This window comes from Oryza sativa, chromosome 1 (genome assembly GCF_034140825.1).
Source record: "Oryza sativa Japonica Group chromosome 1, ASM3414082v1".
Classification (NCBI taxonomy): Eukaryota; Viridiplantae; Streptophyta; class Magnoliopsida; order Poales; family Poaceae; genus Oryza; species Oryza sativa.
Window position 1 is genome coordinate 31,020,008 of NC_089035.1, and position 55,606 is coordinate 31,075,613.

The following is a 55,606-nucleotide window of genomic DNA, read 5'->3' on the forward strand; positions in this document are numbered from 1 at the left end:
GCGGGAACAATTGTGGGCGGTGGCCTTGGCCGAATCGCTGAAGGGACAATGTTGTTAACCGACGACGATCCTTCTTGTGTGGATTGGTGGTGTGGGTTTGGACAGGGAATCGCGGGCGAAAGCCTTGCTGAGCCATTTGGCCAGCTGATGGCGTCATTCCCCTCCTTGGAGGCGTTGTTTTAGCATACCCCTTTCCTTTCCCTACCATATTCTCCGGGTGAAAACCTTGCTTCGGTTCCGAACGAGCGGTGGCGGCGATCCACGTCACATCCTCCTTGGGGGCACCGCTTTGGAAAAATCTCTTCGTGCAAGGATATTGTCATTGGTCTATGCATTGGCTTCGAACTTCAGTCCTAGGTCTGGACGAGGCCTTCTAGCTCCACATTTTGTTTTGTTTTTCTCAGTTTGGGTCATCTCTTCTCTTGTTTGGTGTGTTCAACTTGTCTTAACTATACTCTCTTCTGGAGTAGATCTCTGTAATAATTGGCTGTAGTTCTTTTTGAGCAAAGGCCGAGATATTATATTCCATTATCTAAAAAAATATAGAAAATAAAGCAAAAGCAGCCCAAACAACGGAACGGAAGCAACCATCTCGGATGGTTTGATTATTTGCCGGGCGCCTGGGCAAGCAAGATAAATGGAGTAGCCGGGTAGTAGTAAAAAAATTGAACTTTCCAAACCAGCCCGATAATAAAACCACTAATTTTTTTCGTCAGGTTAAAAAAAGTTAAACTGAATTTATTTATTTTTCAAAAAAATGTGGATTTTACTGTGAATTGACGGTTTTAAAATGGTTTCAGAAAAACTGGAAAACCGTTGACCCCCATTTTTTTTGGCACGGTATCAGCTTGGTAAACCGTGGTCGGGGTACCATAGAATTTTCAGAAGAGTGAGTGGGCCCGTTGAAAAATCTAAATACAGTGTGTGGTTATATTTTCCTTCTGTTCCTCTGCCAAGGAGCTTCCACCCAATCAATCACAAGTTGTTTTCTTTTCCTCTCTTTCTTACTATCCGCAATAACACATCACAAATTCACGGAACTTCCCCAGATTCTCCGTTTCTCATGCATCACCTGTGATTGTACTGGTAGACATTAGCAGTAGCTTACTGGATTTTCAGTTGATGGCTTGTCATCAGATAAGCGCGAGAGATGCAGATATATCCTCACTGGTCGGTCTTGCGTATTCTGGAAGGACAGCGACATTGGCTCGCGTTTGACTGCTCCATCGACAACCATAATCTGGGCTGCACAACTTGTTCCTTCGGGGCGGCTGTATTTTTGCCGTTGTCTGTATCGTCGTAACCAGCTACCTCAATTTTATATCTATTTGCTACTAGTATACTCAAAAGTGCATGTATTTTTTTCTTCTTATAGTATTTTCTCTTAGATTATTCATCCGATTTACGATCCGATTACACCATTGTGTTCATAACAATTAGATCTTTATAACAAGATCTCACATGACTATATTTTTATGAAAAATACAAATTACTTTCATAATATATCTAAAATACTTTTAGATTTCATTAAATTACTTCTTAGTCATAAAAGTAATTTAATAAAGCCTGAAAGTAATTTACCAATATTATAGAAGTAACTTAAAACAAAAGTAAAGTAACTTGTTACGGCATTAAAAGAAATCTATACATTCATAATGTTATTCATAATATTTGTCGACGTTTGATGTCGCGGTTTCGGTATTTACATGATATGGGGATCGTTGGTACTAGGGTATACGCGAGACTGAGGTAAAAGAGACGGAGACGAGGATTTTTATACAGGTTCAGGCCCCTGAGTTGTTAGGTAATAACCCTACATCCTATTGGCCGAAGCCGGTATTGCTCTTATTCATCATAATCACACCAGTACAATATTTGGGGTAGCCTATCTAACTGTTGTCGACATGGCGGTCTGAAGATCTGACTCGTAGTCAATAACAGGGTAGTCTTCCTCCTCGAGTTCGTGCCCGGCGAGATTAGAGATAGTGCAATGTCTCTCCTATCAGTATCCGGAGACACTGTAGGGGACTAGCCGTGCCTATCCCTTAAGTCGATATCCGGCGTCTTGTCTTGGCGTATGTTGGCTTGTATTGGCTTGTGGCATCTATGTTGATTGTCTGCGTCCCCTCTCCTTCTAGGGGGCCTTGTATTTATACCCATAGGTGTCCCCTTGTTCAAGTAGAACTAGGGAAACCAATATGAATACAATCCGAGTAGTCCTTGTCGTTTCCATATTGAACTCTGGTTGTATTTCCTTATCCGGAACTCCCTCCATATCCGAAGTCAGTTTCCGTATAAGACATAGTATGTGGTGGGTCCTGCCGAGATTTAGTCAACTACTATTAGGTATGTGGTATCCATAACCCTGACAGTATTATGAGTTGTTTATTTTATAATCATTTTTAGTCAGTGACGCAATTTGTGCTGATTAAATTTAATTTCTATATAGATTCATGTTTTTACCTCTATAACGGATTTACTTTTGATGTCGTGATAAAGTTACTTTCTTTTTGTTTTAAGTTACTTTTATAATTTATGTAAATTACTTTTAGACTTTACTAAATTTACTTTTATATGTCTAAGAAGTAATTTAGTGAAATCTAAAAGTAATTTAGATATATTATAAAAGTAATTTATAATTTTTCATCAAAGTATAATCATGTGAGATCTTGTAGTAAAGATTTAATTGTTACGAACACAACGGCGCAATCGGATCATAGATCGGATAAGTAGTTTAAGAGAAAATTATAATTTGAAGTATAGGTGGTTCCTATTTGCTTGAAACATAGGGATAAACTACTCTCTCTCTCTAGCGTAACAGGGTGTGTCACGTAGCTTCCGATTCAGTCTGTTCTGGCCTTCTCGGCAATATCGACATGTGGAATAGACGACTACACCAGCGTGTGGGATCGGACGGTCCTAGATGTGTCGCGTGATAAGACAAAATCAAGAGGCCTCTCGAGATAAATTTTACGTTTCTTTTTGATGGATTTTCACGTCGACATCAGGTAAACTATCTCCAATTATTTTTCAGGTCCAAGTTGCCTTTCTTCAATTATTGTTACGAGTCGTAAGCTGCATTCATGCAGACTGACGGTGCCCGCATGGAAGCATAACATAAAAAAATTCTGCCAGCTGCTAGTTTACTTTGCCGTATGCCCGTATGGAAGCATGCATGCATGGAACACCATTCTGTAATCAGTCAAAACTGTGTTCTCGGAATTAACTTGTCACGATTCTCTCACAGATGCTTCTCAACAGGGCGGTTGAATTTGCATAGCCTGCAGTGCACGCCACTCCTGTTGTGAGATGAGGAATCGAACTTTTAAGTTGCGATATGTTCGGTAGCATTATCGTCACTGACGTGTTTTTCTTTAGATTTTTATTTTTCCTTTTTGTGTTAGGTGTTCGCTTTCAATTGAGTTCAGTTGTCTCTACGAGCCACCAAAATACCAAACTTGTCAACGTCAGATTGAATTTTAAAAATCCTACAGATGTCGATCGGCGTCTCTTTTCATCCGGAACGACTATTGACCCAACAGCTGCGGGGGAAAAAAATCCACGACGCCGAAGAGTGTAGCACGTCGCGATAGCAAAACAGTGTTCGTCCAACGGCACGTGCTACTAGCTGAGTACTAGTAAGATCAATATCACTTTTGCTTAAATTGCAAAGCTCCAGATAGCTTCAAATCCTCGGCCACCGTAAAAGCAACGCCACAACAACACAGACGAGGCTTGTTGATGGATCAACTCGTGCCGCGTTCCTTTCGAAGCGAAAAACGATAATGATATGTTAACTGTTGCATTGTCGCTCCCCCTAGTTAATTAAACCTGCTCTATTTTCGTCAAGAGACGCGATTAGCTAATTATCTCGATGAGTTTTATGTCTCATAGGACAGGTGACAACGATGGAAAACGGGAGACATAAAACTCGATGGAGCGCTACGCTGTTCCTCTCCTAATTCTGTACCAGCAACATCATAGTACTAGCAGTACACGGAATATTCGCGTGGACAACGTGGGAAACAGTAACAATTTTACCCAATCCGGGATCGCGAACCGCGAGCGGCAGCACGGCACGGTGCTATGCCTATACCTCGCTGGAATCCTGAGACGAAACGAAGCGAAGTGAGCCGCCCGGGAGGAGGAAAACCCAATCGCATCCGGTGTCCACGAGCGCACGCGCGGAATCAGGCGGCGGATAGCGCCAAGGCCACGGTCGTTTGGTGCTCTCGTGAATCCGATCGGGCCCAGGGCGGGGGGCGGCCGCGGCTTCCGTCACCGCGAGCACACACACCCTCATCCGCACGGACACGGGGGCGTGCGCGTTCTTATCCATTGGACCATTTCCCTCTTCTTCCGCCGCGGTGAGCCGGAGCGGCGCGGAAGGGTGGGGCACGCACGCCACGCGGCGGAAGCGGTGCGCCCGATCTCCTTTGCCCGCGTCGATCCACGTCGACCCGGTCAAGCCATTATCCCCAACCTCACCAATCCTCTACCATTATTATTATATCACACACGTCATCGCGCCCCCTTCTCCTTCCTCTCCTCTTCTCTCCTCTCCTTTCCCCAATTGCTTCCTCCTCCTCCTCCTCCTTCTGCACCTGTCCGATTCGGTTCGATTCGGTTTGATTGGGTTCCAATCTGCGGAGGAGCGGCAACGAGCTAGGCGGAACAGAGGGTTGGTCGTCGGATCCGTGGCATGGAGATCTCGTTCGAGGCGTGGGAGGGCGTGCAGCGGCACGGCCAGGACATCGCGGACCGCCTCGCGCAGGGGTTCACCGGCCTGCTCCAGGCGCAGCCGCCGCAGTTCCCGTGGCCGGCGGCGTCGCACAAGCGGATTCCCTTCGAGATCGACCTCCCCGTGGTCCCCTTCGGCGCCTCCCGCGGTGCCCGGGCCGGGAAGGAGTTCTTCCCCGCCGCGGCCGTCGCCTCCGTCATCGACATCGGCGGGAGGCTCGGCCAGGCTGGCGTGGAGATTGGGGCGTCCGTCGGTGGCGCCGTGCAGCACGCCGTGCGCCAGCTGCCCCTGCCGTTCCGGAACGGCCAGATCCGGCGCCGCAAGCTGCCGCCGCAGCCTCAGGCGCCCTCGCCCGCGGCTGCGGTGGGTGAGGCGGCGGTGGGGCTCTCGGTAGAGAGGGCTGTCGACAGGTGCCCTCTAGAGGCAGCTGCGGCGGCCGCCGCTGCCGCAACCGGTAGCGCTGCAGCGTCCACGGTCAGTGGTGCTGTGGGCGGAGATGACGTAGATGAGGAAGATGAGGGATTCGGCTGCGAGATTGGTACTTTTGGAAACTTTAAGAAGTCTAAGGTACGATCCAATTCGAATTTTTAGCATGGATGCTGGCTTTTAGTGTAATTTGCATCTCAATTTAGTGCGCAGCCATAGTTTAGGATTGTCTACCGTCAGAACTGAAATTAATTATTCAAATATCCTTATAGGAAGGGTGTGATTTGTCTCGATGTTCAATCTAATTTAGGTGTTTCATTTACTAAAATGTTATGTTTATTATTAGAACAAATATAGGCAAATGGTCACGCATCTGTGACGAATTAATTTAAATCAGTGATGCTTGGAGGTGTTTGGTAACTAAGTTGTGATGTCTTGTTGGCAGTGCGCATGGTAAATGGATGATTTTACATGTAATTTATGAATTGAATACATAACTTGTAACTGCAGTTTAGTGATACTTTTAGTATTAAAGTGTTCTTTTGACTGATCGGACTTACAGTTGTCAGTAAGTACTGAAATTAAACTTCACAAGTATGAAGAAATAGGTGTGTTAATTCTTCTGCGAGTTATGATTATCTCAGCTAGACTTCTAGTGTGAGGTGTTGCAACCCTATACCTGAATTACTCAACATAGTACTTAGCTCTTCTGTTGGTCTTCAGGGTACAGTAAATGTCTCGGCTTCATACAATACCAGGAACCACGACATTGAGAGTTCTGTTGTTGCACGTGGAGACCTTTGGAGGCTGGAGGCATCACGCAGCAGTTCAACTTCCGGAAACGATAGCTCACCTCTATACCTTGTTCAGTTGGGACCGTTACTTTTTGTCCGAGACTCTACACTCCTTTTGCCTGTTCATCTATCGAAGCAACATCTGCTTTGGTATGGTTATGATCGCAAGGTACTCATATCTTTCTGTTTCTTTACACATACTGATTTTCCCTATGAGCCGTTATAATGCTTTATCCTTCTGTGTTCTCTTTCTTTTATTATTTTCTTGTAGTTAGTAAATTTCTCACTAAGAATGATATTATTACAGAATGGAGTCCATTCTCTCTGCCCTGCTTTTTGGTCAAAACATCGGAAATGGTTGATGATGTCAATGGTTTGCCTCAATCCAGTAGCTTGTGTAAGTATGACTATCTTTTGGTTGAATTCTGCATTATAGTGTTCACATTATCTCATATCTCGTTACTGGTTATAATGAGTTTACCAGTAATCACCAACCTACATGAATAACTCTAAAAGCACCCAAGATTTACTGACCTTTAAGTTTCTTTTGTTGCATTCTGTTGTGCAATTGAAGACCGTGCTTCTTTTTTATGTTGATAGTTTGTGTGTGAAGTCTGTTTAGTCAGCTTCTGCTTCATGCTTAAGCATGCATTATCTTCTTGGCAATCTGCTAGATCTGTTTAATATAACCTCCCACCATTGTTTTTTGTATTTGAAACTGGAATATTGATACTATCTAACAGAGTAACATGGTTATTTGTTACAGTCCTTCATGGACCTGCAGTTCCCCAATGGACAACTAACATATGTTGCTGGCGAGGGGATTACAGCAAGTGGTTTTCTTCCATTATTTGGTGGGTTGCTTCAAGCTCATGGGAAATACCCTGGAGAAACTAGAGTCAGCTTCTCTTGCAAGGTTAGCATGCTCCCTATTTATCATTTTCTCATAAATTAGTTAATTGTGATCTCTGAAAATTGTGAGCTGCTCCTGCAAAGCTGCAGTGCCCCTGCTTTTTCTTAGAAAAAAAATTCTAATGCAGTGTGGAGTAACGGTATGATTTAAGCAATGACTACTTTTAAACTTCACATCATTGTTAATCGGCTTCTGATCAGAAATATGTTATGTTTATTGATAGTATCACAACCTTTTGGTTGGAACACTCTGCACGCTCAGATGTTTCTCATTGTTTATGAGTTCATTTCATGAATTAGGAAGTGTGCACACTTGCTTTCACAAACATGGCTATTTTCTGTTATTTGTGTTATTATTTATTACTATGACAACTTCTATATGATCAGTGTACCATCATCTTTTCTTTTTACTGCATAACCAGCACTGATCTGTTTTAGCTCTCTTCTGCTGTGTTCGTTCTATATTGGTAAAGTGGTCTTTCACCTGTGGTAACTCTTTTTTTTTTCTTAAAGAATAAGCAAGGCACCAGGTTCACTCCTATGTTTCAATGGCCTGACAAGTCTCTGTCATTTGGAGTTACTCAAGCCTTAGCATGGAAAAGATCTGGTCTCATGGTGAGGCCCAGTGTGCAAGTCAGGTAGTTTACTTAGAACACTCAAGCAATTCCAATCACTTTTTTTTGTACCATAATTTACCACTTTTGAGCCGTTGAACAGAAAACAAACAGTAATTACTTTGCATTATCTCTACAATTTTAGCCTTGGTATCATGCTAATGGCATGCATCTATTTTGGTTGAATTTGTTAAATGACTAGCCTCGATAGATGTTATTGTTTTGACCTATTGCAGAGTTGATGCTTCTTTGCCGTTGCTCGCTCTTTTTATTACCATGTAAAATAGTAGTTCTTGTGCTTGCCAGTATATTGTATTGATTGCTAGTGATCATTTGTTGAGTCCTATAGCAAGCACCCTTTTTTTAGTTCTCTATCCTTGATTTTCCCTTTTTTAAACACTCATGTTAATGGTATTTTATTGAACAGTTTATGCCCTACATTTGGAGGAAATGATCCTGGGGTACGTGCAGAGGTTATCCATTCATTGAAAGAGGAATTGAATGTAATGTGCGGTTTGTCTTGCTCAAGACATCCATCAGCCTTTACTGCTCTGTCTGTAAGTTCTTATCGAAGCAAAGCCTCTGCTTGGTTCTATTGAGTTGCTTGGCTCTAACTGAACTTTTAAATGACAGATTGGGAGATCCAAGTGGAATGGTCAAATGGGCAGTTCCGGAGTGGTCGTTACCTTGGAAACACCCCTTAATAACATTGGAAGGCCATCTTTATCCGTTCAATTGAATGGAGGTTTTGAAATTTAGCATTCTGCGCAGTAAGTTGTATATACCACTGTACATAGCCCTACTAATGTCCATGTCCTATCTCTGTGGAGATGGCTGTGCAACGCCTATGAATGGTATCTGGAAGTGGTTTCTGCTCGTTTTTGTTGTCAGACTCATAGGTGATAAGTCTCAGCTCAACAAATCAACTGGTTTATTCCCCATGCCAACAAAGGCATCCATATATATACCTTAAAGAGATGGTGATCAAGTGTGTAGGCAGTTCAAGGTTTCTTTTGAAGAAATTGGAGAGAAAAGCTGCAAGATCAGCACTTAATACTTTTTGGAAGTTGGGAGAAGGAAAAGGCTATGAGGTGTTTTGCGGCTGTGCAAGAAGCCAAGACGAATGTGGCTTTGCAAGAAGCCGAAGATGTTCACCCAGAAGCTATGTTCCTTTGGAGCAGGACTGACCATACTGGATGTTTGCTGATAGTGAATTGCTTACTGGCTTTTGCTAATTGTGATGGATAATTATTATCCATCACAATTGATCGTTAGACGATCTCATTGCTGAGACAAGCTTTGATGGATGAATTGGTGTGCTTTTTTCCCCTGCACTCTTGTATTCCTCATGTAAGACTCATGATCAGTGAAGCTAAGAAATGTCTACTGGGATGGGATGGAGGACCTGTCTGGTGGCATTGTCAAACCCACATTGTTCTTGAACACATGCTGAGTGATTGCTGTTTCCACGTCACTGAAAAACGAGTTCTGAAGCTCAAAAACGAGTTCTGTTTTCTTCAGAAGGAACAACAGATCGTAGGTAGATTTCTATCAGAAGAAAACGACGTAGGCCAGAATAAATTCTACTCCCTCCATCTACTTATCTACTTTTAATAGTCATATTTTTAAATCTGAAATTTATTTTTTGATAGGCATATTTCATTCCAACAACTTATCATCTTAATGGCTTTCTTGGATTTAATGCGTGATTTTTCATTCTTCCACATTATATTGGCTATATGTGTATCGAGAAATGTAAATATTAATGAATCGCTTGTTTACGAGGAATGACTAGCATACTTCCTCCGTACTCGTAAAGAAAGTTGTTTAGGACAATGTTTAAGTCAAACCTTGGGAATATAAATCATGAATACTCCCTCCATTTTAAATTGATCTACATACATATTTCACAGGTACACCAAGACCAAGAAAAGCTAATAACTTTTTCATACTATATTTACTCTAGCAACAAACTCAATGCATGCACCATCCGTAATATTTCCTAGCCAATAGCAAATCAAGATATTACATGTGGGTTATAAATACTTGTGTGCATGGATGCATGCATCATTGTCTATTTACTCCAATACACAAATAACGAATAGACTCTAATAAATGAACACAAATATGTAGATCATTTAGGAATAACCTCAACAAAACTATATGTAGATCGATTTGGAATGGAGTATGACGGAGCGTGGGGCTCCTCACCGGGAGACCGCGCAGGCCCCCCTTTGCCGGTTCGGCCGGGGGCCCTGGGTGAGATTCTAAGCTCCTAGTCTGTGTGTGGAAGGTTCGCGAGAATGGAAACACACAAGACACGGGCGATGTATACAGGTTCGGGCCGCTGAGAAGCGTAATACCCTACTCCCGTGTTTTTGTGGATCTATGTATGAAGAAGCTACAAAAGAGCTGGAGAACCAGAGAGCTCTTACTCTCTCCCTCTCTGATCGTTCTGGCTCCGAAAATCCATCCCCCTTCTAAGTGGGCAAGGTCCTCCTTTTATACCTCAAGGGGATACCACATGCCCCATCTCTCTCTTTTTTGTGGGGACTTATCCTATCTTTTCATAAACAGACGGAGACTTGTATGGTTGCCGTCCGAATGACCTTCTGATGGGACAGCCCATACCTACCTCCACTTCCGCCGGAAGCAGGCGCGACGTGGGAACATGGCTGTCTGCTGACGACATGATCAGTGTCAGACCGGTCACAAATCGGTCATTCTTGTCCACCACGCGTCAGTTTATCAATCTGCATGTTTGCCCCTCTTCATACAATGTCTTGCTTGTAATGGTTAGGATGAAGCCTGGTATATATCTGACCGGGACCAACGTGCCATCTCCAGGAGCTAACACGCCGGCTCCGGCTAGGGACGAGTGCTTGGAGGCTCTCATCCTGATGGGATGGGGCGAGGCGTGCGTCAGACCGCCTGTCGCCACCTAACCCACGATCTGATCGGTCTGTGACTGGTCACAGACCGGATAAACGAGCGCGCTGCACTGCGTTACATGCGGCGTGACGCGCTCGTCCAAACCGCAATAAATGTGGTTAGGTGAGCCCCGCTATGCTCACCTACCCCATATACGCGGCGCAAAACCCACAAGGGGTCGGGGCGCCTCGGCCCTCGGGGCCGAGACGGGAGCGGTCCGACCCCTCGGGGAGACAAAGAGAAGGGCGGTCGTATCATCCTCGGGCCCGACTCCCCCCGAGGGGGTTAGGCCACGTGGGTGATCGTGTCTGTCTCAAGTCTCTAAGTCATGATACTCCCGGTCCCATGTCACCGACAGTAGCCCCCGGCGTTATGCCAGGGCGATCGCCCTCCTCGAGGGAAGCGGTCGGGCGTGACGCCACTTCCTAAGGCCTGGTGACATGGTGGGGCCGGTCTAAAAATCGGGACAAGCCGGTTCGTTTTTCCTGGAGATATGGTGATGGCGCTTTGGTTGGCGAGCGTAATTAACGCGCGCACGAGATGTTCCATCTCGACTGCCACAGCCGCATATCCACCTCATGCACCGCAAACGGGCGAATGGGATTAGTGGAAGCGTGGGCGCGAGAAACGAGGGGGCAAGATAGTGGGCGCGAGAAATGAGGAGCCGGGCACAGCGTTGGCAAGGGTATAAAGTCGCCGAGAAAGAGATTTGCTTCCTTCCTCTCGCCATTATTCCCCTTGTCTTCGCCGCTTGCGCCCTAACTCCTTGTTTCCTGTGCCCTACCTTCGCCACACGCGCTTGCTCTTAAACATCTCTTCCTCCGGCGTCATGGCACGGGGCTCCGCTTTGCTTGATGGTAGCGTGCTGCCGCCTTCCCGCATCGTGAGCGAGAGGCAGGCCGGGCTGCCGCGCCGCTTCATGCCGGAATCTGCCACCGGCCGGGAGATAGTTACGCTGGGTGAGGGACGCCCGGCGCCATGCTACCCGGGGCGGTCCGTCTTCTTCCTCCCTTTTGCAATGGCAGGGCTGGTTCCGCCATTTTCTTCTTTCTTCATGGATGTTCTGGAGTTTTACGATCTCCAGATGGCGCACCTCACCCCCAACGCGGTAATGACATTGGCCATCTTCGCGCACCTGTGCGAGATGTTCATCGGGGTGCGCCCATCCCTTCGGCTGTTCCGGTGGTTCTTCACCGTACAGTCGGTGTCGCCGCCGTCGGTGGTTGGTGGCTGCTACTTCCAGCCGCGGGGGCCGGTGTTGATCCGCTACATTCCCTGCATCCTCCGCAAGAAGTGGGATGACTGGAAGAGCGACTGGTTCTACACCCCCCTCGCCGACGAAGCGCGCCTCCGACTTCTGAGCCAGCCCCCGGCGCAGGCCTCCAGCTGGCGGGCGCCGGTAGATCTGGGAGATGGCTATGACGCCGTCCTCGACCGCCTGGCGGGCCTGCGATCCCTGGGGCTCACAGGGGCCATGGTGTACGGCGACTATCTTCGTCGCCGGATCGCGCCACTCCAACGGCGCGCCCGGGGTGCCTGGGAGTACACCGGGTCCGAGGACTGTATGAGGATCCACCGGGGGGGTCAAATGGGACTGGGTCCCCGAAGACTTCAAGGTAATGATCCAACGGGTGCTGAATCTCAGCTCCGCGGAGGCATCCCTCATCCCCCAAGGAGTCCTCCCCCTCTGCAGCGATCCAGATCGCGCCAACATCCTGACCATCATGCAGGCGGTCGGGGCGTCGGAGGAGCGGGCTCCTCGAGGCCACGATGGCTCGGGCGGGAGCCGCAGGGGGGAACAATCTACCCCGGGAGGGGGTCGTGCTTCTGGGCCCCGTGATGGGGGCTCGGGGGGCAGCCGCCCTGCCGACGCCCGAGGGAAGAGAAAGCAAGAGGGTACTTCCTCCCCATCTCCTCCCCGAGGGGGCGGGGCGGCGCGTGTCAGCAGCAGGCGCCCGGAGGGGGCCGCGCCGACGCCGCAGCCCGAGGGGGAGCGGAAGAAGAAACGGCTCCGCAAGATGGGGGGGACAGAACCATCCCGGGGAAACCTCATTTCCCCTCCAAGGTGGTCGTTTAACCGACCCCCTCGCAGGTTCGTCCCACGCCCATTGTGGCTGTATTCATTCTTCCAACACAAGTTTTCATTCACTCATCTTGTTTGTCTTCTGGCTTTTCTTCTGCTTCAGCGAGATCCCGTCGCGTCCCTCCCGCCATTCCAAGTCCGGCCAGTCTGAGGCCGAGGACCCGGCGACCACAGAGGCCCGGAGGCGGGAATCTGACCGGCGAGAAGCCGCGGATCGTCTTCGGGAAGCCGAGGAGGCCGCTCGGGAGGCCTCCCGGGCTTGCCAGACCGAGGAAGTCGCTCGGGAGGAGGCCGGACTCCGCCAGGCCGAGGCGACGACATCCTCCGAGGCGACCCGTGAAACTGACCGGCAAGAGGCCGTGGATCGCCTTCGAGAAGCCGAGGAAGCTGCCTAGGTGGCCGTCCGAGCTCGCCAAACTGAAGAAGCCGCTCGGGAGGAGGCTAGACTTCGCCAGGCCGAGGCGACAACGACTTCCGAGGCAACTCGCGGCGAGGCCGCGGGTGCATCGCTTGGGCCCACTCCCTCGTGCGACGCTCAGGACAAACCAGGTCCGGGGGACATCCCCGAGTCCGGCACGTCCATCGGCCGGCTAAGCCGCGCGGCATCCTCTTCGAGGCGGCTCTTCCCCACGCCTTCCGTTGCTCCACTGAGCGCAGAACCCCTTCTGCAGGCCTTGGCCGTCGCAAACACCACGGTGTTGGACGGGTTAAGTGCCCAGGTGGAGGCCCTGCAAGCAGAGCAGGCGGAGCTCGACGCCGCATGGGCACGTGTCGAAGAGGGGCGACGCTCGGTGGAGGCCATGGTGGAGGTGGGCCGCAAGGCACACCGCCGGCACGTCTCAGAGCTCGAAGCCCGTCAGAAGGTGCTGGGGGAGATCGCCAAGGAGGTGGAGGAGGAGCGGGGGGCTGCCCTCATCGCCACCATCGTGATGAACGAGGCGCAGGACACCCTCCGCCTTCAATACGGGAGCTGGGAGGCGGAGCTAGGGAAGAAGCTCGACGCCGCCCAGGGGGTCCTTGACGCTGCCGCTGCCCGAGAACGGCGGGCGGCGGAGACCGAGGTGGCATCCCGGCGGCGCGAAGAAGCCCTTGAGGCCCGTGCCATGGCGCTGGAAGAGCGTGCCTGTGCCGTGGAGAGGGACCTGGCGGATCGCGAGGCCGCCGTTGCCATCCGGGAGGCAACGCTGACTGCGCACGAGGCCGCCTGCGCCGAAGAGGAGTCCGCGCTCCGCCTCCGCGAGGACGCGCTCACCGAGCGGGAGCGAGCTCTCGAGGAGGCCGAGGCCGCGGCGCAACGGCTGGCGGACAGCCTGTCCCTCCGCGAGGCAGTGTGGGAGGAGAAGGCGCGCCGTAATCTAGAAGGTGCCCGCGCCGAGAGGGCCGCGCTGAATCAGCGGGCCGCTGAGCTCGAGGCGCGGGAGAGGGAGCTGGACGCGAGGGCGCGCAGCGGCGGGGCGGCCGCGGGCGAAAGCGACTTAACCGCCCGCCTCGCAGCTGCCGAACACACCATCGCCGATCTGCAGGGCGCGCTAGACTCGTCCGCCGGGGAGGTCGAGGCCCTCCGCTTGGCAGGCGAGGTAGGGCCCGGCATGTTTCGGGACGCCGTCTCCCGTCTAGACCGCGCCGGCCGGCAGGCGGGCCTCTGGGGCGGGCGGACTGCGAAGTACGCCGCCAACCAGGGGGGCCTCACCCAGCGCCTCTCGGAGATAGCCGGGACTCTCCAACGGCTTCCCGAGGAGCTCGAGAGGACGATTAAGTCATCCTCGAGGGACCTCGCCCGAGGAGCGGTGGAGCTCGTACTGGCGAGTTACCAAGCCAGGGATCCCGACTTCTCCCCATGGACGGCGCTGGACGAGTTCCCTCCCGGGACCGAGGACGGCGCGCGCGCGCAGGTCCGGGACGCCGCCGACCATATCGTCCACAGCTTCGAGGGTTCGGCCCCTCGGCTCGCGTTCGCCCTCAACTCCGACGAGGAGGACGATGACGGCGGAGTGGGCGACAGTGGCGACGAGGCTGGCGACCCGGGTGCATCGGAGTGAGCCCCCAGGCCCCCGCCAATCTTTAAATAGTTTCTTCTTTTCTTCTTCCGAGGCCTTCGGGCCCCCTTCTTGTATAGACTAATTTAATCTGCAATCAAATAAAGAGGAAAAATTTTTTTGTGTCAATTCTATTTGTTGTGTGTATGAGACGAGGATGGTCTGTGCCGCGGTTCTTTTGTGTCTTGGCTTGAACAAGGGCTCGTGCCCAGGTCCTAGTCCTCAAATGGCTCGGGTCGAGGCTAGTGCCTGGGGAGATCCACATGTCGAGACTGGCCAGGCCGGGAGCGTGATGACCGAGGGTTATGGGTGACCCGATTGTGGGTTTTTGCCGATTCCCCCCCGGAGTTCACCACGCCCCGGGGCACGGCTCGGTTCTGGGCCCCGTTTGGCGATTTTAGCCGACCCGAGCCCCCGAGGGCAGGATTGAACACGAGTGACCTATTTCAAGTCAAGATCCTTCAAAAGGAAACAACAGCACAGATACAACCTTTAGGAAATCGAAAATACTTTTATTGAAATACAGATATAAGAGAAATAAGAATATGTATATGTGGTAGCCCCCGGCCAACCCTGCACGCCCGAGGGGGGTGCGGGGTTGGCCCGAGCCCGAAACCTGACACCCGATCCCCCTTTAGGGGTAGAAGCGACGAAGGTGTTCGATGTTCCACGCGTTAGGCAACTCTGTGCCGTCGCCCGTGGCCAGCCGAACGGAGCCCGGCCGGGGGACGCCGATCACTCGATACGGACCCTCCCACATTGGTGAGAGCTTGCTCAATCCAGCACGCGTTTGGACGCGGCGTAGGACGAGGTCGTCGACGCAGAGTGATCGGGCCCGGACGTGGCGCTGATGGTAGCGCCGCAGGCTCTGTTGGTAGCGCGCGACTCGGAGGGCCGCGCGCCGCCTTCGCTCTTCCAAGTAGTCGAGGTCATCTCTGCGAAGCTGATCTTGATCAGCCTCGCAGTACATGGTGGCCCGAGAGGAGCTCAGGGTGAGCTCGGATGGGAGAACCGCTTCCGCGCCGTAGACGAGGAAGAAAGGCGTTTCCCCGGTTGCTCGGCTTGGCGTGGTTCGGTTCGCCTAGAGCACCGCTGGCAACTCCTCGATCCACGAATCGCCGTGCTTCTTGAGGATGTTGAAGGTCTTGGTTTTAAGGCCTCTGAGGATTTCCGCATTGGCGCGCTCCACTTGGCCGTTGCTTCTGGGGTGGGCAGGTGAGGCGAAGCAGAGCTTGATGCCCATGTCTTCGCAGTAGTCGCCGAAAAGTTCACTAGTGAATTGGGTGCCGTTATCCGTAATAATACGGTTAGGCACTCCAAACCGGGCTGTGATGCCCTTAATGAATTTAAGTGCGGAGTGCTTATCGATCTTGACGACCGGATAAGCCTCGGGCCACTTAGTGAACTTGTCGATCGCGACATACAGATACTCAAACCCGCCCGGGGCCCGCCTAAACGGTCCCAGGATATCGAGCCCCCAGACAGCAAATGGCCATGAAAGTGGTATGATCTGCAGGGCCTGGGCCGGCTGATGGATTTGCTTGGCGTGGAATTGACACGCTCTGCATCGCCGGACCAGGTCGACCGCATCATTGAGAGCTGTCGGCCAATAGAAACCTTGTCGAAAGGCTTTGCCAACCAAGGTGCGCGAGGCGGAGTGGGATCCGCATTCGCCTTCATGGATATCGGCAAGAAGCTCGACGCCTTGTTCCCGAGGAATGCACTTCAGGAGAATTCCGTTAGCCGCGCGCCGATAGAGGGTCCGTTCTACCAGCACGTAGCGTTTGGAGATGCGTTGGACGCGTTCACTCCCTTCGCGGTCCTCGGGTAGAGTCTTATCTGTGAGGTATGCTTGGATCTCAGCGATCCAAGCAATCAATCTAAGGGAGCTGGGAGCGCTCCCCTCGGGTCCCGAGGCCTGGACTCCGACGGGCATCGGGGGCCTGTCAGGCGCGTCCGTCTCCCCTAAGGGGTCGGGTCGCGCCGACGGCTGGGCAAGCCTTTCTTCAAAGGCGCCCGGTGGGGTTTGGGCTCGCGAGGAAGCGAGCCGTGAGAGTTCGTCGGCAACCGTGTTATCCCGTCTGGGCACGTGCCGAAGCTCTATCCCGTCAAAATGGCGCTCTATACGCCGTACTTGGCGCACGTAAGCGTCCATCTGCGGGTCAGAGCACCGGTACTCCTTACAGACCTGGTTAACGACCAGCTGGGAGTCGCCTAACACCAGGAGGCGGCGGATCCCCAGTCCAGCTGCCACCCTGAGTCCCGCAAGGAGTCCCTCGTACTCTGCCATATTATTGGTCGCCCGAAAGTCAAGGCGAACCAAATATCTGAGGACGTCTCCGCTCGGCGAGGTCAACGTGACCCCCGCACCGGCGCCCTGAAGAGACAGGGAGCCGTCGAACTGCATCACCCAGTGGGCGGTGTGAGGCAGCTGTGAGGGGCCCGAGCTGGCCTCGGGGACTGAGACGGGCTCGGGAGCTGGGGTCCACTCTGCCACAAAATCGGCGAGGGCCTGGCTCTTGATAGCGTGGCGTGGTTCAAAGTGCAAATCAAACTCAGAAAGTTCGATTGCCCATTTCACCACCCGTCCAGTACCCTCTCGATTATGCAAGATTTGGCCGAGGGGGTAAGACGTAACCACCGTGACCCGATGCGCCTGGAAATAATGGCGCAGTTTCCTCGAAGCCATCAGAATAGCGTAAAGCATCTTCTGGGCCTGAGGGTATCGGGTCTTGGCGTCCCGGAGGGCCTCACTAACAAAGTAGACGGGCCGCTGCACCTTTCGGTGGGGCCGATCCTCTTCGCTAGGGGCCACATCCCTGGGGTGCTCTTGGTCCAAGCGGCCTCGCGGGGTGCACTCGTCTTCTGTGCCGACGACCTCGGGGTCGGAGGACGACAGGGGCGGCCTTCCCACAGTGGCCTCGGGGCCGTCCTGGGGGTCGGGGGCTCCTGGCGTCATCGGACAAGCGGGCAAAGGGCCAACTCCGGTCGTCAGGGGCCTGAGGCCACCGTTCGGCTCGGGGGCCTCTTCTCCCTGCTCTCTCCCGGGTCGAGTCGGCACAGGGTTAGCCTCGGGGTCAGAGGGCGATAGGTGCGGCCTTCCCGCAGTGGCCCTCGGGCCATCCTGGGGGTCGGGGGCACCTGGCACCGTCTGACAAGCGGGCAGAGGGCCTGCTCCGGTCGTCGGGGGCCTTGGGCCACCGTTCGGCTCGGGGGCCTCTCCTCCCTGCTCTCTCCCGGGCCAAGCCAGCACAGGGTGGGGGTGCGCGGAATGAGGATTGTCCTCATCGCGCTCCACAACCAACGCCGCACTAACCACTTGCGGGGTCGCCGCTAAGTAGAGTAACAAGGGTTCATTTGGCTCCGGGGCGACCAGAACTGGGGGAGAGCTGAGATACGCCTTCAACTGAGTGAGGGCACGTTCAGCTTCCTCCGTCCAAGTAAACGGCCCGGAGCGTTTGAGGAGCTTAAATAAGGGTAGCGCCTTCTCTCCCAGCCTCGATATGAACCGACTTAGGGCGGCCATGCAACCGGTGACGCATTGCACATCCCTAAGCTTGCTAGGGGGGGCGCATCCGCTCTATAGCTCGTATCTTCTCGGGGTTGGCCTCGATGCCTCGGGCAGAGACCAAAAACCCGAGAAGCTTGCCCGCAGGTACACCGAACACGCACTTATCGGGGTTCAGTTTTATGCGGGCGGAGCGGAGACTCTCAAAAGTTTCCGCTAGATCCGAGAGTAAGGTCTCTTGGTTGCGCGTCTTTACAACCAAGTCATCGACATAAGCCTCAACATTACGTCCTATTTGGCTACCCAAAGAAATTCGAGTAGTACGTTGAAAAGTAGGACCTGCATTCTTTAACCCGAAGGGCATTGTCATATAACAATAAGTTCCTATGGGGGTAATGAATGCAGTTTTTTCCTCATCCTCCCTAGCCATGCGAATCTGATGGTAACCAGAGTATGCATCTAGAAAACACAAAAGATCGCACCCCGCTGTGGAGTCGACAATCGGTGTAGTCGATGCACATCCGAAGCTTGCCGTTCGCCTTGGGAACGACCACCGGGTTCGCCAGCCACTCCGGATGGATGACCTCGTGGATGAATCCGGCCTCCAGAAGTCGCGCCACCTCCTCGCGGATGAAGGCTTGACGTTCCGGGGCCTGCCGCCGTACTTTCTGCCGGACCGGCCTTGCGCCCGACCGCACGGCGAGACGGTGCTCAATCACCTCCCTGGGGACCCCGGGCATATCCGCCGGTCTCCATGCGAAGACGTCAGCGTTTGCCCGCAGGAAAGAGACGAGCGCGTCTTCCTATTTGCCGTCCAGAAGACCACCGATCCGTGTGGTCTTGGACGGGCCGTCGCCCAGGGCAACCTCCTTGACCGGGACCTCGTCGCATGTGACTATCCGCTGCCTCGGGGCGGCGGGGGCGGAGGTGCCAAGCCTCTCGTCGCCTCCCTCGGGCTTGGACGCGGCGGTGAGGTGGTCCGCGCGCTGCTCCATACAAGCAAGCGCGACTTTGAGGTCGCCATGGACAGAGATGGGGCCACCGGGGCCCGGCATCTTCATCTGGAGGTAGGCGTAGTGGACTGCCGCCATGAACTTCACTAACGCGGGCCTCCCTAGGACCGCGTTGTAGGGCAGACTGAGGTCCACCACATCAAAGTTCACCCGCTCCGTGCGGAAGTTGGCGGATCCACCGAAGGTGACCGGGAGGTCGATATGACCTAGCGGCCAATTGTGACCTGGCGTCACACCGATAATCGGCTGGGACGGCCGGAGCACCATCCCCGGGGCCTTGATAGCGTCAAAGGCTGCGGGGGAAAGGATGTTGAGGGCTGCTCCCCCATCAATGAGGACACGCCCCAGCTTCACATTGCAAACAGTGGGGGAAACCACCATTGCGATCTGTCCTCCCCGGGCAACGCACGGTGGGTGGTCGGTCTGGTCGAAGGTGAGGGCAACCTCCGACCACCGCGCCCGGCGCGTCGCCTCATGAGTAGGGGCCGCGGCCAGAAGCTCTCGCTTCATGGCCTTGAGGCTCCGGCGAGAAACGTGAGCACACGCTCCCCCATCGACAGTGGCAATGGTGGCCCCAGGCTCTTGGAAACCTAGGTCATCATCGCCGTCATCGATGTCCTCGGCGGAGGCCTTCTGCTTGGCCTCACTTCGCCGATTGCCGGAAGGAACCGCCGGGGACTTGCCCTCTCGGCGCTCCTGCCTCCTCTCCTCCTCCCACTTCCTCGTCCGCTTAGCCAAACTTTTGACTGCGCGGCAGTCCGCGAGGTCGTGAAGGGAGGTGTTGTGGACGATGCACCACTTGCCGGTTGGGCGCTCCCTACTGGGAGCGCCGGCCTCCTTCTTTTTGTCGCTCGCAGGCCTCCCCTTTCGGGTGGCCCGCGAAGCGCCCTCGACGGCGAGGACATGACCCTCGTCGTCGGAATGGGCTGACCTCTTCTTCCTCCTCCTGTCACGCCGCCCTGTCCGAGCAGCGGATCCGGGGGCGGCCGAAGCTGCCACACCGGAACCGGAGGGGTTCCAGGTCCATGCTTCTTCCTTACGAGCCACTCGGTCCGCGAGCTGAAAAAGCTCCGCGGTAGTCTGGGGCTCTTTGGAGGCGATCTTTTCGAGTATGCGGTTGTGCCGCACACCCCCCCTGAACGCGTAGATCACCGCGTGTGCAGGGATGCATGGTATGGTGTTGCGGACTTGACAGAACCGCTGAATGTATGAGCGAAGTGACTCATCATCCCTTCGCTGGACTGCATGTAAGTCCGCTTCTTCACCTGGGCGCGGATATGTGCCTTGAAAGTTCATGGTGAACTGTTGGCACAAATCCTCCCAAGAGTGGACGGACGCGGGTGGCAAGTTCATTAGCCAACCCCGTGCCTGTCCCTTCAGGGCCATGGGAAAGAAATTCGCCATGACCCTGTCGTCACCCCCGGCGGCCTCGATCCCGGTCGTGTAAACCTGGAGAAACTCGGCGGGGTTGACGCTCCCGTCATATTTTTCGGCGATGGTGGGCCGGAACCTTGGGGGCCAACGGACGTTCCGAAGGCTCGCCACAAAGGCTCTACAGCCGACACCACCAACCGGGGGCACGGAGGGCTGATCCCCGCGTCCGTGTTGATGTGACACTCCGGACGAGGAGGCGCCCTCCGTTGCGTGGGCAGCACGCCGGCCATTACGCCGGCGCTCGATACTGATGCGGGCATCCGGCCCCCCACGCAGATCTTCCTGGGTCGGAGGCGCTGACGAAGGAGTGGCGGCTGAATGGCGAGCAACAGCCGCCGCTCGCCGCGCCCTCCGCCTTGACGACACGGAGCCGGTGGTAGCAGCGCCAGAGGTCTTGGTGGCGGAGGACCGCCCACCAGCACCTAGGCGCTGCCGTGCCGTCATGACCAAGTTGGCCACGTCGTCCAGCCAACGTTGGGCTGGAGACTCCGGGTCAGGGACAATGGGCGGGTGACGTAGGAGCGCGCCCGCAGCTTGGAGCGCGCCCTGGGGCGTGCTGCCGTCGCCGTAGACGAGGAGGCGACGCTCCCCATCTCGCCGCCCTTCCCCATCACCCGTGGATGTCGAAGTCGCGGATCCTTCGACCCTCTCGAGCGCCTCCTCCCGCCTAGGACTTTGGCGTGGAGGGGGCGGTGGAGTACGAGCTCGACGGCGTGGGTTCAGCTCCCCGTCGTCACCGCTAACACTCGGAGAGAGGTTGTGCGCCTTTGCTTGTTCGGCCATTGGGCTGAACAGGAAAAGCTTGGCGCACACGAAAGAATGCGAGAGCTTAGAAAAACACACGCAAAGCCCCCTACCTGGCGCGCCAGATGACGGAGCGTGGGGCTCCTCACCGGGAGACCGCGCAGGCCCCCCTTTGCCGGTTCGGCCGGGGGCCCTGGGTGAGATTCTAAGCTCCTAGTCTGTGTGTGGAAGGTTCGCGAGAATGGAAACACACAAGACACGGGCGATGTATACAGGTTCGGGCCGCTGAGAAGCGTAATACCCTACTCCCGTGTTTTTGTGGATCTATGTATGAAGAAGCTACAAAAGAGCTGGAGAACCAGAGAGCTCTTACTCTCTCCCTCTCTGATCGTTCTGGCTCCGAAAATCCATCCCCCTTCTAAGTGGGCAAGGTCCTCCTTTTATACCTCAAGGGGATACCACATGCCCCATCTCTCTCTTTTTTGTGGGGACTTATCCTATCTTTTCATAAACAGACGGAGACTTGTATGGTTGCCGTCCGAATGACCTTCTGATGGGACAGCCCATACCTACCTCCACTTCCGCCGGAAGCAGGCGCGACGTGGGAACATGGCTGTCTGCTGACGACATGATCAGTGTCAGACCGGTCACAAATCGGTCATTCTTGTCCACCACGCGTCAGTTTATCAATCTGCATGTTCGCCCCTCTTCATACAATGTCTTGCTTGTAATGGTTAGGATGAAGCCTGGTATATATCTGACCGGGACCAACGTGCCATCTCCAGGAGCTAACACGCCGGCTCCGGCTAGGGACGAGTGCTTGGAGGCTCTCATCCTGACGGGATGGGGCGAGGCGTGCGTCAGACCGCCTGTCGCCACCTAACCCACGATCTGATCGGTCTGTGACTGGTCACAGACCGGATAAACGAGCGCGCTGCACTGCGTTACATGCGGCGTGACGCGCTCGTCCAAACCGCAATAAATGTGGTTAGGTGAGCCCCGCTATGCTCACCTACCCCATATACGCGGCGCAAAACCCACAAGGGGTCGGGGCGCCTCGGCCCTCGGGGCCGAGACGGGAGCGGTCCGACCCCTCGGGGAGACAAAGAGAAGGGCGGTCGTATCACCCTCGGGCCCGACTCCCCCCGAGGGGGTTAGGCCACGTGGGTGATCGTGTCTGCCTCAAGTCTCTAAGTCATGATACTCCCGGTCCTATGTCACCGACAGAGTAACTCTCAAGTTGTTGAGTTTGAAAATATAAAAATTATATGAATAGATTTGTCTTGAAAAATACTTTCATGAAAGTATACATATATCACTTTTCAATAAATATTTTCATAGAAGAAAGAAGTCAAAGTTGTGTTTTGGAGACCATGTCGCTGTCCAAAACGACTTCCTTTATGGGCACGGAGGAAGTGTTTAAATAGATGATGGGTAGATATAAACACGGAGGGAGCATTTAAATAGATGATGGGTAGAATTACTTATCCTTAATTTGTGTGTCAAAATAAAATATAACTATCAAAAGTAGATGGAGGAAGTATTTAGTTTCTTTTATGTAAAGGCCGGAACTTTAATACCAAAGACTATTCATCGGTCATCTAATCTTTCCTAGAAACAGTCGATCTATAATCAGAACTGGATATTCAGTGCTTGCCATTTGCCTGCCCCTGATAACGTTAATTTAGAGCAAGTTTAATAGCATTGCTAACTACTAGCTCCAATTCATCTATAGTCAATCTAATAGCTCATTCATATAATAGTTACATACTAAACTATTAATACTTGGTCCCACCTATCATACACACTGCGTCTTGGAGTTCGTGCTACAGCTGACTATAAATCTGTAGCCCGCTGCTTTTCTCTCTTCTCATTTATCTCCTTAAAATATTTTTGTAGCTGGCTTATAGCCTGTTATTATACCTGCTCTGAGAGCACCCGCAATGGTAAAGTAATGTGCTCTCTATAAAACATGTACATCTCAGCAATAGACTAGATTAATAGTAAACCACCTCAATAGTATGTCTACATGGGTATCTATAACTCTCTCATGCATTGCCTCGTTTTTCTATATAGACTATCTCTAAGTTAGTAGATAGCTTTGCTCTCTCTTTTCATTTAATATCTTCCAAGTAAGAAAATATGCTGATATGGATCTCTTATAGAGAGCTTATAGATAACTATTGTGGGTGTCCTAAGAACGGAAGAGTAATTAAGAGACATGTAACCGGGCCATTTCCCATATAATAAAGGCACCAAGCATACGGATGGAGTAGTACTCTCTCTAGTCTTAACACTGGCAAGAACATCCTGCCCGCCGTTTCGGCCTCAAAGCCATGGAGATCGTGATCGTCGCTCCGTCCATTTTGCTTTCGCTTCTCCTCGTCCTTCACTCAACCGCCGCCGCGCGCTCTGCTGCCATGGCCCCTGCCGCCGCCGACGAGCTCGCGCCCTCCGCCTTGGGCCCTGCCGCCGACGAGCACATTTCGGACGTCTACATTGTCTTCGTTAGCCGCGACGACTACGTCGATTCGGTGGACTACGACGTCCGACTGCTCGCCTCCGTCATCGGAAGGTCACTGCTGCTCACTTGCTCCGGCGTGCACCGATGCACAGAAGACAACCTTACTTTAGTTCCCCGTCTTTCAGAGAAAAAACGGACTCTTTACTGACGGTTTCCCGATTTTCTGCTACATATGTACAGCGCATCGGAAGCAAAGACGGCGATGATCTACCACTACAGCGGCCTTGGGTTCGCGGCGAGCCTCGCACCAGAACAAGCTGAGAGGCTGTCAAGTGAGTGCCTTCTGCTGTAGCTCTGTATGCAGAGAAGTGTCAGCGAATTGGATCGACAGTTTCCAGTTGTTGTTATAAGCGTTGTTGTATTCCAGGGAAGGAGGGCATTGCAATCTTCAAGGACAGGATGTACCATGTCGAGAAGGAAGAAGATGGTCGCTTGCCTCGCTTCTTTGAAGAGAATGTCTGACGGACAAGGAAGTTTACTCGCTACGAATTAGACTGGGAAACCATGATTCAGTATACTAGCACGATCTGAAACTAATTATAAAGCTGTGGGCGATTTGCTAATTAGCTCATGATTATTCAAAATAAGTTCGTTCCTAAACTCGCACAACGTATATACTAGTAGCATAAAGCGTTGGTTTTGTGTATTGACGGGCATGCTATCCGAGCGAAGGGTGGGTTAGTAGGAATCAGTGCGAGCTCCTGTGGATGGACAACCAGGCGTACAGCAATAGAAACCGTCATAGCTTATAGCAAGTTTAGGAACGTTGACGAGAAACTGGACGTGGCCGTCTCGCTTTTTTATGTTCGTTTCTATGAACTTACAATTGTGAAAAATAATTCTACAACAACACAATCTGATGCTTTGCTCATGTCTCGATCTCAAACCTCCTATAATTATTCACTCACTTATTCATTCATAAATAGTATCTCCAAAAATGAAAACCTTCTAATTAAACCAAACGCATCCTGTTCTACAGCGATTTAACAAACTCTCAGTCCCCTAACCTCTTCCTTAGACATTATACAGGTAATGATAGTACTTCCTCTTGTACCACTCATGGTGGCTAACATCGTGATGATTATTCACCAGAGCGCCCTTGAAGAAGAGGAAACGAGCGTCCAAGGATGCCCGGCTGTCGAGGCACAGTAGCTCCTGCTGCTCCCTGACCCATTCTTCACCCAAAAGCTCGCTGCAACCTTTATCTCCCTGGCAGTGGAACTCCATGGCCTTGAGGAACCTGGCCCTGCCGTGGAGAAACTTGGCCATCTCCCTCTGCCACTCGTGCCCCCGGTAAACCTCAAACACCACCCTCTCAAGGTGGTTGTCGATGCAGGGGACAGATCTCAGCACGTCCCAGGACCCCGGTGCCGCGGCGCGGACCTTGGACCAAGTGTCTGACTGCAAAGGCAAAGAAATCAATAAGTGATACACCAGCGTGAGCAGCCATGATTGCAATGCAAGCGACAAAACTATTGTATTGTTAATGAACAATGCACTGAACAGGTGGGTGAATTTACCCTGATGTAGAGCGTTTCTAGGCAAGGGAACAGCTTGAGGAGCTGCATGAACCAATTGATGTACCCCTCGGACGTGTAGCTCAATTCGATAGCGAGTGTCTTCAGGCTTGGCATCAGGGTCTTTATATCGAAATCATCTTCCTGCATGAATTAATGCAATGCTGATAGATTCAGATTAAGATTTCAGGAGCCAAATACACCATGGCCATGGTTTGATTTCTGAATTCCTGTTGATCCATAGGTGATAGAGAATTAGAGACATGGAGTACGCTTACCGTGAAAACGGATTGCCCAATCTCAATCGTGTCGAAGCTCATGCCGAGGTAGCCCAAGAACTCCAGCTTCGGTGCGTGCGCGACCTTGAGGTGTGTGCTTCTCATGTACATGTAGTTGCCGTACACCTGCTCGAGGTTAGGAGCGTGTTCGATTAAGAGCTCATCGAAGTCGCCGCAGCCGCAGAGGGTCTTGAGGCTCTCAGACCGGACGTGGATGCGGTGGCACCAGCCCATGCTCCGCATCCTCAGGTGTTCCAGCGCCGTGCACCGCGACAGCAGGGCGCCGAGCGATTCCTCGGATATGTTGACCCCGAACAGATCGATCTCGGCGAGGGCGGCGAGCGGCACGGGGGCCTGGGTGGCGTCCGGGAAGGTGCAGCTGCTCGCGTGGAGGCGCTTGAGGGAGGTGCAGGCGAAGAGCGACGCGGGGATCTTCTGCCACCTCTCCCGGAAGGAGAGGGAGAGCTCCTTGACGCCGCGGCCAGCGAGGTCCCGGAGCCAGGCCTCGACGGAGGGGTCGTCCTCGGGCGGGAAGTAGAGCAAGCCGGTGCGGAAGGAGCGGACGCGCGCGGCGGGGTGCGCGGCGAGGATGGTGTTCACGGCGGCGACGACGTCGCGGCCGAGGGCGTAGGCCCTGAAGTCGAGGAGGGTGTAGGGGAAGAGGTGGCGCCAGCGGGTGGAGAGGACGGTGGACCGCGCCGCTTCGTCGAGCCTGAGGAGGGACAGGATGGTGACCAGGACGTTTTCCGGGAGGTTGCTGATGTAGTCGGAGTCGCACGGCGGTCCGTCGCCGCCGTCGTCCGCCATCTCCGGTGCAGGGGCGTGATCGCCGGATGCCGCGGCGGATTCTGGGATTTGGGGAGGGTTCCGGTGGCGTTGTGGGGGTACGGTCCTATATACTCCAGACGGGGCCACGGCCCACGGCCCACAGCGTTATACGATCGATCTCTGCCGTTGGATCACAATCGCATCCGTGTATCCGACGGCTTGGCTTCGGTGAACTAAGTAAAAAAATCTTGTTTTCCGAGTTTAAACTTTGGAGAAACAGCTGCTGATTGGTGACCAACTTCTAAGTACTGAACTCTACAATTATAACTTCTTATAATCTACTAAATAAAAAGTTGAATTATTTATACAATAGGATTTGCTAGTTTACTGTCGACAGTAAACGGGGGGAAAAACTGTCGAATTTTCGACCGTCGGATTCGCCTCAAAATTAGTGCTAGCGCGTTGGTGGAAAAAATTTGTCGAATTTTCAACCGTCGGATTCGCCTCAAGATTAACTCTACAATTATAACTTCTTATAATCTACTAAATAAAAAGTTGAATTATTTCTACAATCGGATTTGCTAGTTTACTGTCGACAGTAAACGGGGGGAAAAACTGTCGAATTTTCGACCGTCAGATTCGCCTCAAGATTAGTGCTAGCGCGTTGGTGGAAAAAATTTGTCGAATTTTCGACCGTCGGATTCGCCTCAAGATTAGTGCTAGCACGTTGGTGGAAAAAATCCGCATGATAACTATCATTTGAGTGCTGAATTTTCGACCGTCGGATTCGCCTCAAAATTAGTGCTAGCGCGTTGGTGGAAAAAAATTGTCGAATTTTTGACCGTTGGATTCGCCTCAAGATTAACTCTACAATTATAACTTCTTATAATCTACTAAATAAAAAGTTGAATTATTTCTACAATCGGATTTGCTAGTTTACTGTCCACAGTAAACGGGGGAAAAAACTGTCGAATTTTCGACCGTCAGATTCGCCTCAAGATTAGTGCTAGCGCGTTGGTGGAAAAAATTTGTCGAATTTTCGACCGTCGGATTCGCCTCAAGATTAGTGCTAGCACGTTGGTGGAAAAAATCCGCATGATAACTATCATTTGTGTGCTGAATTTTCGACCGTCGGATTCGCCTCAAAATTAGTGCTAGCGCGTTGGTGGAAAAAATTTGTCGAATTTTCGACCGTCGGATTCGCCTCAAGATTAACTCTACAATTATAACTTCTTATAATCTACTAAATAAAAAGTTGAATTATTTCTACAATCGGATTTGCTAGTTTACTGTCGATAGTAAACGGGGGAAAAAACTGTCGAATTTTCGACCGTCGGATTCGCCTCAAGATTAGTGCTAGCGCGTTGGTGGAAAAAATTTGTCGAATTTTCGACCGTCGGATTCGCCTCAAGATTAGTGCTAGCACGTTGGTGGAAAAAATCCGCATGATAACTATCATTTGTGTGCTGCGTGGGGGGTTCGAACCCAGGACCTCATTCCCACCAGCTATGCGTGGCAGCCACTTCATCTCTTGCAAGTTTTTGAAAAGTTTGCAAGTTACAGTTAGTTATACTCTACTTACACCCTAGTTACATTGTAGTTACAATGTAATTACATTGTAACTATAGTGTAACTATATTATAACTATATTGTTATCTATAAAGTTGCATATATTATTTTAATACATATATACAAGTTATTATTATTATAGTATATAGTTCTAGTAAAATTATATACTGTAGTTAGATTTGAAAGTTTCCCCTCAAAAAACACTCGACAGTTTTTTAGCTAATCCCTTTTACAATTATAACTTCTTACAATCTACTAAATGAAAAGTTGAATTATTTAGGAGAGCTTGCCCAAAGCCATATGGTAAGTATTTTATTTTACAAGTAACTTTCACCTTTTTTTAACGGATTTGCTATTACATGTCACCTGGCTAATTTTCTTCTACAATATCAATATACCATCTTTCGAATTCAGAGCGCCATCACCAGAATAACTGGAATTGAGCTATATAAAACGGCACATACACGTATGTTTTCATGCCGCAAAAAATATTTTTAGGGCTCCTTTGAAACTCATGATTGAAAAAAACGTAGGAATAGAGAAAACAAAGAAATATAATAGGAATACATATGCAAAACAGAGGATTGAAAAACACAAGAATTTTTTAAAAATGAGTATTTGATTAGACCGTAGAAAAACATAGGAATGGATTTGGATTAGAGAGCCCCTTTGTTTTATAGTATTGGCAAAGAATTTTCATAGGATTTAAATTCCTACGGATTTTTTTCCTACATGTCCCTTTTGATTCGTAGAAAAGAAAGTAAACTTTCCATAGGATTGTATTCCTATGCTTCACATTTCAATGGAAAATCAGCAAGATATGTGGCATCTTTGTGAACTTTTCCTTTTTTTTTCCCATAGCACTATCTACTTACACACATATAACCTACACTAATTGAATAGACAAGTGGCCATGAGCTTCTAGATTTGCCTCGATCCTACGCGAGATAGAGCAAAAACATGAGCTTAGAGTGGATGCTAAATTTCCTATGTTTTTCCTCTAAAATTATAAGAATAAAAAAGTTTCCCGTGTTTTTCCTTTCCTCGTTCCTACGAATTAAAGGCATGAATAGTGTAGGATTTCAATTCATTTGTTTTTCCTCTATTTTTCCTTCAATTCAAATGTGCCCTTAGGGCCCATTTGAATCGTAGGAATGAGAAAATGGAGGAATAGGATAAACATATGATTCTGACAGGATTGGAAGTGTAAAACAAAGAATTGTAAAACACAAAAATGATCATTTGATTGTACCGCAGGAAAAATACAGGAATCAGATGAGTGAGATAGACTCAAAGGAATTTTTACAAGAGGTTGGACCTCTTGTTAAATTTCCTCCAAAATCTACATCCAATGAGCCATTCCATAGGAATTCTATAGGATTTAGAAAACTCCAATCCTTTCAATCAAAGGATAAATAGCAAAATCTCCTACAGGATTTCAATCCTATAAAATTCCTGAAATTCCTCCATAAATTCTTGAATCAAAGGGCCCTTTAGCGTAGTTTGTACCGTTTGTACCGTACTATTGGAGTTGCTCTTGCCATCGTGCACCCGTGCAAGTCTACGTAGGAATCAGAACATTTCATTCAAGGATCAGATACGCTATTGACTAGTACTATCCACTGAGAAAATGATGGTCAGTTAAATAGCATCAGTCAACTATTTTCTTGAGATAACGATGGTTAGTTATATAATAATATTTTGAAAGACATGCTTCGTTATACAATCACCTACCTGACATCATCGTGCCTACGTCAGGAACCCAGTATAATGGACTGAAAGGAGTACTCCCTCCGTCCATCTTAAGTGTAGCCATAAATTTTCGTACCCAATTTTAATCGTCTATCTTATTTAAAAATTTTTTTGAGAAAATTTAAAAACATAAGTCACACATAAAGTACTATTCATATTTTATCATCTCGTAACAACAAAAATACTAATTACAAAAAAAATTCAAATAAGACGGATAACTAAAGTTGAGCACGGAAAGTTATGATTGCACTTAAAATGGGATGGATGTAGTATTTATCATTTACTAGCTACTGCCTCAGTCTCAAAAAGAATACATTTCTAGCTATGCAATAGCCAGAAATACGGATGGAGTATGATCAGTATTCCTCCTTTACTAACTATGAATTCTAATTAAGAATGGGATCTATGAAAAATTTCAAACATGACAACACATTGTTATATTGCTAACTGCTTACTGTACATCCAACGAGGACACCATTTTTTTTTCTCTCAAAAACACATGGACACCCCTTTGATTTAAAGGAAATTCATATGATTTTAGAGGATTTTATTTCTATAGAAATTTTTTCTAAATAGCTCTTTGAATTAAAGAAATGAATCCTATGAAATTTATATGGAATGCCTAATGTCATACAAGGTTTGGAGGAAATCTAACATGAGGTAGTGAATCTTTATCTCTCTTCTAATTCCTGTGGTCCAATCAAACTGTCATTTTTACGTTTTTCCTGTGTTTTGTAATCCTCTGTTTTTCAATTACATTCAAATCAAAATCCTTTGTTTTTTTCTATTATTATGTTTTCTCAATCGTGCGATTTAAAAGGGCCCCCAGACAGCTAGCCTGATTATAGTAGTATATGCCAATATGCAGCTTCTGAGATTGATCGCTAAACTAAATTAAATGCTGTTCTCGAGAACATGAAAACTAATCAAACTGTTCCTCAGATTCAGACACAAGAATCACATAACTTATGCAGCCACTGAATGGCGTCAGAAACTTTCAGACAACACTACGGATTAACCCACAATCGACAAAGGAACATCGCCACTTGTTCTTTGTGCTGCTTTGAACAATTGAACTACTCTCAGTCTCACACAGTTTCAGACCTATAAAACGTCAATAGCTTATATATACAAATTATATGAGAGCAATTCTCTCTTCCTTTTGGCATCGCTGGGGGCAGCAATGGCACAGGTATAGGCTACTGACCGGCCAACTACTGAATCTGTAAAAATGGAACCTGACATCGGCTGAGGCTCTGTTTGTATAGGCTAGTAGCTCTATCTGGTTACTTGCCCAATCTTTGCTTTCTGAACAGTGGAAGTCAATATCCTTGAGAGCTCTAGCCATCCCAAGCAGAAACGTCAGAAACCTCCATTGGCAGTCTTCCCCTCCAAAATCCTCGAAGACCAATTTGTTCATGGAATGTTCAATGCACTGGACAGATGTTATTGTGTCCCACTCTTCAACATCGACCGGCCGGCAAATTGACCGGCTGTCTGGCTGCAAAGATCAAACGTTGCAGATGAACAATCAAGATTCAAGACAGAACCACCACGTTTTGATTTCTGACTCAAACAAGTGGTGCTAAACTGCTAGTAACTGCTAATCACAGCCAATGTATTTGATACCTCGATATGAAGGGCCTCAAGGCATGGGAAGCATTTCAGCAATTGGGCAACGAAGATGGTGTGCCCCTTCTCTGAGAAGGGCACCTGAATAGCCAAAGTTTATACGCTGCGCATCAGGGTCCTAAATTGCACGATGCCTCCCTGCAATATTCAGAAAACAAAACAATGTCAGAGCAACAGCATCTGAGTGACAGAAGCAGAGGTGCAAGAAACAGAGGAGCCAAGAATTGTTACATCAAACACGGTGTCATATATCACGAGCGGGCGGACGCTCTTCCCCAAGTAACCCAGCACCCGCAGCTTCGGCGCGAAGACGATCTTGACCTTCGCTGCAGCGAGCGGGAGGCCGATCCCCACCAATTCTTCGAGGTTGGGGGCGTCCTCGACGACGAGCTCCTTCAGGTAACTGAAATCACCGAACAGGCGCACCAGGTTCCTCGATCGGACGCATATCTTGTCTAGTCCGGTGATGTTCTTCAGCTTTGTGCACTCTAGCGATGGGCAGTTGGACATCATAGCCTGCAGGAAGCCCTGGGACATGGAGACGTTGGACAGGTCGAGCGTCCTGAGGACGGGGAGCCGAAGCACCGGCAGGGAAAGATCGAGGAAGTTGCAGTTGAACACCCTGAGGATTTCCAGGGAGGAGAACTCGAGAATGGAACCCGGGAGGAGCGGTGCCGGGACCGTGTACAGCATGTCGACGTCGAGCTGCCGGACGCCGCGGTGCGCTAGGGTGCGGAACCAGCGATCGACGTCGGCGAGGTGGTCCGCGAACCCCTGCCCATACATGACGAAGCGGAAGCTGCGGATGCGGACGTCCGGGCGGGCTGCTAGGATGTCGGTGATGGAGCGGATGACCCACTCGCAGCCGCGGCCTTCCTCCGGCGGGAACGGCTGGCACGCGTTGAAGTCCAGCAGGGATTCGTCGAACAGTTTCCGCCACCGCCTGGAGAGCACCGCCGTGCGACCGGCGTCCCGGAAGGGGAGGAAAGAGAGGATCGACAGAAGGACGGCGTCGGGAAGGTCGCTGATGCGGTCCCTGCCGTCTCCGGCCGCCGCATCGGCGCCGCCACCGCCGCCGCCGCCACCGGGAACCACGCGAGCGCGTTTGGCCGGCTTGGCTTCGAATTCCACCTCAGGGTGGACGGCCGGGGCCCGCGTCGACGGCGGCGAGTCGTCGGAGTACGATCGCAGGGAGGGCGGCGAGTCCGGGGCGATGATCTGACCCCGCCGCGACGAGGTCGCGGAGGCGGAAGGGGAAGGGCTCACGCAACACATGCCTGCGCGGGTCTCGCATGTGGCGTCATCAATTCTCTCATGTGAAGGGAAACCCTTCGGCTTATTATACCACGTCTACTCCCTCCGTCCAAAAAAAAAAAAAAAGACAAATCCTGATTTTCGTGTCCAATGGTTGACTGTCCGTTTTATTTAAAAAAATTATGAAAAAAATTAAAAAGACAAGTCACGCATAAAATATTAATTATGTTTTATCATCTAACATAAATAAAAATACGAATTATAAAAAAATTTCATATAAAACGGACAGTTAAAGTTGGACACGAAAACTCAGGGTTTGCTTTTTTTTTTTTTTTGAGAGAGGAAGTAGTCTTCTTCGACCGTGGTGGTGTTCAGGTGTTACGCCAAACGTGGCTGGACAGGTACGGGTACGCCTGGCCGCCTGGGTACGATGTTGTGGCCTTGTGGGCTTGTGGCCTGCTATACTTTAGTACTTTCCAGGTGTCACGCCTATAATGTAAACAATGTGATCAATCAACGTTCCAAAAAATATAATACTAGAACGGTGGAAACCGGCCCATATAGTACGGACTGGTTAAGGGGGTTATGAAATCAATCCCTTTCTTTTCTCAAGTTTTGTCACGATCCAACTGGTTAGAGTTACATTTGAATTTGATTTTTTGAGGAAACTATGAAATTGACTGATTTCACCATTACCACATAAATGTGGGAAAACCGGTAGTCGAAATTTAAATGTGACCAGAGAAGCGTTCCTTATGGATGATTGGAAGGGATGTAATTACAAGTGGTATATATGTGGTGGTATATGTGCATGTGTGTCTTTCATGCAATTGAAAAAGAAAATTGATCTAGCCATTATAACCACTGACCGTGTTGAGAATCAGCAATGGTGATGACGATGGTTAGGAGTTCTTTAAAGGAAAAAGTTCGAATTGCCCCATGAACTATAATTGCAGTATGAATTACCCCCTCGATTAAAAAACAAGATATTTTCCACCTTCAACTTTTTATATTGGACGAATCACTCTCCTAACAGACTTCGGAGCGGTTTTGATCCTACGTGATGCACATATGGCAATCCAATCGGTATAAAAAAATATAACAAGGGAGGGCCCATATGTAGTGACTGAGAGAAGATGCAGAACTGACAAGTAGACCCCACCATTTGTTTTTTTTATGCTGACTGGATTGCCACATGTGCGCTACGTAGGACCAAAACCGTTTCGGAGTTGGCGAGGGGGTAATTCGTCCGGTATAAAAAGTTGAGGTGTGAAGAATTTCTGGTATTTTCATTAAGGGGTAATTCATACTTCCATAATAGTTTAAGGGAGCAATTGGGACTTTTTCCTTCTTTAAATGATGACATGGTTAAGAGTTCTTTAAATGAGATCGGCTAGAAGTTTATTCATGTACAATTGGTTTCACTAAGTAATTTAGTATGCCCGCGAGACCGAAGGTCTAACAAGTTGACATTCAAGGTCCACCCATGAAAGGGTACGGACGGCCCGTTCTGTGGAGCGCCGAACTAACGGCCCAGGTTGCACCATGTTGTGCTGGACCGTCGCTGCCCAAGCCCAGCCTCGAAAGTTCCACTTGGCATTTGTTGGCTCTGCACCACGTCCGCCAATACTAGATTCGTTGTATTAGAAAATATCACCTCGAATATTAGATTGGTTTTAATTTTAGGATGGATGGAGTGTTCATTTTTGAACGCTCAAAAAGACATGTGGTGTCTTACATGCTTACCATCCTAGCTCAGCAATGCCTCCACCAGCTCATCGGCGTCTTACTCCCCCTCGCCACGTGCTCGTGCCTCGTCTCTACCGCTGAACACCGTGTTCGTGAGGGTTCAGCGGAGCGGAGATGGCCTAGAATGCCATCGACGGTAGGTGGTCAGTGAACAATGCATTGCACTCCTTCAGTGTCGCCTATGTGAGGGGTGCCTCATCTGGCAGCAAGCCTAGATGGCGGCAAGGGTAATTTGTTTTTGCACCACGACTGGCAGGTTCATGGATCTCTTATCTAACCTTGGGCTCCTACGGGACGGCCCCTTGTTATTCTTGTTCCATCAACGGCGCATAATCGGTAAAGGCGGGTATAGTTTGCTTGAAGATGAAGGGCAAGGGGTAGGTGATGATCAGCACCCGGCCTAATCCCACCTTATCGCCAACCAGCTGAGACGCGACCGCATCCGCATGCATGCTATTGACCGCGGAGTGTGCCTGCATGTTCTCGCCCTGTTGGGTTCGCACCGGTGTGTACTCGATGGGTGGCGGCTCCAGATCATCGGCCACATCATGTCTAGCTGCTGAGAAAGAAACGAGGGGACGTTAGTGTCCCCCGTGCGAATGCGTCCCCTGGCAATGTGACTGGATATTCATGCGGAGCCGGAGTATGGACCATTGGTATTGTCAAAAATAATACCAACGGAGTACTCAAAATAAAAACGAATTTCTTTATATTTCATATATAAAACATTGCTTTATTCTGAGAGGGATGGAATCTATTAGTCTTCACTAATTTGTTGGTGTGTCTTTCATGTAATTGAGAAAAGAAATTGGTCTGACCATTCTAACCACTGACATATTGAGAATTAGCAATGGTGAAGACGATGGTTGAGAATTAGCAATGGTAATGACGATGGTTAGTAGGGTATTGCCCCACGTAGTTTTGTACGAAGCTAAATAATTAACGTAGAGTTAGTTTAATAAACAACTCTAAAATTTTTTTATAGGTACCATTATAAGTAGAAGTATATTTGGATTTCATATATAATTCTTAGATCTTATTTCTATAGATTTAGTAGATTTTATATACACCACTTAACTTCTAATTTTATAGATATAATTGTATATTGTGTATAAATATATCAATCAATCTATACTGTTATAATCCAGACACATCATGATCTAACCGTTAAGATATTTTTATTTCTCGCTGATTAATGTGCAAATTTCTAGTCTCTGGAGCGAACGAGATATCTCATTTTAAGGATGTCTGATACTTTATTCGTTTCAAAATAAACAAATTAAATACAGAATGTGACACAACCTAGATCTCGTAGTTCTACTAGGTTTGCTTATATTAGAAACGGAGGAAGAGCGTATATGAGATTGCTTAGGAGTTGATTGGTTTCACTTTGTTTAATGCTGCCTGGCAAGATCAACAAAGGTCCAACAAGATAACATTCCGGGTCCATCCATGAACGAGTACGAACGGCCCAAATTCGTTCTGTCACCGTCGAGGAGATCCAAGCGCCGACCGCCCAGGCCGCGCCGCGTGGCGGCCTGGTCCGTCGCTGCCCGGGGCCACCCTTGAAAGTTCCACTTGGCATACGTTGGATCTGAACCCAACGAGATAGACCTGACACTTATCTTAAGCTTTTGTAGTTGTAGGCCTCACCTGCCATACTCATCGACCAAGTGCACTTGCGAGAATATTTTGCAGATAGGGCACTTATCTACATCATCATTTTTCAACGCTCGAAAAAGCATATGGTGTCCTCCCTTCTTGGTTGTGGTGGATCAAGAGGATTCACAGTGGACCAAATTATCGACGTTTGATATCGCGAATGGTATGAAAATCGTTGGTACCAGAGTATATGTGAGATTGTAATAAAATAGATGGAGATAGGGATTTGGATTTTTATACAGGTTCGGGCCCCTGAATTGTCAGTTAATAACTCTACTCCTGTTGGCCGAAGCCGGTCGTTGCTCTTATTCACCATAATCACACCAGTACAATATTTGGGGTAGCCTATCTAACTGTTGTCGACTTGGCTGTCTGAAGTGCTAACTCGTAGTTGACAACAGGGTAGCTTTCCTTCTCGAATCTACATCCGGCGAGATCAAAGACAACGCTATGTCTCTCCTGACAATATCCGTAGACATCGTAGGGGACTAGCCATGCTTATCTCTGAAGCCAATATCCGGCGTCTTGTCTTGGCGCATGTTGGCTTGTATGTTGATCTCATGTCTTGATCTATTGTCCCGTGTCCCCTCTCCTCCTAGGGGCCTTGTATTTATACCCATAGATGTCCCCTTGTCTAAGTAGAACTAGGGAAATCAATATGGATACAATCCGAGCAGTCCTTGTCGTTTCAATGTAGAACTCTATTCATCCTTTCTCATGTGAAACTATTCCTATATTCAAAGATTGTTTCCGTATAAGACATAATATGTGGTAGTTCCTGTAAAGATTTAGTCAACGTATGTGGTATCCATAACTGACACAAGCATTATCACGACGTTTTCACGGAGTACGCGATCTTTCCATCGCCGTGATACCAACAAAAAGGAATTGCCGTAAGCTGGGGGCACCACCTCACCGGACCGGACCGTTCTCGATGTGCTAACCGAATTATGATAGTAGCGCCGCCCCCGCCCGCCCACGGCCGTCGAGCCGGCTGGAATGAGATGGCCCCCACTCACCGTACGGGGTGGGGCGGGCCCCGCGCTTTTGTCCGCGTCGGGCGCCTCCACGGCGAAAAGCTGCCAGGTGGGCCCACGGTCCCGCGGGTCAGTGGGCCGTCCAGCTCACGGTTCGGCGTGGCGCGGGGGGCTTATCAGTTATCCCAGCGCTGCACCCACGCCACCACCCCTTCCCTTCCCTTCCCTTCCGCCGCTTTCCAACGCGCACCCGGCACCCCCACATCTCGCGTATTCCCGCATGTGCGCACGCACACTTGCGTCCATTAATTAATCTTCTTTACCCTGCACCTGAGGAGGAGGAATGGCTGATGCCCCAGGCGATTGAATCGAATCGGGGGAGGAGGGGGAGGTGGGGAGCGGGGGGGAAATCTGAGTGATCGGTTGTTCCTCGTCCGATCGCCGCCATGTTCTCGCGATCCTACACCAACCTGGTCGATCTCGCCAACGGCAACCTCTCCGCCCTGGACTATGGTGGCGGAGGGGGAGGGGGCGGCGGCGGCAACGGGGCCGGGGGCCGGCCGCCGCGGGCGAGGCGGATGCAGCGGACGATGACGACGCCCGGGACGCTGGCGGAGCTCGACGAGGAGCGGGCCGGGAGCGTCACCTCCGACGTGCCCTCGTCGCTCGCCAGCGACCGCCTCATCGTCGTCGCCAACACCCTCCCCGTGCGCTGCGAGCGCCGCCCCGACGGGCGCGGGTGGAGCTTCTGCTGGGACGAGGACTCCCTCCTCCTCCACCTCCGCGACGGCCTCCCCGATGACATGGAGGTCCTCTACGTCGGCTCCCTCCGCGCCGACGTGCCGTCCGCCGAGCAGGACGACGTCGCGCAGGCGCTCCTCGACCGGTTCCGCTGCGTCCCGGCTTTCCTCCCCAAGGACGTCTTGGACAGATTCTACCATGGCTTCTGCAAGCAGACGCTGTGGCCGCTCTTCCACTACATGCTCCCCTTCACCTCCGACCATGGCGGCCGCTTCGATCGCTCCCAGTGGGAGGCATACGTCCTCGCCAACAAGCTCTTCTCCCAGCGCGTCATCGAGGTCCTCAACCCCGAGGATGACTACATCTGGATCCACGATTACCACCTCCTCGCCCTCCCGTCCTTCCTTCGCCGTCGGTTCAACAGGCTCCGCATCGGTTTCTTCCTGCACAGCCCGTTCCCTTCGTCGGAACTCTACCGTTCCCTCCCTGTTCGCGACGAGATCCTCAAATCACTGCTAAACTGCGATCTGATTGGGTTCCACACCTTTGATTACGCGCGGCATTTCCTGTCCTGCTGCAGCCGGATGCTGGGGATCGAGTACCAGTCGAAGAGGGGATATATCGGTCTCGATTACTTTGGCCGCACTGTTGGGATAAAGATCATGCCTGTTGGGATTAACATGACGCAGCTGCAGACGCAGATCCGGCTGCCTGATCTTGAGTGGCGTGTCGCCGAACTCCGGAAGCAGTTTGATGGGAAGACTGTCATGCTCGGTGTGGATGATATGGACATATTTAAGGGGATTAATCTGAAAGTTCTTGCGTTTGAGCAGATGCTGAGGACACACCCAAAATGGCAGCGCAAGGCAGTGTTGGTGCAGATTGCAAACCCAAGGGGTGGTGGTGGGAAGGACCTTGAAGAGATACAGGCTGAGATTGATGAGAGTTGCAGGAGGATAAATGCACAATTTTCACGGCCAGGATATGTTCCTGTGGTGATTATCAATAGAGCCCTTTCAAGTGTGGAGAGGATGGCTTATTATACCGTGGCAGAGTGTGTCGTTGTAACTGCAGTGAGGGATGGGATGAACCTCACACCATATGAGTATATTGTCTGTAGACAGGGATTTCCAGATTTGGATGGTTCTGGGGATGATGGGCCAAGGAGAAAGAGTATGTTAGTTGTGTCCGAATTCATTGGTTGCTCACCATCACTTAGTGGAGCAATTCGGGTAAACCCTTGGAACATTGATACAACAGCAGAGGCAATGAACGAGTCGATTGCTTTATCAGAGAACGAGAAGCAACTGCGGCATGAGAAGCATTACAGATATGTCAGCTCACATGATGTTGCCTATTGGTCCAAGAGCTATATTCATGATTTGGAGAGAAGCTGCAGGGACCATTTTAGGAGGAGGTGCTGGGGTATTGGACTAGGATTTGGATTTAGAGTAGTTGCTCTTGACCGCAACTTCAAAAAGCTTACTGTGGATTCTATCGTTACTGATTACAAGAATTCTAAGAGCAGGGTTATACTGCTAGACTACGATGGAACGCTAGTACCACAAACTACAATCAACAGGACTCCAAATGAAAGTGTTGTTAAAATCATGAATGCTCTTTGTGACGATAAGAAGAATGTTGTTTTTATTGTTAGTGGACGAGGAAGGGATAGCCTTGAGAAATGGTTTTCCCCTTGCCAGGATCTTGGCATTGCTGCCGAACATGGCTACTTTATGAGGTATGTCCCAACTTGTTTTTTTTTTTTCACATATTTCAATCGGTACATTACCATTCTTTAGTGGGTCTTGATTGGTTTTGTGCCCTCTGGCATAGTTGTTATATAATGCTGTGTAGTATGCCTGGTGATAGGTTGCCTGTATCAAATCCCTTTGCTGTTATTTTTTGTAAAACATATTAGATGATTACTATATTGTAGCATGTGATGTGCTGACATTGAAGAGTGATCATGTGAACAGACTACTTCAAAGCTCTTGTCATAACCCAAGATTTTGATGATAAACATTTATTGAACTTTCTTATATGAGCAACATGTATAAATGATTTTTTTTGTGTAGAATATGCTAAGGAATAACAAAAGTATTTGTGGTATATATTTTTTTTATTCACTGATTCATATGGTTTATGTGTCAATTTGATGAAGATGTTACCACTTGCTACATCAACAGATCAACTCATCAAAAACATCAACTAGAATAGGAACCTAAAATTCTAACATGTTAAGTAGGTTAGCCTAACACATTTAACATTGTGGGAGTTGTGACATTGATCATGAAAGCGCTCACATTTTAGGGTTTTAGAAGCTGTAACAGTATATAGTTGGTCACTATCACTTGTGATTCCATCAGTTGGCAGTGATTAATTAACATTCATAGGAACACACTAAAATGCATTTCTTGAAATTCCAATTCGTTATCCTGCATTCCAGAAATTCTTCTTTGTGAAATCGAGCAAAGTACAGCCTGAAAATTTTGCATGCGTTGATGGTCTTACATTATTGTTCATGCTTATGACGGTTAATTCATCGAAAACATTTTACTTCTTTAGCAAGTTTTTATCAAATTCTCATCAGCTACCCTCTCTTCTGTAGGTGGACCAGAGATGAGCAATGGCAATTGAATAACCAGTGCTCAGAATTTGGATGGATGCAGATGGCCAAGCCAGTTATGAACCTGTATACAGAAGCAACCGATGGATCATATATTGAAACCAAAGAGAGTGCTTTGGTCTGGCACCACCAAGATGCTGACCCTGGTTTTGGATCTTCACAAGCTAAAGAGATGCTAGATCATTTGGAAAGTGTTCTTGCTAATGAGCCTGTCTGTGTAAAGAGTGGCCAACAGATTGTGGAAGTGAAACCGCAGGTATTTCATTTCTCACACATCATCCATCTACTTTTGTGGTGTTGGCATTGATAATTATTGTGTCAACTAATTTTGCTTACTACTTATAAGGAACCCTTAGAAGGTGCAATATACTTCTAGTAATGATGAATGGTTTCATCATTACTCTGTTTTTTTACATGTTGAAATTGTAACTCTGCTTTGATCTACTGTGATTATGAGTTCATAGCAATAGCATCCAAATCCAATGCATGATAGTACATGATGTGGTGTGGTGGGCAACAGGGATAGTGAATCTGTGAGTGCTTAACTTTTATAGGATAGGAGTTGCACTAGAAAAAAAAAAGGTCCGATTTTTTGTCTACCAACAACAATTTACTTATCTTGCTACTTCAGAGTTTACATTCTTGCTTTGTTGTATTGCAGGGTGTCAGCAAAGGATTTGTTGCTGAGAAGATCCTATCAACGCTGACAGAGAACAAGAGACAGGCAGATTTTGTTCTCTGCATAGGCGATGATAGATCAGACGAGGATATGTTTGAAGGAATTGCTGATATCATGAGAAGGAGCATAGTTGATCCCCAAACATCATTATATGCGTGCACAGTCGGCCAGAAGCCAAGCAAGGCTAAGTACTATTTGGACGATACTAATGATGTTTTGAACATGCTTGAGGCGCTTGCAGATGCATCAGAGGAGACTGATTCACAGGAAGATGCAGAAGAGATAACATCTATCCCGGACCCGGAATAGGCGTGATGATGTTTTAAATCTCCTGGTGATGTCAATGCGTCAATTGCCACCAGCAGTCTTCCTGACTAAAATTGAAGCTGATTGCCATCAGCAGGAAGTGCAACTTTAGTAATACTCAGTTAGACAAATCAATGTCAATAATCTTAGCGCTGCTCGATTTTCTGCCATTTTTCTGATTTCTCTTATGATAGTTTTGGAGTAATTCTCATAATATTGGTAGATAGAAAGGAGCCTGGGGGGAAAGAATCCATGGCGTAGTACATCATTTTTCTTTTACCTTGCTTGTTAGGTACAGTATGGAAGATTGGAGTATTTGCGGGAGTACAAGTCGGAAATTTGGTGAGCAATTTTGTATTAGATCCTTTTAAGTTTAAAGCGATAAAACACTATTGCCATTTAAACTAGAGTAAATTTCATAAACCCTATTTATTATGGTCGAAGTTGCACAAAATCATAAGAATTTTAACATGTGACACATAGCCTCGGTATTATAGTCATAAAGTTTCACAAAACCCCACCGTTAGCCATTTTGATATACACCTATATCAAAATTTTGAACGTGGATGTAGCATTACACATATATCAAAATTTTGAAAGTGGATGTAACATTTATATGATAGATAAAATCCTCACAAGTTTAAAATGTGATTGTAGATTTTAAAATTGATCAATTAAAATCAAAATGAAAGTGTGGTTCTGTGAAACTTTAGATCACAATACGTGGAGTTATATGACACGATAAAATCCCTGTGGTTTTATGCAATTTCGCATAATGTGCAAGGTTTTATAAAGTTTAGTACTACATGGAATTGGGTGGCTTTTTAGAAGGCCCAAGCCTTGTACAAACTACTGCTACTCCGACAAAAGGAAAAAATAAAAGGAAAAAAGAATAGTTTAAAACCATACACCGATAAGCTTAAGCAGACAAAAGGAACTTCTCGCCCACGTCAGAGATCATAGAACATGAGAACGTGCAGTGATGTAGAGATAGCAACTTTTCTAGTGCGAGCAGTTAATTTTAAATAAATAAAAAATAGGAAATTATCGCACTACTTTAATTTTAAATAAATAAAAAATCAGGAAATTATCGCCCTGATGTTGAGTTTTCTAATGCTTTGGCTTCTACATTTTTTGATAGATAATGAGAATTCTAGTCTTTGCTTCAACCCAAACTACAACCACTAGTTCTTTTGAAAAAAATATATATATACGAGATGTTCTTCTACAGTCCCGTTTGTGTAGTGTTTAAAATTCTCTTATATGTATTTAAAATGTTTTAGCAATAAGAAAGAAAATATTAGAGTAGTTACAAATATACGAGAAATAGACCAATGATCAACGGTAAATTACTGACCTTACTAAACTAGTGTTGAAAGTGTATCCGCATTTATCTAATATTTTAGGGTTCATTGATCTAGTTTGATGGGTCGGTAAAGCTATACATCTACAATTTTACCACGATATACTGTTTAAATTATTGATGCCTTTTCAATGTCTTGTATTGTGAAATGGTAGAGGTAGAATTAAGCGTATTCCATTGTAAAATACTAGTAGTATATTAAATTGAAACTTTGTTAGGACTGCGCACCATTGCACCACACCAACTATAACCAAATGGCAGATGCATAATAAGTGCAAGTCAAGTTGGAGCTTGATAACTACGAACTGGGGTGTGGCGAACTGCGTACACCCATGGCTCGCACCAAATATATATATAACCATCAAATGGCATTAACATATTACACAAAGTTTATCATGTCAACTTATGCTAAAAGGACACCTATATACAAATACAACGAGAAAAAGACGTACGTCGGTCCAAATGAAGCAACATGGTGGTGCTTTCGATTTCCCTTTTTAGTAACTAGATAGAACTTTGGAACGGAAGCAAATCTTATCTTATCTATCTTATATAGTGAAAGCAGTAAGTTTACTTACACGAGAACACGCCACATCATCATAAATATATTAGCCGTCAAATAAAGGATTTGGATAAACAATGACCATTGTATTAAAAGGGTACAGTATAAAAAACCCACAAATGCCCCGAAAAAAAGAGAGCACTTCTACGGTAAACTATACTGTAAGTATATACTAGCAGTTTAAACGATCTAACGGTAAAGATGTATCTGATATTTCACCCGGTTAGCTTTGCAGTATAAATTCGAAAAGGGTATATTTGTCTTTTCATCTTTCTGCGTGGGGGTATTTTTGTATTTTCGCGTTTTGTTTCTTGGTCAGATCCCGACCTAGAGAAATCCAGTCGGTTTGTCGTTCGAAAGAAACGGCGGCTTGAGAGAAATCCGCTCCATTCCCCTTCCTTCATCACATGGGCTACCGCCGCCAGCCACCGTGAGCACGCCGCGCCCCGGGCCACCGCAAACCGGGATTGATTCAATTTACTGTCCTCCTTTCCTCCTCTTCTGTCATTCCCGCGCACCTAAGAAGCAGCAGCAGTGTAGGGCATCCGGGCGGCGGCAGCAGACCAGGGGCAAGGCGCACAGCCAGGGATGGGCAGGCAGTAGGAGGCAAGCCCAACTCGCCGCCTCTCCATGTTGGAATAGAACTGGCAAATCATCCCGTTACAAGTACTCCCGATTGAAATAAATTAATCTGAACTTCAAATGACTAAATAGCCCTTTCTAGCTGTTTAACAAATACCAAACATACCCTTTTATATATTGCTAGTATATACTTACAGTACAATGTACCGTAAAAATCCTAAAAAAAACCCACAAATGAGCTAAACATATGGAAATTTCTTGAGGTTTCTAGTATCTCATCTAGACACAGGATAAAAAAGAGGGGATAAAGAGAGAAGAAACATGAGACTTCTAGTGATTTCTCTTATAAACATATAGTACAACTTAGTTAAATCTATAATTGGCTAGGAAAATCAATACTACTTTGTTAAAAAAATAACTTAATATGTTAAAACCTTCTTAAAAGCTTAGCTAAACTAATAGACCATATAGAAAAGTTCTTAAATAGGATTAAAGTCGTGCAAAGTGCGACTATGTGGCTAGTTAATTAATTATAGTGAAAGCAGCAAGTTTACTTACACGAGAACGCACCACATCATCACAAATATATTAGCCGTCAGATAAAGTATTTGGATAAACAATGACCATTGTATTAAAAGGGTACAGTATAAAAAACCCACAAATGAGTTAAACTTATGGAAATTTCATGAGGTTTCTAGTACCTCATCTAGACACAGGATAAAAAAGAGGGGATAAAGAGAGAAGAAACATGAGACTTCTAGTTATTTCTCTTATAAATATATAGTACAATTTAGTTAAATCTATAATTGGCTAGGGAAATCAATACTATTTTGTTATAAAAAATAACTTACTACGTTAAAACCTTCTTAAAAACTTAGCTAAACTAATAGACCGTATAGAAAAGCTCTTAAATAGGATTAAAGTCGTGCAAAGCGCGATAACGTGGCTAGTTAATTAACATTTTGATTGGCAACCGGAGTCCGGAGAAGCTGATCAAGCGACCTACTCCCTCCATCCCAAAATGTTTGACATCGTTGACTTTTTTTAAAATGTTTGACCGTTCGTCTTATTCAAAATATTTTTTTAAGTAATTATTAATTCTTTTCCTATTATTTGATTTATTGTTAAATATATTTTTATGTATATATATAGTTTTACATATTTCACAAAAGTTTTTTAATAAGACGAACGGTCAAATATGTTTTGAAAAGTCAACGGCGTTAAATATTTAGAGGAAGAGGGAGTACGTACCTAGCTAGTGCCCAACACCAGGGCTCGGAACGGACCGCATCAGTCGCTCCGTCCTCGCCGCCGGAGGCGGCATTGGCATCGTCGTGCGCGCATCTTCCCCGTCGCTGGCCTGGTACGCCCTGACCACCACGCCAACGCTCGCTTCCAAGCACACCATCCTGCCTCCTCCCCATCCCATCCCCGGCGACATGCGGCCCTGGCACAATGAGCCGCAGCACAGCAGCAGGCCGCAGCACAGCGCAAGGAGCTGCACCGCACGTTGATCCCTGTTGCTGCCTACACCCTTGGCAATGAGCACCATGGCGAGCAAACGCAGGGGATCGAAGCAAAATTAACGGCCGCGGCTGGATCGGCTCGAAGCTAAGTAATAAGCTGAGGCTGAGCTGGTCGGGATCGAGATAATGTTGTTTGTTGTCTCGGTGACGGGTGAGATCGGTCAGGGTGATCTCAGAGGGTCGGGTGATGTGGAGTAGTCGGTCACAACTCCACGAGACGGCGACTGCGTGCGTGCGTGCGTCGGCCTCACAAGTCACACGCAGGGCGGAGCTAGAGTATATATTGAGAAGGGTGAGTGGTTGTCACGAAAAAATTATAACTATATATGACCTATTTTCACCGTGTATGTATCTTTAATATAAATTTAAACACTCACATTAGCTTAAACTTGATACTCTATCCATTCCAAATTGATCTACATATTTTATAGGTACACCAAGACCAAGAAAAACTAATTAATAACTTTCTCATACTATATTTACTCTAACAATAAACTCGATGCATGCACCATCCTCATTATTTCTTAGCCAATAGCAAATCAAGATGTTCCATGTGGGTTATAAATACTTGTGTGTATGGATACATGCATCAATGTCCATTTACTTCAATACACAAATAACGAATAGACTTAATGAATGGACACAAACATGATAATTATTTAGGAATAATATAAAAAAAACTATACGATGGTCATTTTGGAACGGAAGGAGTATAAAGCAAAGTAAATTAAATAAGTGACATCCTCCTCCATACTCCCTCCGTACTCATAAAGGAAGTCGTTTAGGATAATGTTTAAGTCAAACCTTGAGAATATAAATCATAAATAACTCTCAAGTTGTTGAGTTTGAAAATATAAAAATTATATGAATATATTTGTATTGAAAAATACTTTCATAAAAATATACATATATCACTTTTAATAAATATTTTTATAGAAAAAAGTCAAAGTTATGTTTTAGAGACCGTATTGCTGGTCTAAACGACTTTTTTTTTTTATGAGTACGGAGGGAGTACAGTTCTAGCTCCACCCCTCCTCACACCACACCACCGGGTTGCGCGAGCCGCCGGTATATAAGAGCGCGCCTCGGCACACAGAAACTCACCGTTTCCGCCGGGTTTTCTCGCGCCAATTGGTCGCGCCGCGCGCCGCCGGGCATGTAAGCGTCGTTCTATTGGTTAACCAAACTACGCGTAGGCCGCGCTACGTGCGCCGGTCGGCCCCGGACGACGTGGCGATCAATTGCTCCTTTTCGGAACGGCGTGCGTGGGTCAAATTCTACTCCTGCCAGGGCTGCCGTTTTTTGCGACTCTTTTCATGGCAAAGCTCAGCTAATGCTGATCGAGTGCTGACGTTGACGTGCTACGTCGGGATTTGGTTAAAACTGGATAACCTTTGACATCGCCACGTCGGTGAGCTTCTACACTTGGGTTACTGCATTGTACCTCTAAGAGCAGGTACAATAGCAGGCTATAAGCCAGTTACAAACATATTTTAAGGAGATAAACGAGAAGAGAGAAGAGCAGCGGGCTACAGATCTGTAGCCAGCTGTAGCACGGACTCCGACACAGTGTGTATGACAGGTGGGACTAAGTATTAATGGTGTAATATGTAACTATTGTACAAATAAACTATTAAATTGGCTATAGATGAATTGGAGCTAATAGTTGACTATACTATTAAACTTGCTCTAATGTCTTGTCTTAATTTTATTCCTAAAATCTAAGGAACCAGCAACCCCAATATATCCTCTATATCAATCTAAAGCCACATTACTATATCATATCCCAGGTGAACTGAAAACATCCGCGAGTGTGAGAGGGATGTGCGTATACCTTAAGATGGATATGGGAGTTTTGGAAGTGACTGCTGCCTAAATAATCCCAGCTTGGTTCCAAAAGGAATGAACAAGGATGAGCAATTCCGTCCACATGAATTTGAGATGCACTCCAGCAATTACCACAACATCCACACGGCGACGTGACAAGAAGGACCACACAACTTCACCGAGTGGATGACTTGTCCTCGAGATTTTTACTGATGTCTTGACCATGTTGGTCCTTTCTCCAGACGAGATAAACGAAAGCGGAGGCACACAGAATGCCAGATCAGAATAACATTTCTTTCATCTGCATGACTCCATGCCCTTCAATATCCAGATGATTCTTTCCCCTAGTACCCTTGCATGATGAATGATACAGGCATTTAGTACTAGTTTCTCACCTAGGACCCACACCCTCATTTCTATCCACATTTCTGTGCCCTTAAAACAAGAATATCGCCCATTTCTTTTTCACCTTTATTAAATTGAGCAAGGAAAATGACTTTTCACGTTCTTCCAGTGGAATATTTCTTCCAAGTGCTTCACATCTTGTCAAATGGACATTAGGGTCTACATAGGTAAAATTACTATGGGTGAAAAATGGATAAGGACAAACCATTTTATCTGATGATATTCATAAAAATAACACTGTCCGTGGTCACACAAGGAAAACTATCCGTATTAAAATTTAATAATTTCTACCACTATTTGGGAATATCTAATTTCACATGGAGGTTGTCCGTGTTAAGGAAAAAAAAGGGGGAGAGAGGGGGGGGGGGTGGAGTGTATCTATTCAACAGAAATAGGATACTATCAGGTGTATTATTTGTGTCCCATCCAAATGTCTTTTGTTCTTATTACATATGCATTTTTATATGAATGTTAAGCAAAACGTAGTTTTAAATCCTTTATATTAGCGTAACTAAACTCGTGTTTTACACAGTATTATGTAGTAAAGTATCTGGCATTCAACTGATCTGTGCATATATTCGACTTGATTTTTTGTCAAATTCAACAGCAAGATGCATATTCATTTTTGGCACCTTTTGAACACATGCGATGTTTAATATTTGATAAGTTCTCACGAACATTTTACATGATCTTGCGAAAATCATGCACCTTGAAGAAATCTTTTAGAGCTCAACCTTTTCAAGCTGCTTTGTTAGATGTTGGCAACTTTTAGCTATGCAAAAGTTGGGAGCGTATCCTATGCACACAGGCCCTCACGTGTACACACCGTGTACACCAACTAAAAATTATCACAAAAAATTCTAGGAAAATTAATACATGTACTTTCAATAGTATTACATCTACGTGCAAAGTCGCATATTCAAATTCATTCTACATAGAGAATAACAAAAAAGATAAAATTCTGACAAAATTGTAACCTTAAAACTGTCAAATTTTTTGTTTTTTTTGTTACGGCTAAAATATAATGAATTTGACGTTAAGATTTTAACCCTAGGTGTAATACAATTGAAAGTATGTGTATGATTTTTTCTAGATTTTTTGGTGACATTTTTTAGTTGGTGTGCACGTGTGTACACGTGAGGACCGGTGTGCATAGGATATGTTGCCGCAAAAGTTTCATAGAGATGGAGGTCATCTACATGCATGCTTTCAAGCAACAAAGTAAAAGTTGGCACTTGGCAACCATTCGTAGTGCTTGTCGCGGCTGCCTAATGTAATAGAATAAGCTTGTAGCTACCGATATGATAGGCCTGTTTGCTGACCCATACTTGGCCCAATGTGCCTGGTGATCTTGGAGTCACAATATGTGCAATACCACACATCTGGCCCATAATGTGGTAAAATGGGAGTATCCCCCCCTCTCTCTCTCTCTCTCTCTCTCTAGTTTTGACAGTTGCTGTGAATTATTTTGTGTGCGCACTTCCACACTAAAAGTATTTGGCTGATCAGCCAAAGCTACCTCCAATTCAGCCAAACTTCAATGCAAATTGGTTAGCTTATTTTGATTAAATGGTGATCAGCCAAAGCATTTGCCATCCGATGAGGGCGTACTATTAAAGTTTCAGCTTCAAAGTTCAACTTAGCAAGACAGAATGAGAGAGATTAAAGGTGGAACTTTAGTTTCGAAAAATTATGTGCCAACACAAACCATGTCTTAGCCATCAGATCAAAAATATTTTGAGTAGTTCACAATATCAAAAACTAAAAAAATTATGACCAGTTCCGATCGAATTTCAATCGAGTTCACTGTTTCAAATTTGAAATTGATCTAAAAAACCATTCAAATTTCTCCTTGAGATCGGTTCTCGGATTGGCTGAGAATCTCAAAGTTCCAAGATTTTCTATCGGTTTTCATCGAAATTGTAAATCCTGGTTATTGTAACGCCAAAACTAAACTGAAATTTCATCGACAGTGAGACGCCCATGGTGGTTTCATCAATTTTAAGATATATCAGCCCAGTCTTTTGAAGGTACTTATATAGATAGGATATGCACGTGTGAGTTTAGTACTGCATTTATAAAAAGAAAAAAAGAAAAACTAAACTAATGTCATGGAGAAAAAAAAACATTCAAGGATCTCCACGTAAATATAAAAGATCGTAAAGATCAATTTGCAAAGAAGAACAAACGAGAAAAATCGCGGGAGAGGAGTGGCCCAGAAAAACCAAAATAAACAGAGTCCGCCAAGAAAACCACCAAAAAAAAAAAACAGAGCAACAATCCCCGTTACCCCACGGGATCCAACCGGATTCTCCTTGTCCTTCTCCCTTCCTCCCTCGCCGGAGCCCGATCGAAGGTACGCCGCTTCCCATCGGATGGCTCCTCTCCTGTCACCACCGCTGCTTGCCGACTCGGTTGCCAAGTTCCATTGCTCCTCCACACCCACCCCCTGCTCCGGCAGTGTCCGGCGATGGGCAATCACAAGGTTCGCCGGGGCCGGGAGGAGGAGAGACTGGCACCGGAGACGGCGGACGTCCGGAAGGGGGGTCCTGACGGTTTCCGCGGTGGCGGCGGAGTCGCCCAGCTCCGGTGGTGGCGTCGCCGAAGACTACTACGCTGTTCTTGGCGTTGTAAGTTTGATTTTCCATTTTCTGTGCATTAAACCCATATTACCTATTTTCAGTTTTTCTCTGTTTTATTTTCTATACTTTGGAATTGTTAGAAAAGAATGGTAGATGGTACATATATATTGCATTATTCAGTATTCACAGTTCTGCAGAATACCGAGAAGTTAATGAATTCAACTTTCAATGCTTTCAGATGCCGGATGCAACACCTCAGCAGATCAAGAAAGCGTACTACAATTGCATGAAAGCATGCCATCCTGATCTCAGTGGCAATGACCCCGATGTGACGAACTTCTGCATGTTCATCAATGAAGTTTACACGGTAATCTGGACTCTACAGAGATCGAAGTCTGCTGCTTTTTGGAGCATTCTGTATGTTTTAAAAATTTATATGCGAAATTAACATGAGCAAGGGACTGGCAGGTACTTACCGATCCCATCCAGCGAGCGGTGTATGATGAGATTCATGGCTATGCCGCAACAGCAACCAACCCCTTCTTCGATGACAGTGCCCCTAGGGATCATGTGTTTGTCGATGAGTTTAGCTGCATAGGTATTATTAACTACTATATAACCAAACAGGAGTTTATCCTAGTCTATGTACTCTTTGGTAGTTATTGGCTTCTATTTAATTTCTTCACGCATTTATACAGGATGTAAAAACTGTGCTAATGTGTGTTCTAAGGTCTTCGAAATTGAGGAAGATTTTGGTCGGGCAAGAGTTTACAATCAATCAGGCAATGCCGAACTAATTCAAGAAGCTATTGACACTTGGTGAGATTGTTGAATTTCAAAATTTTGCTAAAAAAAGGAAAAAATGTTACAAGTTTGCTGAACAAATTTCAGTGTTTCCCCCATTTGTATGCTAGACTAATATTACTGCTCTGAATTTCTGATACGCAGTCCAGTTGACTGCATCCATTGGACATCAGCTGCACAACTTTCACTCCTTGAAGATGAAATGCGAAGAGTAGAAAGAGTGAATGTAAGGAAAACATCAAAGATATTTCCAATAACCTCATGTCTATCGGTCTATCAGGCAGTAGTTTATATGTTTGTTATTTCCAAACCTGCCAGATTGTGATATCTTGCAAAAGCATATTATTTTTTTCTTCCATTTGAGCAGGTTGGTTTGATGCTAGCTGGGATGGGAAGTTCAGTTGATGTGTTTCGGATGGTAATTTCCTAGTACTTAATTTGTAATTTTATTATCCATTCTAGTACCATTCTAGTACTATTCTGTACTTTTGCAACACTCCACACTGTCAATTCAAAACATGGCATAAGTTCATCGGAAAAGAACAGATTTTTTTTTTCTTTTGCATCCAGAAGTAGATACTCCTACCTGGTACAGTAGACTAGTACGGTGTGGATTTTCTGAAGTTTGAGCCACCGTTTCTTCAGAAAGTCCTTAATTTGTTTTTTATCTTCTCTGTCTGCCAGGCAAGTACACGATGGGAGAAAAGACAGGCTAAAGTCTTGGTATAATTCTCTGTTTCAATACATTGCTTTCTTTAGACAAACATAAGAAATAATAATTTAAGATTTTTAGGATGAACCTTCGTTACTCCTATTTCATTGTAGTATGTAAACTGTCTGTTTTTCTTTGAAACCTGTCTGTCTTGTAGGAAAAGGTCAGAAGACGTGTGAGCCAAGAAGATTCTGGTAAGGGCAGCTCATGGAGTGATGTCTGGGGAGCACCAACAAGATATCGAAAGAACGGTAAAGCTAGCGTAATTTGCCATTGGCAATTGCTACTAATTTGCTCATACCATTTGGATTCCCATCCAGTACCCACATAGCCGTCTTCTTAACTCTCCTGCTAACACATTGAGCAGAGGACGAAGCAAGGGAGAGAGCAAAGCGAGCAGCGGCGGCAGCGAGGAGGTGGAGAGAATACTCGAGGAAAGGTGCAGACAAGCCTCCCACATTCAAACTTCCAGAGGCAGTGTCCAACAAGGAGTGAGAGAACAGAACACAATCAAATGAGAATTTTTATCAAAGCAGTGCTACCTAACCCCATTGAAATCATGTATAGTCTAATTATTTGCAGAGAGCTGTATAGCATTTATGCTCTCTCGCCCTCCATTCCACATGATGACCAATATCTTCCAATATTCTGCTTGAGATAGTTGGTGTTGGTCACCATATAGAATACAGAACTACAGATTCCAAGTGTAGAAAGATACTGTACCATTGCTACTCATACAGTTATGTACTTATGTTATGATGAAACTTAGAAACTTGGTTTATACTAATGCTGGAATTGTGCAAACACAGATCATAGCTACTAGCAAGTTGTGAACCAAACCATAAGAAATCTTTATTTTTCAGGATAGAGCAAAGAATGAAGAAATGGCATACATCACTGCTACAATATTCTGAACTAATTAATCGTCCCTAAAAAAAATCATGAATTAGTAGGGGGTTATGAGTGACGAGTCTTTCATCTGACCGAGCAAGCAACGGCATGAGCCCACGACCTGAGATGCGCCCTCATGGCCGGGCCGTCGCTCGTGCGCGGCATCGGCAAAGGCGAGCACCGCGCCGGCGCGGCGGCGGCGGCGGCGGCGGCGACGCGCATCTGCCGGCACTGCTCCTGCCACATGTCCATGCGCTCCTCCTCGACCACCCGGCCTCTTGCAGCCGCAGCCGCTCTCCTCCCGCCTGCCACCGGCGCCACCGCCTTCCTAACGCCTCCGGGATCTTCATGGCCGCAATCGCCGTCCTTCTCGTGGATCTCAGGAGAATCCCGCTCCTCGGGCTGCAACTCTCCGGGCCCAGGAGGAGGGCACTTCGTCTTCTCCTTGACAGGCGGCGGGAGGAGGAAGACGCTGGAGAAGAACCAGAGGGAGTCAATGCTGGCGAAGAACTCCTCATCCTCCTCCTCCTGCCCTTCCATATGTTGGGGATTCTTGGCTGAAATTCTCTGGGATTCGGCGAGGGGGGGGGGGGGGAGGAGGAGGAGGAGGAGGGGAGAAACGGTTGGAGACCGAGGAGGGATTTGTGCTGGGAGTTCGGCGCTTCGGCCGCGTTGGTTTGAACTGGAGTCTTTTCGAGTGTAACCAACGGCTTGGAGAGGGGGGGGGGGGGGGGGGGGTGAAAAGGTCCATCTTTTGCACGACTTTTCAGGAAGACCATATTGGATTCCAGGTCAGATCGCTTCGTCAGGGGGTGGGCTGCCTGCAGAATGGGACCCGCTTGAGCTGGCTGTATCTTATTTTTCTCATTTTGCGAAATCAACAAGCTGTAATGCCAACGTATCCTTCCATTTCAAAAGCACGCCTAGAATGTTTTCATAATGTTATGTAGCATGCGTCTAGTTTAATGGTGTTTTTCCTCTGAACATGTAAGCAAGCTTTGCAACAGCATGCATTTGAATATGCACATGCAAATCTGCTAGGATATCCTTAAAAAAAAGGATAATCTAATATTAGAAGGTGATATATCATAACACAACGAATTTGGATATAAGAGAGTACTATGTCTGATCGTGCGTTTTCTCAGAGTTCACAATTATATTGGAATCCGGTTCAGATTTCGCAAAATATACACCTTTTGGTTCGCATCGAAAACACACGCCATTCAGTTTTTTGGTCTAGTTCAAAAAAACCAAACTAAAATTTATTTTTTTTTATAAAATTTATTTGAATTTTATTGATTTTTATCGGTTTATCAACGGATTTCGCGAAATCCCATGCCGCTGCTTGTGAACAAATTTTGATTAGATATCAGGATTTGTGAACCCTGCGTTGATCATAAGCCAACATAACGTCATAACGAACTGCTTTGCAGGTAAGAGTGCTGCAATGCTGAAATGCAGGGAAAAAAGGGTAAGATTTACAAGATCAAAAACACATGTAGGATGATGTAACTTGACCCGTCGAGCATTCATGCATGCAAGCAAACAAGAAATAATTGTGTAGTAAGAACATCTCCAATAGCCTCTTCATCCCACTCTCCAAGCCAAATTTTAACCATTCTAGCAAAAAAAAAAAAGTACTCCAACAGCCTCTCCAACCGGATAGCTAAGCCATCCAGCTGGCCAAAACCCTCCCTCCACTAGCTAAATTTGGCCACTCTATTTGGCTGGCCAATGGTGGGTCTCACACAGCCAAACTCCTCCATGGCTCCATCCCCACAGGGGCAACCAGGAGAGGCACGGGAGGAGGACGGACACGAGGACGAGCACGGCGACCGCCGGTCTTCTCTCGCCGCCGCACCAAGCCAATCGCCGGCGCCGGCCACCGCGCGGCGCCGCTCGACGCGGCCGCCGGCCTCCGCGCGGCGCCGCCCCCCGCCGCCTCTACTCGCCACGGCCCCCGGCCTCCGCGCGGCGCCGCGCCCACCGCCTCCGCTCGCTGCGGCCGCCGGCCTCCGCACGGCGCCGCCGCCGCTCACTGTTCTCCGCCGGAGAGGATGTAGTAGTCCAGCTGAGGGAGGAAGAAGTAGTACTAGAGAATGGGTTGGAAGAGGAGGAAGAATAGTAATAGAGACTGACATATGGGTCCCATTTGTAATAGACTTGTAATAGAAAGGGTAGATTGAGAGGTTGTTGAAGTGAACAACTAATTTGACTAGCCAAATTAGATGGAGAGTTGGCTATGTGGGTGTTTGGAGAGTTCGATTTGGAGAGACTGTTGGAGATGCTCTAAGGCCGCAAAGTTGCATTGCTGGGCAAATCTCCTTTGGCAGCGGTGAACTGGTGATTGACCGATCACTTGCAGACCGGTACTGCCGATTCGAACACTGCCAAGGAAGACTCACCCGGTAATGCATGTGTCCTGCTCATGCAAGCTTCTGGGTAAGATTTTCCATCTTTTGGTAGGGTTCAGCTGCTGCTTTGCTTGCTGCATTTCCGGGATCGCCTTCCGCGTGTATTTATTATAGATTGGTGTATAGGGGGTGCCGCGGTGGACGATGGAACGAAATCGGTATCTTTCGATTCGGTCCTTGTATATGTGTTTTGGACCCTGCTTTTCATTTGATGACTCGTTAATATAACTCATGTTTGTAACAGCTTTGCACTTGTGGCAGTAAAATCGACATTCATGCACGAATGATTCTCCTTGCGTATAAAGTAGCTCGAATTTAGGAAAGCTAGTGTCGCGTCTCACTCAGGCTGAAAGGCGAAGACGCCATTTTTGCCTGCGAAAACAGGGAAGGGAAAAGATCCTGCAGAATGTGCCCTCTCGCTGTAAGTTCCACGGCGTTCTAGGTAGTATTCCATTTCCACGGAGGATTTTATCTGTGTTAGACGTGTAGAACAGCCGAGTCGAATACCTAAGATGCCAACACTTCATTAATGCAATCTAACTTAGTGTAATACTGTACTGCTAGCTGCAGAATCAGCAGCAGCTGGCCGGGAGCTGAGGTTTCAACATGCACGCATGTAATTAAGCCTGAACTCTGAAGGTTCAGTAGAAAGAGGAGCTCGATGA

At 47.7% G+C, this 55,606-nt stretch overlaps 6 protein-coding genes across 6 annotated transcripts; 4 read left to right on the forward strand and 2 right to left on the reverse strand.

The window, feature by feature from the left end:
• Positions 1 to 4,503: 4,503 nt before the first annotated feature.
• On the forward strand, positions 4,504 to 8,917 carry LOC4324420 (uncharacterized). The gene is made up of 7 exons (XM_015765628.3): positions 4,504 to 5,308; positions 5,891 to 6,130; positions 6,269 to 6,358; positions 6,728 to 6,877; positions 7,387 to 7,511; positions 7,915 to 8,044; positions 8,121 to 8,917. Exons 1-7 carry the CDS (start codon positions 4,703 to 4,705, stop codon positions 8,244 to 8,246), a joined length of 1,467 nt encoding a protein of 488 aa, XP_015621114.1. The 5' UTR covers positions 4,504 to 4,702; the 3' UTR covers positions 8,247 to 8,917.
• Positions 8,918 to 23,452: 14,535 nt separating this feature from the next.
• On the forward strand, positions 23,453 to 24,347 carry LOC136355816 (subtilisin-like protease SBT4.15). Its single transcript, XM_066308945.1, has 3 exons — positions 23,453 to 23,811; positions 23,941 to 24,032; positions 24,128 to 24,347. Exons 1-3 carry the CDS (start codon positions 23,573 to 23,575, stop codon positions 24,220 to 24,222), a joined length of 426 nt encoding a protein of 141 aa, XP_066165042.1. The 5' UTR covers positions 23,453 to 23,572; the 3' UTR covers positions 24,223 to 24,347.
• A 167-nt stretch (positions 24,348 to 24,514) lies between these two features.
• Positions 24,515 to 26,424, reverse strand: LOC4324421 (F-box/LRR-repeat protein At3g59200). The gene is made up of 3 exons (XM_015779512.3): positions 25,556 to 26,424; positions 25,281 to 25,421; positions 24,515 to 25,161 (listed from the first exon to the last, which is right to left on the reverse strand). Exons 1-3 carry the CDS (start codon positions 26,360 to 26,362, stop codon positions 24,775 to 24,777), a joined length of 1,335 nt encoding a protein of 444 aa, XP_015634998.1. The 5' UTR covers positions 26,363 to 26,424; the 3' UTR covers positions 24,515 to 24,774.
• A 4,202-nt stretch (positions 26,425 to 30,626) lies between these two features.
• On the reverse strand, positions 30,627 to 32,590 carry LOC4324422 (F-box/LRR-repeat protein At3g58900-like). Its single transcript, XM_066303632.1, has 3 exons — positions 31,508 to 32,590; positions 31,274 to 31,414; positions 30,627 to 31,145 (listed from the first exon to the last, which is right to left on the reverse strand). The coding sequence occupies exons 1-2, from the start codon at positions 32,549 to 32,551 to the stop codon at positions 31,373 to 31,375; spliced, it is 1,086 nt and encodes a 361-aa protein (XP_066159729.1). The 5' UTR covers positions 32,552 to 32,590; the 3' UTR covers positions 30,627 to 31,145; positions 31,274 to 31,372.
• A 4,535-nt stretch (positions 32,591 to 37,125) lies between these two features.
• Positions 37,126 to 41,623, forward strand: LOC4324423 (probable alpha,alpha-trehalose-phosphate synthase [UDP-forming] 7). Its single transcript, XM_015765714.3, has 3 exons — positions 37,126 to 39,400; positions 40,271 to 40,544; positions 40,950 to 41,623. The coding sequence occupies exons 1-3, from the start codon at positions 37,365 to 37,367 to the stop codon at positions 41,274 to 41,276; spliced, it is 2,637 nt and encodes an 878-aa protein (XP_015621200.1). The 5' UTR covers positions 37,126 to 37,364; the 3' UTR covers positions 41,277 to 41,623.
• An 8,169-nt stretch (positions 41,624 to 49,792) lies between these two features.
• On the forward strand, positions 49,793 to 52,423 carry LOC4324425 (chaperone protein dnaJ C76, chloroplastic). The gene is made up of 9 exons (XM_015771647.3): positions 49,793 to 50,168; positions 50,359 to 50,487; positions 50,589 to 50,718; positions 50,819 to 50,939; positions 51,069 to 51,150; positions 51,292 to 51,342; positions 51,609 to 51,647; positions 51,794 to 51,887; positions 52,004 to 52,423. The coding sequence occupies exons 1-9, from the start codon at positions 49,914 to 49,916 to the stop codon at positions 52,129 to 52,131; spliced, it is 1,029 nt and encodes a 342-aa protein (XP_015627133.1). The 5' UTR covers positions 49,793 to 49,913; the 3' UTR covers positions 52,132 to 52,423.
• Positions 52,424 to 55,606: the final 3,183 nt, after the last annotated feature.

Bases quoted from the DNA above. Each gene is read 5' to 3' on its own strand.
- LOC4324420 (XM_015765628.3), top strand. From the start codon at position 4,703: ATGGAGATCTCGTTCGAGGCGTGGGAGGGCGTGCAGCGGCACGGCCAG. The intron at 6,131-6,268 runs GTACTCATATCT...ATATTATTACAG, and splicing joins GGTATGGTTATGATCGCAAG to AATGGAGTCCATTCTCTCTG. The intron at 6,878-7,386 runs GTTAGCATGCTC...TTTTTCTTAAAG, and splicing joins GAGTCAGCTTCTCTTGCAAG to AATAAGCAAGGCACCAGGTT.
- LOC136355816 (XM_066308945.1), top strand. From the start codon at position 23,573: ATGGAGATCGTGATCGTCGCTCCGTCCATTTTGCTTTCGCTTCTCCTC. The intron at 23,812-23,940 runs GTCACTGCTGCT...ACATATGTACAG, and splicing joins CTCGCCTCCGTCATCGGAAG to CGCATCGGAAGCAAAGACGG. The intron at 24,033-24,127 runs GTGAGTGCCTTC...GTTGTATTCCAG, and splicing joins ACAAGCTGAGAGGCTGTCAA to GGAAGGAGGGCATTGCAATC.
- LOC4324421 (XM_015779512.3), bottom strand. From the start codon at position 26,362: ATGGCGGACGACGGCGGCGACGGACCGCCGTGCGACTCCGACTACATC. The intron at 25,422-25,555 runs GTAAGCGTACTC...TAATTCATGCAG, and splicing joins TTGGGCAATCCGTTTTCACG to GAAGATGATTTCGATATAAA. The intron at 25,162-25,280 runs GTAAATTCACCC...TTGCCTTTGCAG, and splicing joins TAGAAACGCTCTACATCAGG to TCAGACACTTGGTCCAAGGT.
- LOC4324422 (XM_066303632.1), bottom strand. From the start codon at position 32,551: ATGTGTTGCGTGAGCCCTTCCCCTTCCGCCTCCGCGACCTCGTCGCGG. The intron at 31,415-31,507 runs GTAACAATTCTT...TGAATATTGCAG, and splicing joins TATATGACACCGTGTTTGAT to GGAGGCATCGTGCAATTTAG.
- LOC4324423 (XM_015765714.3), top strand. From the start codon at position 37,365: ATGTTCTCGCGATCCTACACCAACCTGGTCGATCTCGCCAACGGCAAC. The intron at 39,401-40,270 runs GTATGTCCCAAC...TCTCTTCTGTAG, and splicing joins GAACATGGCTACTTTATGAG to GTGGACCAGAGATGAGCAAT. The intron at 40,545-40,949 runs GTATTTCATTTC...GTTGTATTGCAG, and splicing joins TTGTGGAAGTGAAACCGCAG to GGTGTCAGCAAAGGATTTGT.
- LOC4324425 (XM_015771647.3), top strand. From the start codon at position 49,914: ATGGCTCCTCTCCTGTCACCACCGCTGCTTGCCGACTCGGTTGCCAAG. The intron at 50,940-51,068 runs GTGAGATTGTTG...TCTGATACGCAG, and splicing joins CAAGAAGCTATTGACACTTG to TCCAGTTGACTGCATCCATT. The intron at 51,343-51,608 runs GTAATTTCCTAG...TCTGTCTGCCAG, and splicing joins CAGTTGATGTGTTTCGGATG to GCAAGTACACGATGGGAGAA.